A 67,500-nucleotide genomic window follows, 5' to 3' on the forward strand; every position below is an offset into this window, starting at 1 on the left:
GGTAGTGCACTACATAAGGAATAGGGTGCTATTTGGGACGCAAGCCAGGCTGCAGCAGTACTGTAGCAGAGCTGCTGCAGGTTTTTAGGCAGCCATCCAAAGAGAGAAGGAGAGAATGTGTACTAGATACATTTAACAAGATCAGAGCCAAACCAACATCCATCATTTTGAACAATTTGATAGTGAGAAGTACAATAGGTTACATGACTAGCTGGAGTTTAAATATAAAGCCTTCAGGTTGGATGTGACTGATGATTCCACTTCATTTGTCAATGAAAGCTGCAGACATGATTCATAATCCAATTTAGAATCCCCTGTAGACACTCAGAACCCCCCAGAATTTTACTTCAGCATTTTGGTGTCTGGTGTAGTTTTTGTACGGTATATACAGTCCCATTAGAATCTCTTAGATTTCTGTCTAACTGTTAGAAACACAGCAGCGAGGAAATCCGATTACAGACAGACGGCAAAACTAGTGATATTCTCCTCCTTTACCCCTCCGGTACTTTCATAACAGATGGTGAAGAACCACTGAGTTCAAAGTGAAATTCCATCAAAAGTTGTTCTCTCCTTCTTTTCTTCTCTCCTCCTCTCCGCAGATCAGCTGATACATCCACTTCCCTCTCCTCAGATCAGCTGACACATCCACTTCCCCCTCCTTAGATCAGCTGATACATCCACTTCCCTCTCCTCAGATCAGCTGACACATCCACTTCCCTCTCCTCAGATCAGCTGACACATCCACTTCCCTCTCCTCAGATCAGCTGACACATCCACTTCCCTCTCCTCAGATCAGCTGACACATCCACTTCCCTCTCCTCAGATCAGCTGACACATCCACTTCCCTCTCCTCAGATCAGCTGACACATCCACTTCCCTCTCCTCAGATCAGCTGACACATCCACTTCCCTCCCCTCAGATCAGCTGACACATCCACTTCCCTCTCCTCAGATCAGCTGACACATCCACTTCCCTCAGATCAGCTGACTATAACTAGCAGTGACAGGCTGGGTCCAGAGCTTTACTATAACTAGCAGTGACAGGCTGGACCCAGAGCTTTACTATAACTAGTAGTGACAGGCTGGGTCCAGAGCTTTACTATAACTAGTAGTGACAGGCTGGGTCCAGAGCTTTACTATAACTAGTAGTGACAGGCTGGGTCCAGAGCTTTACTATAACTCAGTGACAGGATGGACACAGAACTTTACTATAACTAGCAGTGACAGGCAGGGTCCAGCTTTCACTATAACTAGTCAGTGACAGGCACCCAGAGCTTTACTATAACTAGCAGTGACAGGCTGGACCCAGAGCTTTACTATAACTAGCAGTGACAGGCTGGGTCCAGAGCTTTACTATAACTAGTAGTGACAGGCTGGGTCCAGAGCTTTACTATAACTAGTAGTGACAGGCTGGGTCCAGAGCTTTACTATAACTAGCAGTGACAGGCTGGGTCCAGAGCTTTACTATAACTAGCAGTGACAGGCTGGGTCCAGAACTTTACTATAACTAGCAGTGACAGGCTGGACCCAGAGCTTTACTATAACTAGCAGTGACATCACAGTCTTATCTTTCTGCTGTTCCCTGAAACAGCCCTGCAGTATCTCACTGGGAGAGGCTTCACAGTCTATTATTCAGCAGGGCTGGAGTACCAGCAGACACACCTCCACATCCAATACTATACTGCATCTGAATAGTAAAGGGCCCAGCGAAATGCCACCATGCTGCAACTGTTAACCATAATGAAGAGAACATACGGTTTCCTGCTCCGAGGGAAAAAAGAAGACGGAGAGAAGACCTAACAGAAAACAATCTCCCACTATCACAATATGTTTTTAACCCATAGCATAGGCCAGCCATAGGGGATGCTGCAGTCCTCAACTACCCCAGGATTCAATTGACTGACAATCTGACAGACGTTTCCAGTTTCCACAGAGTCAATAGCTTTGTTTGCTGCTGGTACCCATCCCAAATTCCATCAGGGCTCACACATGGGAAGAGATAGAAGCAATCTGCTGACAGAGCAGTGTGTGTTTCCCTCAGCTAGTCTAATGGACTTCATATCAACCCATAGTACAGGTTCTGCAGCAAACAGTTTCTATGGTGCTGATATCTGTTTCAATATCAGTTGGTGGTTCTACCACTCTCCTCACCTCTCCTCCTCTCCCCTCCTCCCCTCCCCTCCCCCTTCAACGTTTTTTCCTGGGCTTTGCCCCTTTCATATTTATTTTGATCCTGACAAACTCCCCAGTCCCTGCCGGTGACAAGAATACCAAAATAATTGACAATACAAAGGGATCAACAACATTTCATTCACTCCACATTACTGACCTTTATGACAAAGTGAAAAGAAGGATGCCTTTGTTAAATAATCCACTCCAAACCATTCATTCTGATTGCAACAAGGCTGTTAACTAATACTGCATACTTTGCAGACAACACTGCAAAGAAGTAAACTTTATGGCCTAAATTAAAAACTACAGGTTTGGGTCAAATCCAATGCAATACAGCACAGAGTGAAACTCTCTGTATTTTCAAGTAATGTGGTGGCAGCATCATGTTATGGGTATGCTTGTCACCGGTAGGGACTGGGGAGCTTGTCATGATCAAAATAAATATAAAAAGAGCGAAACCCAGGTAAAAAGTTAGTTTCGTTTTTTTTAGCGGGACAATAACACACATTTTAATTCAAAAGACACACCACAATGGCTTTCCAAGAGGTGTTGATTGTTCCTGAGGGGTCCAGTCTCAGTCCTGACTTAAATTTGCTTGGAAATCAGAGACAAGGTTTGAATATTGCTTTCCATCAATGATCCCAACCAAATTTACTGAGCAATTTAGATAAAAAACGATGGATATACGTTGCGCCAAGAGTTGTTCAAAGATGGTTGAATATGATTAGTCATCCCCTCCACCTCTCCCCTCCTCTCCTCCTCCACTCCCCTCCCCTCCTCTCCTCCTCCACTCCTCTCCCCTCCTCCCCTCCTCCACTCCCCTTCTCTCCCCTCCTCCTCTCCTCTCCTCTCCCCCCTCCCCTCATGACTCACAGCTGTAATGGCTGCCAAAGGTGCTTCCACCAAGTATGAACTCTGGGGTGTAAAGACATCCGCAATCAAGACATCTTCGGGCAATTTTTAAAATTAATTTGGAACATTTTCAGTAAAATAAATTCACTTTGAAAATGTGGAGTAGGTTGTGTAGACCTGTAGGTAAAAAAATTAAAAAAACGTAATCCCTTTTTTAAATGTAACCTTAAGACTGTGCAAGGGGTGTGTAGACTTTCACTAGGCACTGTAAAAATACAAACACAAACATTACAAAACATATTGTCTGCATCCCAAATGGCACCCTATTCCCCATATAGTGAACTACATAGGGAATAGGGTGCCATTTGGGACTCAACACATTATTTCTGGTTTTGACATACCTGCCATGGTTGAAATCCCAAGGATCACACCTATGGACAACTCAATATGCGTGCCCTAAAAAAATAAAAAATACACAAACACCATCATCAATTCTCTGTTGTTGTTTGTTAAGCCCATGTAGGAACACCGAACACGTGATCATGTTTATGTAGTATGTAGTTTCACGCTGTAATGAAAACCACCACTGAAAGCTAAGCTTTGTATTCAACTTTCAACCACTCATTTGTGTCCTTCAGAATAAAAGTCTCTGAATGAGGTTAAATGAGTTAGATACGGATAAAAGATTCTGCTAAGTGGCAAAAAAAAAATGGATGTCAACGTTTTGAAAAGCTAAAATAGAACTTACCAGCTCTCTAGTAAATGACAGATACCAGATTCTCACTTCAATGTTAATGAAACCGATGAACCAGGGATCTACCACATTTTACTGCATAATCTATCTAGCATTACTGTAATACCAGTATGGATAGAGGGCTACCACAGTGACACACTTCTAAAAATGATATTCATTTGATAATGTGGTGTAACTTACAGCTACAATCATGATGGCATTGTCCAGGAAACCAAATCCTACAAAGGGAATGGCGTTGTGTAGAATAACTGCAAAGGAAGAACACAAACAACATACCATTTAACAGCCCACACAAAGGAAGAACACAAACAACACTACCATTTAACAGCCCACACATGTTCTGGAAACTTGAAGTGAAGAGACACTGTGAACGTCCATGAACATTGGCAGTTACAAACGGGGTAGAAAAGTGAGGTCTGCATAACTTAGTCTACTGTAGTCAGTCCTACTGAGGTCTACATAACTTAGTCTACTGTAGTCAGTTCTACTGAGGTCTGCATAACTTAGCCTACTGTAGTCAGTCCTACTGAGGTCTACATAACTTAGTCTGCTGTAGTCAGTCCTACTGAGGTCTATATAACTTAGTCTACTGTAGTCAGTCCTACTGAGGTCTACATAACTTAGCCTACTGTAGTCAGTTCTACTGAGGTCTACATAACTTAGCCTACTGTAGTCAGTCCTACTCCTGGGAACATGCTCTATGGTATGAGACCAGAACAGGGAGGGGTTGCAAAACATTGGCCTTCTGATTCAACTATCAAAGGAAAGGAATCTGTCTTGAACCTGAATGAACTCATTCTACCCCTATTGGCCATCAATGTGAAATTCTTTTCCACTCTCGTCATTAACCCGGGTATGCTGCATGCTGGTCATCAGTTCAGCCCTGGTAGAATATGTGGGCTGGGAATGTGTCTGTGCGCACAGTGACAGGGAGGAAACAATCTGGGGGACAAAAACTTTTACAAGTGATGAGACACCACTGTTTCATATATGTATCCTCCAGCGTTCTCCACTGTTTCATATATGTATCCTCCAGCGTTCTCCACTGTTTCATATATGTATCCTCCAGCGTTCTCCACTGTTTCATATATGTATCATCCAGTGTTCTCCACTGTTTCATATATGTAAAAAATATATAACTTGGGGGGCCAACTGAAAATCACCCGCGGGCCAAATCGCGGGCCGCAAGTTGGGGAATCCTGTCCTACACAATGAGGCTCAATGCACAGAGAAACAGCATGAGCAGTCTAAAGACATTCTCACCATATCTCTCTCTTTCTTTCAAGTACATATACTATATCTCTCTCTTTTCTCACCTTGTCTCTCTTTCAAACACTCTTTTCAAAGACATCTCTCTCTTTTCAAAGACATCTCTTCTCTTTTCAAAGACATCTCTCTCTTTTCAAAGACGTCTCTTCTCTTTTCAAAGACATCTCTTCTCTTTTCAAAGACATCGCTCTATTTTTAAAGACATCTCTCTCTTTTCAAAGACATCTCTCTCTTTTCCTCTTTTCAAAGACATCTCTCTCTTTTCAAAGACATCTCACTCTTTTCAAAGACATCTCTCTCTTTTCAAAGACATCTCACTCTTTTAAAATACATCTCTCTCTTTTCAAATGACATCTCACTCTTTTCAAAGACATCTCTCTCATTTCAAAGACATCTCACTCTTTTCAAAGACATCTCACTCTTTTCAAAGACATCTCTCTCATTTCAAAGACATCTCACTCTTTTCAAAGACATCTCACTCTTTTCAGACATCTCTCTCTTTTCAAAGACATCTCTTCTCTTTTCAAAGACATCTCTTCTCTTTTCAAAGACATCTCTCTCTTTTCAAAGACATCTCACTCTTTTCAAAGACATCTCTTCTCTTTTCAAAGACATCTCTTCTCTTTTCAAAGACATCTCTTCTCTTTTCAAAGACATCTCTTCTCTTTTCAAAGACATCTCTTCTCTTTTCAAAGACATCTCTTCTCTTTTCAAAGACATATCTTCTCTTTTCAAAGACATCTCACTCTTTTCAAAGACATCTCTTCTCTTTGTTTTCTTCCTGTCTTACCGTATCTCAGCTGAGCCGATGTGGGAGGGGCGATGACCATTTCCCCTGAAAGAGAAGGAAAAAGACGACCTCCATTACAATAAAGTGTTTCTCTATGGAGAACAAGTCCGTCCTGTCTGGAAGGAAATGTCACCCGGCCATGAAATGACAGGACCTGAGAGTCAGGACTCCTTCACAGAGCAGGGATGGAGCCTGGCAGAGGGACAGAGGGACAGAGGGACAGGGATTAGAGGGGGACTGTCGTTGTGTCCCAAATGGCAACCTATCCCTATTAAGTGCACTACTTTTCACCAGGGCCCATAGGGAATAGGGTGCCATTTGGGACTCAACTAGCGGAATTACATTGAAATCATGTTCTTAACACATTAAAATATAAATGGCGGGTATTAATCGTATGTGAAATGTCCAGTAGGGTAATGCCATGCTCTGCCAACCAGGACCCACAGGAGCACTACCCTGCGTTCCAAATGGGACCCTATTCCCTATATAGTGCACTACCGCAGACCAGGGCCCATAGGACTCTGGTCAAAAGTAGTACACTATGTAGGTAGTAGGGTGCTATTTGGGCCCAGCCTGCAGATTGTCTGTCTGCCTTTCAGAATAGCGTCTTGACACTATAAGCACATTCAATTATCTCTATGCCCTTAGAGTCTGAGAGTAGGATCTTAATTTGATCACACTGTTGCAAGAGAACTTTCCTGAAATGCAGGACATTTTAAATGTGTAGTGATTTTGAGGTTTAAAAAGGCTTCTAAAGTTTGTAATTTCTCCTACAAAAATTTCAATTTATTATAATCCACTTAACAATAATTAACATTTCCTGTTGCCGCGGGATTATTTTCCTGCTGTAGCAAACTGACTCAAATTAAGACTCTACGTCTGTAATCTGTATCTCATTAAAAGTTAGAGCAAAAAACTCTAATACAAAGATGAGAATAACTCAATATTAATGTCTATGTAGGGTTTATTAATGTCTATGTAGGGTTTATTAATGTCTATGTAGGGTTTATTAATGTCTATGTAGGGTTTATTCATGTCTATGTAGGGTTTATTAATGTCTATGTAGGGTTTATTCATGTCAATGTAGGGTTTATTCATATCAATGTAGGGTTTATTCATGCCTATGTAGGGTTTATTCATGTCTATGTAGGGTTTATTCATGTCTATGTAGGGTTTATTCATGTCTATGTAGGGTTTATTCATGCCTATGTAGGGTTTATTCATGCCTATGTAGGGTTTATTCATGCCTATGTAGGGTTTATTCATGCCTATGTAGGGTTTATTCATGCCTATGTAGGGTTTATTCATGCCTATGTAGGGTTTATTCATGTCTATGTAGGGTTTATTCATGTCTATGTAGGGTTTATTCATGTCTATGTAGGGTTTATTCATGTCTATGTCTCTGAGGCTATGTGTCACTCTCTTAATGGCATCGCCGGTTAAAACGCACACACACAAAGTGTGTAATAGTCTATGAAGTTTCTGGAATGAGTTTGGAATGACAAGGTTCACTCCTAGTATGGTTTCCTACCCTGGAGGTCCCGTCGTGATGCTGACACAATGTTAACACAATGGAGACCTGTTCATTCAGCCCCAAGACCACAGTCCTCAGCAGATAGACACCCTGATTATATAACACAAGGCTCATATCAATGAAGCATGATGCGGATGTAGAACATTCAAAAAAACATTTAAATAACCTTTTTTTTCTGCTTAAAGGGGCAATCTGGGATTCAAACAACAACAAAGGGCGCCACCCCGCCACTTTTTTGGTAAACAGCTGATGGATGGTGCTGTAATAGATCTATAACAACATAAATATAGGCGTGGTGGGGTCAGGGGTCAGGGGTCAGGGGTCAGTCACCTCGGTCTACGCTATTGTGCAAATCACGGGTTGATAACTAAATCAATATGTTTGCATAATGTGCTTGAGGGGGAGAAGAGGACATTGACAGTAGATACAAAAAACCCTTAGTGTATTATTCAGTCCACACTACGGTGGAGGGTAAAAAACATGGCAGGTTGACGTTTATTGGGATGAATCTTGTACTTATAAATGCCAGGCCTACATTTGATGAGAGATTCTCACACTGTGTTCACAACCCACTGGGCCTCCTTGGGCCTTTTAACGAGACTGTGTTCACAACCCACTGGGTCTATAAGGGCCTTTTAACAAGGCTGTGTTCACAACCCACTGGGTCTAGTAGGGCCTTTTAACGAGGCTGTGTTCACAACCCACTGGGTCTCCTTGGGCCTTTTAACGAGGCTGTGTTCACAACCCACTGGGTCTAGTAGGGCCTTTTAACAAGGCTGTGTTCACAACCCACTGGGTCTAGTAGGGCCTTTTAACAAGGCTGTGTTCACAACCCACTGGGTCTAGTAGGGCCTTTTAATGAGGCTGTTCACAACCCACAGGTCTAGTAGGGCCTTTTAACGAGGCTGTGTTCACAACCCACTGGGTCTCCTTGGGCCTTTTAACGAGGCTGTGTTCACAACCCACTGGGTCTAGTAGGGCCTTTTAACAAGGCTGTGTTCACAACCCACTGGGTCTAGTAGGGCCTTTTAACAAGGCTGTGTTCACAACCCACTGGGTCTCCTTGGGCCTTTTAACGAGGCTGTGTTCACAACCCACTGGGTCTAGTAGGGCCTTTTAACAAGGCTGTGTTCACAACCCACTGGGCCTCCTTGGGCCTTTTAATGAGGCTGTGTTCACAACCCACTGGGTCTAGTAGGGCCTTTTAATGAGGCTGTGTTCACAACCCACTGGGTCTAGTAGGGCCTTTTAATGAGGCTGTTCACAACCCACTGGGTCTAGTAGGGCCTTTTAATGAGGCTGTGTTCACAACCCACTGGGTCTAGTAGGGCCTTTTAATGAGGCTGTTCACAACCCACAGGTCTAGTAGGGCCTTTTAATGAGGCTGTGTTCACAACCCACTGGGTCTCCTTGGACCTTTTAACAAGGCTGTGTTCACAACCCACTGGGTCTCCTTGGGCCTTTTAACAAGGCTGTGTTCACAACCCACTGGGTCTCCTTGGACCTTTTAACGAGGCTGTGGAACCAGGCAGAATAGTGCTAGTGCCCCAGGTATTGATCCTCAGCGAAGTATTGATTACCTCACTGCAACACCCCTTCAAAGCTAGGCCACATCCCAAATGGCACCCTATTCCCTATAAAGTGCACTACTTTTGACCAGGGCCCATAGGGTTAGTCGGTGGGTAGGCGGCTAACTAGCCCCTTGCTGCTTGTGCCCACATGGATAAGACTTCTACATTTAGAAACCATCTCTATTTAAACAGTGAGTGGTTAGTTGGTCTATAGCCTGAATGATGGGGATGTCTTCCTATAGTTGGAAATGTGAGCAGCAGTCGTTTGTACTGTGTGGATATGAGAGCAGTTCTCTGAACAACTTTGACCTCATATCAGGGAACTGCAACAACTTGGCTTCTAGGCAATTCGACATTAAATCATTTTCACTTCTGTATTGTAATACAAAACAATCTGTACCTTTTGTTTGCCAAATCCCCATGTTTACAAAAAGACATGCAACTGTAATGTATCCATGGCTAGCAATCAACAGTTGGCCAGATGGCATTTAAAAGCATAAACTCAATGTTCTGCCTCATTTTAAATGATCCTGAGATATTCTCTACCACATTTCTCACTCTCTGCTCTGGCTTTCGTTAGAAATGACAGTTTCATGTCTTAGTAATACTTAAACCAACTTAGTGTGTATCCCAAATGGCACCCTATTCCCTATGTAGTGCACTACTTTTGACCAGGGCCAATAGCACTCTGGTCAAAAGTAGTGCACTACATAGGGAATAGGGTGCCATTGGCGCTGTTGCTCCTATCACAGATCTCAGCTTTAAAGAGGGTAAATACCCAGAATGCTCCAATCCAGACAGGCAAGACAGATGGGCATTGGCTAAACGGTTTCCTTTAGATTAAAACAACAAATAGCCTACAAGCAATAAGTGCTCTATTCAATCCGTATCGCGGAAGTTCAGCGACAGTGTGATTGAAATTTAAAGGCAATGTTACTGCGTTAGCGGAGACTGCATTCACGGTAAACGCTGCGTATGTCGGCTCAATCGGAAATAACCTTTACATTTCTATCGCGCAATCTGTAGCCCTAATTCTTGAATACGCAGCAGAGCACTTATTTACATCAGGCTACACACTGGACAGAAACAATGCCAAAATGGCCCCCAAATCCCTATATACTAGTACACTATTCAACAGAATAGAGGGCCATTGTAGATGCATCCCAATGTTACAGAGACACTAGTTCAGAGAGACTTTAGCTCACCATGCAAGGAAATAAGTCTCCTAGTAGAATAAATAGCATTTATGATTTCATTTGAAGCACCATTGTAACCTCCTGACCGTCCTGTGAACCAGCCACTGTTCTGACAGCAGAATGGAAAGAGCAGCAGAAGCCAAAACCACATCAACAAGATTAATACAAGAGTCAGAAAGGCAAATAGGCAGGCTGAAGATAGTCAAATAGGCAAGCTGAAGATAGTCAAATAGGCAGGCTGATGATAGTCAAAAAGGCAGGCTGATGATAGTCAAAAAGGCAGGCTGAAGATAGTCAAAAAGGCAGGCTGAAGATAGTCAAAAAGGCAGGCTGAAGATAGTCAAAAAGGCAGGCTGATGATAGCCAAATAGGCAGGCTGAAGATAGTCAAATAGGCAGGCTGATGATAGTCAAATAGGCAGGCTGATGATAGCCAAATAGGCAGGCTGAAGATAGCCAAATAGGCAGGCTGAAGATAGTCAAACAGGCAGGCTGAAGATAGCCAAATAGGCAGGCTGAAGATAGTCAAACAGGCAGGCTGATGATAGCCAAATAGGCAGGCTGAAGATAGTCAAATAGGCAGGCTGAAGATAGCCAAATAGGCAGGCTGAAGATAGTCAAATAGGCAGGCTGAAGATAGCCAAATAGGCAGGCTGATGATAGCCAAATAGGCAGGCTGATGATAGCCAAATAGGCAGGCTGAAGATAGCCAAATAGGCAGGCTGATGATAGTCAAATAGGCAGGCTGATGATAGCCAAATAGGCAGGCTGATGATAGCCAAATAGGCAGGCTGAAGATAGTCAAATAGGCAGGCTGAAGATAGTCAAATAGGCAGGCTGATGATAGTCAAATAGGCAGGCTGAAGATAGTCAAATAGGCAGGCTGAAGATAGTCAAATAGGCAGGCTGATGATAGTCAAATAGGCAGGCTGAAAATAGTCAAATAGGCAGGCTGATGATAGTCAAATAGGCAGGCTGAAAATAGTCAAATAGGCAGGCTGAAGATAGTCAAACAGGCAGGCTGATGATAGCCAAATAGGCAGGCTGAAGTTGGTCAAATAGGCAGGCTGAAAATAGTCAAATAGGCAGGCTGAAGATAGTCAAACAGGCAGGCTGATGATAGTCAAATAGGCAGGCTGATGATAGTCAAATAGGCAGGCTGATGATAGTTAAATAGGCAGGCTGAAGATAGCCAAATAGGCAGGCTGAAGATAGCCAAATAGGCAGGCTGATGATAGCCAAATAGGCAGGCTGATGATAGCCAAATAGGCAGGCTGAAGATAGCCAAATAGGCAGGCTGATGATAGCCAAATAGGCAGGCTGAAGATAGTCAAATAGGCAGGCTGAAGATAGTCAAATAGGCAGGCTGATGATAGTTAAATAGGCAGGCTGAAGTTGGTCAAATAGGCAGGCTGAAGATAGTCAAATAGGCAGGCTGATGATAGCCAAATAGGCAGGCTGATGATAGCCAAATAGGCAGGCTGATGATAGCCAAATAGGCAGGCTGAAGATAGTCAAATAGGCAGGCTGATGATAGTTAAATAGGCAGGCTGATGATAGTCAAATAGCCTAGTAATGCATGATGCATCTTGATGTTTGAACATTGTCATCCTCTATACTTGACCCTTACCAGACCCTTATATCCACATTATAACGCTCTGGTTCGATTAAGCTAACATATGTAATTGCTTTAATATGGTCATACCATAGATCCTTTGGCTATTTGACTTTGCATCTTAGGGACCCCTGTAGGTATCCCAAAACAATATTACAAAATGAATTGATAAAATACTGAATTTGGCCTTTACTACTATAGGCCATAGAAACGCATTGAATAACACATTCATAAATGGCAAAACAGACAGTCATATAATAATAAGGAATGGGTGTCTGTCCTGTCCTCAAAGCTCAGGAAATATTTTAGTTTTTTTTAGACACATATTTACCCCCTTTTTTTTTGTTGGCACAAAACTACCTCCATACTTCCATTCATCTTGTAGCCCTTTCCTGCAGTCGAATGACCCAGTGGCCTCATGTTATTCATAATTCCATAATGAATCAACATTATTATTTTTTTAAAGCCGCTGAAAATCTGGTGTTTCTATACCAAATGGTTATGTTATATTTCAGTCTTCTGTGATGTATATAAAGTGTAATATTAGGATGCAAACTCATAATGGTTTACATTTCAACTCTATATCTGACATGGTACAGGTGTCTTCTTTTTTTTTTAAGCCCATAACCATGTGTGTGAGGTGTATACGTTTGTTTCAAAGTAGATTTGTTTAAGACTACCAAGAATCACTCTGTGTGACCCTGATTTAGCTCACTGCAGTAATTAAAACGGTACCGGGTTACATTCAGATGAGTCCCGTGACACTTGTGGGGGTCGTAGATCAAAACGGAGAACACCATCGTGTTCGGTGGATAGGGCATATTCAGTATGTAGGCCAAACGGTTCCGACGCTACAGACGTTTTGGTGAGAAGACCGATTTTTCGGGATGTCTCATGGTCTGACAAACACGGATTGACACGAAGCCCATGCAAAAATGCCTCTAGCTTAAATTGATGGATTTTGATAGGGATGTTTTTATAATGTTACTTAGATTGACGCACGGGTGCCCATAGGGTATCTAACTGCACCCTAATATGACATGTCTTGAAATATGCAGACAGACGGATTAAAAATAAAGTTACATTGTAATACTTCTGACCGCCAACTTTCTAACTCCGCCCATAACTTTGGGAATTTATAGCGTCTCATTTCACCGTAACGTCAGATCAAACAGACCAGGCCGGGGTTTGGGGTTTAACAAGTCAATGACAGAAGTGAAAAATTCTTCCTTAGTTGTTAATTTTTATCGAAATCTAAAGGTACAACCGAGATTCGAGCCAATGTCTTAAGTAGTTGAACAGATTATTACTACAACCTCCTGAGACGTTTGAATTTTCCTCTTTAAACTAATTTATATGGAAGGAGTGTCTTTGATTTGACGGCATGCACATGCGCAGTTCAGCGCTAGACGACCGTTAGATCCGATGACGTGTTTCTGTGCATGACCTTAGCCAGCCAACGTCGCCATGACATCGCCTACAATCGTGATCGGGGATTTCTATTGGAGAAGCAGTTTCAGCCCATCTTCATACTGTGCTGTCTTTGGTAACATGGTGGAGACTCGCGCTTCAGTTTTTTACTTTTGGTTTCATCCACCAGTTTTAAACAGCTGTTTGTTATTGAAAATATATTTCCCAGTGATTTAGACGGTACAATGATTCCCTACACTACTCAGGTGTTGTTTTCTCATAAACAACGATTTCTACATTGGCTGCTTGCCCCGGTTTACACTAGATAACACAGTCACAAAGTCAACAGAAGCCGGCCTGGTGGGAGAAATCAGTAAGCGAATATCACAGCCAATCACAATACTGTGAAACACTATCATTCCACTATTACTGCAGATTATTAATGGATATTTTCTGAAATTACAATGCAAATATTTAAACAAATCCTGTGTAGCACCTTTAATATAGAGTATGACCATACCTGCTTAATATAATCATAAGTGTGTAGACCAACATTGCAACCACACTGAATAGGACATGCATTATATGCACTAAGAGTAGTCAACAACATTAAAGGACAGAGACAGGGGTTAGACAAATCAATAGTGTATTGGAGGTGCTGGGAGACAGCTGGCCACATACATACATCAACCTCCGACACATTTACTATATCCTATTTTTGACATGATTCATGACACTAAATGTAAAGGAAACACTATGAGGGAGCATTGATTAAAAGGGTAAACACACTCATTAGAATGAAAATAGCACTCCAGTTTTTAGGACACAGCAACCAGGAAGTGGCAGCGTCTTGGACGCAGCAACCAGGAAGTGGCAGCGTCTTGTCCAAATGACATGCTGCCGTAAATGCACTCATCTGATCACCGGCTACTTAAAGATGTCTTTGAGGAGAAGAACATGATGATGGAAATGGATAATTGGCCCTGGTGCATTTCCATATCCCTTTATACTACACATATGTTTTACTCCTTCTGGCTTATCAACACTCTGTAACCAGCTTTCTGGTATAGCTAGGTGAAAAGGAACATCTTGCACCACGAGAAAGTAGGTTTAACATTAAACATGACCTGTTTATTTTGGTTTAACATTAAACATTACTTGTTTATTTTGGTTTAACATTAAACATAACTTGTTTTTTTGGGTTTAACATTAAACATGACTTGTTTATTTTGGTTTAACACTAAACATGACTTGTTTATTTTGGTTTAACATTAAACATGACTTGTTTATTTTGGTTTAACATTAAACATGACTTGTTTATTTTGGTTTAACATTAAACATGACTTGTTTATTTTGGTTTAACATTAAACATGACTTGTTTATTTTGGTTTAACATTAAACATGACTTGTTTATTTTGGTTTAACATTAAACATAACTTGTTTTTTTGGGTTTAACATTAAACATGACTTGTTTATTTTGGTTTAACACTAAACATGACTTGTTTATTTTGGTTTAACACTAAACATTACTTGTTTATTTTGGTTTAACATTAAACATAACTTGTTTTTTTGGGTTTAACATTAAACATGACTTGTTTATTTTGGTTTAACACTGTAACGATCCCGGCAGTCTGAGTCGGGTCCTGTCTGGTGACTAGTGTTACGGCTCGTAGTTTCCAGTTTCCCGAGGGTTCGGGAACGCTCCGGGGAGCTCTCTTGTTTTCCACACCTGCATCCCGTCAGCAATCTGCACACCTGGTCCTCATCATCACCCTTCTTAGGCTCTGGCCAAACATCCAGTTCCTGCCGGATCGTTAGCCATGAACAGTAGGTGTTCTGAGTATCAGTTTAGAGTATCTAACGTGAGTTTTGTTGTTTTGTACTTTGTTGGGTTATTGTTTCCTTACCTCCGTTTTTGTCCCATCTGCAGTCACACGTCCGGAACCTTCACCCCCACCTCTGCCTGATGGTCGGCGGCTGCCGAGCCATCACTGGACCTAGAACTGCACCCCCAACTACTCATCCACGCCGCCCGCTCTGTCCCTGGATTATTCTGCACCTTTTTTGTATCTGAATAAACCCTCACCTTCGTTCAACTCTCCTTGTCCTGGTCTGCTTCTGGGTTCTGGCTGAGGGAACTGTGACAGAACGATCCGGCCAATTATGAACCCAGCGGACCTGGACTCAGTTCGCCATGCCATTACCCAGCAGGAGAAGATGTTGGGCCATCATAGCACGGTACTACAGGAGATCGCGTTGTCAGTTCGGAACCTTTCTACCGGCCTGATGGAGGTCCAGAACCAACGCCAGTGTCCGGTGGAGGACCCACTACAGTTTCACCCATCTCGCCTGCCGCTTCTGAAGTTGTGTCCCTCCGTGAGCCCAAGGTTCCGACGCCGGATAAATATGAGGGGAGCTGGGAAGATGCCGTTCCTTCCTTATGCAGTGTGGATTAGTGTTCGATCTACAGCCCTACTCTTATGCCACAGACAAGGCTAGGATAGCCTTTGTGATTGAGTTGCTGCGTGGTCGGCGCTGGAGTGGGCTTCAGCCGTTTGGGAACGACAGGATCCCTGCATGGCTTCATACCAGGGTTCACGGCCGAGATGAGAAGCTCTTCGACCATTCCGTCCGAGGGAGGGACGCAGCTAGGCGCCTGTTTTCTCTTCACCAAGGAACTCGCGCGTGGCCGACTTCGTGATCGAGTTCAAGACGTTGGCTGTGGAGAGTGGGTGGAACGAGAGTGCGTTGCAAGCGGCCTTTTACCAGGGTCTGTCGGAGCAGCTCAAGGATGAGTTGATCTCCTATCCGGAGCCTAGTGACCTGGACAGCTTGGTAGCCTTGTCTATTCGGGTGGATAATCGAGTCCGAGAGCGAAGGAGGGAGAAGCAATGGGGTCCGTCCAATCGATCAGCTTCTCAGTTCCCAGTCGGGTCGGGTGGTGGACCAGAACCCGTCGATCATTCTCCACCACAAAGGATTAGTGGAGAGGACCTCTCTCCCGATTCTGAACCCATGCAAGTGGGGGGCGGGTTAACCAAGGAGGAGCGTCACACATAGACGTAGGACCAACTGCTGCCTCTACTGTGGTCGCTCGGGACATTACATCTCCACTTGCTCCCGGCGGTCGTCAAACTGCCCGGCTCGCTAAAGTTGGGAGGACTTTTAGCGAGCCAGTTTCAACCTCTCAGTACCTCGGTCAGACCCCGCTTCCCGGCTACCCTTGAGAACAGGAATCAGAGCTTAGCGCTTAACGCTTTTATCGATTCAGGTGCCGATGGAAGCTTTCTTGATGCCGAGTTGGTGGAACAGCTGGGGCTTTCCAAGGAGCAATTGCGGGGAAGCCATTAGGCGACCACTCTGAACGGCAGTAGTCTGGCACGTATCACGATGAGGACTGAACCGGTTAAGATGCGGTTGTCAGGAATCATTCTGAGATGATTTCATTTTTTCATTCTGCCGTCTTCCCATGTTCCTCTGGTCCTTGGATACCCCTGGCTGAAGGAACACAATCCCACGTTCGATTGGGTGACGGGCAAGGTAGCAGTTGGAGCCTGGATTGTCATGCTAACTGTCTCAAGACTGCCTGCCCCCATTCGGTTCCCAGTCAGGTGATTGAGGCTAAACCCCCAGATTTGTCCCTGGTTCCCGAGACATATCACGATTTGGGGAAGTTTTCAGTAAGCAGAAGGCTCTGTCACTCCCTCCCCACCCGACCATATGATTGTGCCATCAACCTGGTCCCTGGAGCTGTCTACCCCAAGGGAAGGTTATACAGTATCTCCCGACCTGAACGTGAGGCGTTGGAGACCTCATCAAGGAGTCCCTAGCTGCTGGTCTCGTTCGTCCCTCGTCATCACCCCTGGGGGCAGGATTCTTCTTTGTGGGTAAGAAGGATGGCTCTCTTCGACCGTGTATTGATTATCGGGGGTTGAATGACATCACGGTCAAGAACAAGTATCCCCTGCCCTTGATGAGTTCTGCCTTCGACTCCTTACAGGGTGCTGCGGTGTTCACCAAGCTAGACCTACGCAATGCGTATCACCTGGTCCGGATCAGAGAGGGTGGACGAGTGGTTGGCGGGGTTCAATACACCCGATGGGGCACTTGAGTATCAGGTGATGCCGTTTGGACTGACCAATGCTCCAGCGGTATTCCAGAGTATGGTGAAACGGCGTCCTGAGAGATATGATCGGTCTCTTCGTGTTTGTTTACCTGGATGACATTCTGATCTTCTCGAAGGAACCTTCCGACCAACGTCCAGCATGTCCGGCAGGTTCTGCAGCGATTATTGGAGAATCGCCTGTTCGTGAAGGCCGAGAAGTGCGAGTTTCACGCCCATACGACATCCTTTCTCGGGTACATCATCTCCAGGGGTGAGATTAGGATGGACCAGGAGAAGGTTAGAGCGGTTCTGGAATGGGCCCAGCCGGTGCGAGATTGCAGCTCCAGAGATTTTTGGGGTTTGCGAATTTCTACGCAGATTCATCCGGGATTACAGCCGTGTGGCGCTCCATTAACTGCCTTGACTTCCAGTATCAGGACCTTCAAGTGGAATCCGGAGGCGGATCGAGCGTTTCTGGATTTGAAGAGGCGATTCACCAACGCCGGATTCTCTCTCAACCGGACACGGCCCGTCAGTTACGTGCGTTGAAGTGGGCCGCGTCTGATGTGGGAGTTGGCGCCATCCTGTCGCAGCGATGCGCCACGGACAGTAAACTCCATCCCTGCGCCTACTACTCGTCGCCTTTCGCCTGCGGAGAGGAATTACGTGTGGGTAACCGGGAGCTTCTCGCGGTGAAACTTGCCTTGGAGGAGGGCGCCACTGGTTGGAGGCGGAGCAACCGTTTATTGTCTGGACTGACCACAAGAATCTTGCTTACGTGCAATCGCTAAACGTCTCAACTCCCGTCAGGCCAGGTGGGGTTGTTTTCGACGATTCAGGTTTGTCCTGACGTTCCGACCTGGGTCTAAGAACGGCAAGGCGGACGCCTTGTCCCGGATGTTCTCCAAGACGGAGGAGAGTGGGTCCAAGACCGAGACAATTCTCCCCCGGAACTGCGTCGTGGGAGCAGTTATGTGGAAGATTGAGGAGGAGGTGCTGGCGGCCCTTCGGACTCAGCCCGGTCCGGTAGCGGTCCACCCGGTCGGTTGTTTGTGCCTGAGTCGGTTCGTCCTGCTGTCCTCAAATGGTCCCACGCCAGTAAGATGGCTTGTCACCCTGGCGTGGCTCGGACAATGGCGTTTCTTCGCAGACGTTTTGGTGGCCTGCCATGGCCGAGGATACTCGGGGTTTTGTTGCTGCCTGTCCAGTGTGTGCGCAGAATAAGAGTACCAATCGGCCCAGCTCTGGACTACTTCACCTTCCTATTCCCCGGCGTCCATGGTCGCATCTGGCCCCCTGGACTTCGTCACGGGGTTGCCCGCTTCTGAGGGGAACACGGTCGTTCTGACTATCGTGGACAGATTCAGCAAGTTCGCCCACTTTGTGCCTATTGCCAAGCTTCCCTCTGCCTCGGAGGCGTCCGAGATCCTGGTTAGGGAGGTTTTCAGGGTCCACGGTTTGCCCAGTGATATCGTTTCCGGCCGTGGCCCTCAGTTTACCTCTGCTGTCTGGAAGTCCTTCTGTTTGGCCATTGGAGCTACAGTCAGTCTCACATCTGGTTTTCACCCCCAATCCAATGGTCAGGCGGAGAGAGCCAACCAGAAGATGGAATCCACGCTACGCTGTCTGGTCTCTTCCAACCCCACCTCCTGGGCCTCTCAGTTGCCTTGGGTTGAGTATGCCCACAATACTCTCCCTACATCTGCCACTGGGATGTCTCCCTTCCAGTGCCTGTATGGCTACCAACCTCCCCTGTTCCCTTCTCAGGAGAAGGAGCTCTCAGTGCCTTCTGTTCCAGGCCCATATTCGTCGTTGCCACGGACCTGGCATCGGGCCAGAAAGGCACTCCTTAGAGGTTCGGACGGTATCAGCTCCAGGCGAATCGTCGCCGGATCCCCGCTCCCACCTATACCATCGGAGATAGGGGTTTGGTTGGCCACACGGGATCTTCCGTTACGGACTGAGTCTAGGAAGTTGTTGCGAAGTTCATTGGTCCGTTTGTGGTGGAGAAGGTGATCAATCCGGTGGCAGTTCGACTCAAACTACCGAGGGACGCTCCGAGTCCATCCCACCTTTCATGTCTCCTGCCTCAAGCCTGTCTTCCTCAGTCCTCTGTTGCCTCCTCCGCCCCTCCTCCTCCTCCTCGGATGATCGGGGTGGTCCTGCCTACACGGTGCGTGACATCATGGATTCCAGACGGCGGGGCCGGGGTTTCCAGTACCTCGTGGACTGGGAGGGGTATGGTCCTGAAGAGGAGTTGGATTCCGCGGCGACAGGTCCTAGATGCTGACCTCATCCGCGAATTCTACCGCCTCCATCCTGGCGCTCGGGAGTCCGCCCGGTGGCGTTAGTCGGAGGGGGTACTGTAACGATCCCGGCAGTCTGAGTCGGGTCCTGTCTGGTGACTAGTGTTACGGCTCGTAGTTTCCAGTTTCCGAGGGTTCGGGGAACGCTCCGGGGAGTCTCTCTTGTTTTCCACACCTGCATCCCGTCAGCAATCTGCACACCTGGTCCTCATCATCACCCTTCTTAGGCTCTGGCCAAACATCCAGTTCCTGCCGGATGCGTTGCCATGAACAGTAGGTGTTCTGAGTATCAGTTTAGAGTATCTAACGTGAGTTTTGTTGTTTTGTACTTTGTTGGGTTATTGTTTCCTTACCTCCGTTTTTGTCCCATCTGCAGTCACACGTCCGGAACCTTCACCCCACCTCTGCCTGATGGTCGGCGGCTGCCGAGCCATCACTGGACCTAGAACTGCACCCCCAACTACTCATCCACGCCGCCCGCTCTGTCCCTGGATTATTCTGCACCTTTTTTGTATCTGAATAAACCCTCACCTTCGTTCAACTCTCCTTGTCCTGGTCTGCTTCTGGGTTCTGGCTGAGGGAACTGTGACAAACACTAAACATGACTTGTTTATTTTGGTTTAACATTAAACATGACTTGTTTATTTTGGTTTAACATTAAACATGACTTGTTTATTTTGGTTTAACATTAAACATGACTTGTTTATTTTGGTTTAACATTAAACATGACCTGTTTATTTTGGTTTAACACTAAACATGACTTGTTTATTTTGGTTTAACACTAAACATGACTTGTTTATTTTGGTTTAACATTAAACATGACTTGTTTATTTTGGTTTAACATTAAACATGACCTGTTTATTTTGGTTTAACACTAAACATGACTTGTTTATTTTGGTTTAACACTAAACATGACTTGTTTATTTTGGTTTAACACTAAACATGACTTGTTTTTTTTGGTTTAACACTAAACATTACTTGTTTTTTTTGGGTTTAACACTAAACATGACTTGTTTTTTTTGGGTTTAACACTAAACATGACTTGTTTATTTTGGGTTTAACATTAAACATGACTTGTTTTTTTTGGTTTAACATTAAACATGACTTGTTTATTTTGGTTTAGCATTCACCATACATACTTCCTGGTTGGATATACTGTATGAATGATAAGTTACATTCCTGAAGTAAAATAAGTCTCCTGCACAGCTTGTGAACGATAGTGAAACAGCATGACACTCCAAATTCACTGCACTGTGTATTTCCACAGCAGCTTACCTTCAATACCCGCAATTATTTTCACATACTAGCATACCATATAGAATGCATACCAATAGCCTACATTGCCTTCAAGGTAGTGATGAGCTAGTGTGCACACTTTGAACTGTCTGCGTCTCAAATGACACCCTATTCCCTGTAGTGCACTATTTAGAAAATAGGGTGCCATTTGGGACGCACACTTATCTTCACGCTTGAGTGGAAATTGCCTTTGACCCTTTTCTCTACCACCAAAGAAGAAGATAAAGGAAGTAAGAACTTCTAGAATACATAGTCTACTGAAGAGGTCAACTAGTAGATACTGTGCTGCACAGTGAGACAGTCCATTCCCCTAACACCAATTAGTGATGGAGGGAACCAAAAGGAAAGTTGACAACAAAAGAAAAAGATCTAAAACAATCCCTGAGATATTCCCCTAATTACCAGCAGCTAGCTAGAATGATGCCTCTCAGGAAGAGAACGAGACAGAGATCAGCCGTCATTCTCACGCCAGAAGGCAGTACTCCAATAGGAGAAGAGAGAAATAGAGAGCACAGGCAGTCATTAGAGAGAGAGAGACTCTGCCTTGTCATCCATACTGGGCCCATCTGCTGGGTAAGGACCCTGAGGACACTCCCTCCTCTCTCTACCTCCACACTACCTCCTCTGAGGACACTCCCTCCTCTCTCTACCTCCACACTACCTCCTCTGAGGACACTCCCTCCTCTCTCTACCTCCACACTACCTCCTCTGAGGACACTCCCTCCTCTCTCTACCTCCACACTACCTCCTCTGAGGACACTCCCTCCTCTCTCTACCTCCACACTACCTCCTCTGAGGACACTACCTCCTCTCTCTACCTCCACACTACCTCCTCTGACACTCCATCCTCTCTCTACCTCCACACTACCTCCTCTGACACTACCTCCTCTCTCTACCTCCACACTACCTCCTCTCTCTACCTCCACACTACCTCCTCTGACACTCCCTCCTCTCTCTACCTCCACACTACCTCCTCTGAGGACACTACCTCCTCTCTCTACCTCCACACTACCTCCTCTGAGGACACTCCCTCCTCTCTCTACCTCCACACTACCTCCTCTGAGGACACTCCCTCCTCTCTCTACCTCCACACTACCTCCTCTGAGGACACTACCTCCTCTCTCTACCTCCACACTCCCTCCTCTCTCTACCTCCACACTACCTCCTCTGAGGACACTACCTCCTCTCTCTACCTCCACACTACCTCCTCTGAGGACACTACCTCCTCTCTCTACCTCCACACTCCCTCCTCTCTCTACCTCCACACTACCTCCTCTGAGGACACTACCTCCTCTCTCTACCTCCACACTACCTCCTCTGAGGACACTACCTCCTCTCTCTACCTCCACACTACCTCCTCTCTCTACCTCCACACTACCTCCTCTGAGGACACTCCCTCCTCTCTCTACCTCCACACTACCTCCTCTGAGGACACTCCCTCCTCTCTCTACCTCCACACTACCTCCTCTGAGGACACTACCTCCTCTCTCTACCTCCACACTACCTCCTCTGAGGACACTACCTCCTCTCTCTACCTCCACACTACCTCCTCTCTCTACCTCCACACTACCTCCTCTGAGGACACTCCCTCCTCTCTCTACCTCCACACTACCTCCTCTGAGGACACTCCCTCCTCTCTCTACCTCCACACTACCTCCTCTGAGGACACTACCTCCTCTCTCTACCTCCACACTACCTCCTCTGAGGACACTCCCTCCTCTCTCTACCTCCACACTACCTCCTCTGAGGACACTCCCTCCTCTCTCTACCTCCACACTACCTCCTCTGAGGACACTACCTCCTCTCTCTACTTCCTGAGGCGTCCAAGGCCCACTAACATCACAGACACAGCTCTGTTGGAGCAATACTTCATCAAATAAATAGAGGAGAGACAATGCAGATGGGTTGTGTTTGTCAAGGCCCACTAACCACTGCTGGAGCAAGACTTCTCAGAGGCTGGGGCAAGATGAAGGGAGAAACGGAAGAGAGAAGGAAAGAGAGCAACAGGGGAGGAGAGGAAAGAGAGGTGGTGCTCTGGTGCCTCATCAAGTTCTTGGAGGAAGGAAAGAGAGCAACAGGGGAGGAGAGGAAAGAGAGTGATGAAAAAAGGAAATACAATTAAACACAGAGGACGTTAATAAAATGCTAATATGATACATACTGTTTTCTTCAGGTTGTCTAATACCTTTAGCACAGTGCGTCATCTTTACAGGAAGTCTATTCTCTTCAGCAAGAACAAATCTCTCCGGTGAGGGACCCGTTGACATGAGCTTTGACTGAATGGAGGCAATTTCTAATAAGTAAATAATGCATTGAATATTTCCCTCATCTGTGGTGTTGCGTCAGAGAGAGAGAGATATTTATGTTACATTGTCATTACTTTGTCACTTCGTCTATGGATCCAGTCCAGACTAGGGAACAGTTATTCAATGTGTCTATCTTTCAGCCCCATTCATTAACATCAACACAACATTTACCAATTTGTGTCTAGAGTTGTGTGTGACCTGAAATTATTTCTGAAGTTCAATAGTTAGCCTATTTAGGAAGAGTGAAAAGGCTGGCTGTTATTGGCCCTTTACATAGAAAGGTTTTATCCTTGCTGATCAAGATGCCCTCAACAACGGGACGCAGGACCACTTTGTTATTCTTACAGAAATCAGGTTAACTGGTTGTATATCTCTGCAGGTTTTATAAAGACACCTTTACATGATCAACAACCTCGACATTTGTGAGACTGAGCACACAAATTGTTGCCGTGGCGACTAGGTACTAAGGCCTCACAGACCTACAGTAGTAAATCTCAACAAACTGACAATCTGAGTATAAGTCAGACACAGGAGCAGTAGAATTCAAGATGTCATAACCCTGCTGTGGCTTTAAAGCTACACCAGACAAACCAGCATGAAACCCACTGTGGCTAACGGTACACCGGCTCCGACGCTCGTCGGGTGTGGCAGGGCTTGCAAACTATTACAGACTACAAAAGGGAAGCACAGCCGCGAGCTGCCCAGTGACACGAGCCTACCAGACGAGCTAAATTACTTCTGTGCTCGCTTCGAGGCAAGCAACACTGAAACATGCATGAGAGCATCAGCTGTTCCGGACGACTGTGTGATCACGCTCTCCGTAGCCGATGTACATTCACAGACGGATTACCAGGACGTGTACTCCGAGCATGCGCTGACCAACTGGCAAGTGTCTTCACTAACATTTTCAACCTCTCCCTGACTGAGTCTGTAATACCAACATGTTTCAAGCAGACCACCATAGTCCCTGTGCCCAAGAACACTAAGGTAACCTGCCTAAATGACTACCGACCCATAGCACTCACATCTGTAACCCTAGACCCACTCCAATTTGCGTACCGCCCCAACAGATCCAAAGATGATGCAATCTCAATTGTGCTCCACTCTGCCCTTTCCCACCTGGACAAAAGGAACACCTACGTGAGAATGCTATTCATTGACTACAGCTCAGCGTTCAACACCATAGTGCCCTCAAAGCTCACCACTAAGCTAAGGACCCTGGGACTAAACACCTCCCTCTGCAACTGGATCCTGGACTTCCTGACGGACCACCCCCAGGTGGTAAGGGTAGGTAACAACACATCTGCCACGCTGATCCTCAACACGGGGGCCCCTCAGGGGAGCGTGCTCAGTCCCCTCCTGTACTCCCTGTTCACCCATGACTGCATGGCCAGGCACGACTCCAACGCCATCATTAAGTTTGCTGATGACACAACAGTGGTAGGCCTGATCACCGACAACGACGAGACAGCCTATAGGGAGGAGGTCAGAGACCTGGCCGTGTGGTGCCAGGACAACAACCTCTCCCTCAACGTGATCAAGTCAAAGGAGATAAATTGTGGACTACAGGAAAAAGAAGAGGACCGAGTACGCCCCCATTCTCATCGACGGGGCTGTAGTGGAGCAGGTTGAGAGCTTCAAGTTCCTTGGTGTCCACATCACCAACAAACTAACATGGTCCAAGCACACCAAGACAGTTGTGAAGAGGGCACGACAAAACCTATTCCCCCTAAGGAGACTGAAAAGATTTGGCATGGGTCCTCATATCCTCAAAAGGTTCTACAGCTGCACCATCGAGAGCATCCTGACTGGTTGCATCCCTGTCTGGTATGGCAACTGCTCGGCCTCCGACCTCAAGGCACTACAGAGGGTAGTGCGTACAGCCCAGTACATCACTGGGGCCAAGCTTCCTGCTATCCAGGACCTCTATACCAGGCGGTGTCAGAGGAAGGCCCTAGAAATTGTCAAAGACTCCAGCCACCCTAGTCATAGACTATTCTCTCTGCTACATACCTTCTAAACAGCTTCTACCCCCAAGCCATAAGACTCCTGAACATCTAATCAAATGGCTACCCGGACTATTTGCATTGCCCCCCCCCGCTGCTGCTACTCTCTGTTTATTATCTATGCATAGTCACTTTAATAACTCTACCTACATGTACATATTACCTCAATTACCTCAACTAGCCGGTGCCCCCGCACATCGACTCAGTACCGGTACCCCCTGTATATAGCCTCCCTACTGTTATTTCACATTGACTCTGTACCGGTACCCCCTGTATATAGCCTCCCTACTGTTATTTCACATTGACTCAGTACAGGTACCTCCTGTATATAGCCTCGCTATTGTTATTTTTACTGCTGCTCTTTAATTATTTGTTACTTTTACTTCGTATTATTTTATATTGTATTTTTTTGTGATTTCTTGGGGGTATTCTTTCTTAAAACTGCATTGTAAGTAAGCATTTCACTGTAAGGTCTACCACCTGTTGTAATGATTTGATTTGATTGACAGTAGGCCCACAGTGGGTAACTAGGCTTACTACTGCAGCTCCTTGAAAGCACTGGTGGCAGAGTGCCTGTGTTCATTAGGAACCTCGAGGCCTGTTAGAGCCGCAGGATAGATAGATAGGCAAAGCTAGGTCGTAAAGAAGAGCCGCTTCCCCATCCCCCACAAGGCACCATGGTGATTAGAAGACAGCGTCCTCCTGTGAGTGCCTCCACCATGTGCTGTGTTCCCAACCTCCCTCCCTCCCTCCCTGCCTGTCTCCCTGCCTCTCTGTCCAACCGCCTCTCTGCCTCCCTCCCTCCCTGTCTTCCTCTCTGTCTAACTGCCTGTCTGTCTGCCTAACCGCCTGTCTGTCTGCCTGCGTCCCTCCCTGTCTTCCACTCTGTCTAACTGCTTGTCTGTCTGTCTAACTGCCTGTCTGTCTGCCTAACTGCCTGTCTGCCTGCCTGCGTCCCTCCCTGCACGTGTAACACAAGCCCCAGAGACCCAGAGGACTATAGCCTATACCGTGAAGGTGACACTGTCACAGTCAACTGACTCCCCTAGGGGATCAAGACTGCAGGAAACTGACTCCCCTTGGGGATCAAGACTGCAGGAAACTGACTCCCCTTGGGGATCAACACTGCAGGAAACTGACTCGCCTTGGGGATCAAGACTGCAGGAAACTGACTCCCCTTGGGGATCAAGACTGCAGGAAACTGACTCCCCTTGTGGATCAAGACTACAGGAAACTGACTCCCCTTGGGGATCGGAAACTGACTCCCCTAGGGGATCAAGACTACAGGAAACTGACTCCCGTTGAGGATCAAGACTGCAGGAAACTGACTCCCCTTGGGGATCAAGACTACAAGAAACTGACTCCCCTTGGGGATGAAGACTGCAGGAAACTGACTCCCGTTGAGGATCAAGACTGCAGGAAACTGATTCCCCTTGGGGATCATTAGTGCCCCCCTAATGGCTGCCCTGCCTGTGATTCCCTATATAATGACCATAGGGCTCTTGTCAAAAGTAGCTCAAAATATAGGGAATAGGGTGCCAATTGGTACGCAGACTTTAACTCTATTTTCAGAGCATGAACTCCCCCAGCACCATGGCAACAGATGGTAATTAAACCAAACGGAGGCTGAAAGATTGAAGAGCCTCTTCCTTCTTTATCCCCTCTAGTCTTCATTTGTGTTCCTCTGGTCATAGGCCTGTAGCTGCATCCCAAATGGTACCCTATGGGCCCTGGTCAAAAGTAGTGCACTATATAGGGAACAGGGTGCCATTTGGGATACAGTTTACCTCTACGGAAGCACAGTTCCCGCTCAGCCCAGTCAAAGCTATTTGCTGCTCTGGCACCCCAATGGTGGAACAAGCTCCCCCACGACGCCAGGACAGCGGAGTCACTGACCACCTTCCGGAGACACTTGAAGCCCTACCTTTAAGGAATACCTGGAATAGTATAAAGTAATCCTTCTACCCCCCACCCCACCCACAATTTATTTTTTTATAAGTGGTTGTCCCACTGGTTATCATAAGTTGAATGCACCAATTTGTAAGTCGCTCTGGATAAGAGCGTCTGCTAAATGATGTAAATGTAAAAATATCTGCCAGTTGCTGTAGGTTAATCCAGTCGGTCATAGCCCAAATAACTACCACCTCTTTTTCCCATGTAACCTCTTGTTCACCTCCCATTCAAGGCCAAAAACAGAACCTTGAATCTTGCCAATAGACAGTGTTTAACATTACTCCTGTTGCTCCTGTGGAATGAAGTGCTGTTCCTGAGAATCGTCCGAGAGGTACTTCGATACCACAGCCTGAGCTTATCTGATGCTAGATGGAGCCGTAGATCTGCATTCGATATGGCATTTAACATCAGCCCAACAATTACATTGTGAACCATCATTGAGCATCCCAAGGCAGATTGAAATGCTTTATGTGTCAGTTGACAGGTCACCAAATGATTATGCTACTTAGGGAAGCGACTTTTAGAGCAATTAGGCTTAAAGTTTTAGATCTCTTAATTGGGTCTTGATTCAGACATTGTCAATTAATTGATTCTCAATGTTTTATGTTTTTTTTCCCAAATTGGTAGTTACAGTCTTGTCCCATCGCTGCAACTCCCCTACGGACTCAGGAGAGGCGAAGGTCGAGAGCCATGCGTCCTCCGGAACACGACCCTGCCAAGCCGCACTGCTTGCTTAACCCATGAAGCCAGCCGCACCAATGTGTCGGAGGAAACACCGTCCAGCTGGCGACCAGCCCACCACAAGGAGTCACTAGAGCGCGATGGGACATGGAAATCCCAGCCGGCCAAACCCTCCCCTAACCAGGACGATGCTGGGCCAATTGTGCGCCGACTCATGGGTCTCCCCGTCACGGCTGGCTGTGACACAGCCTGGGATCAAACCTGGGTCTGTAGTGACGCCTCAAGCACTGCGATGCAGTGCCTTAGACCGCTGCGCCACTCAGGAGGCTGATTCTCAATGTTATAGAGATTCAATAATGATCCTTTGTAGAGCCCGACCGATATTGCTTTTTGGGGTCCGATTCCGATTTTTTGGGGGGGGACATCTGCCGATATACTGTTTTACAGCGTGAAAATGAAAACGTGTCAATTTTCCACACTGAGTTCTCAGAAATTACCATCCAAAAGAGCAATTGTCCAAGAAATATGCTTCAAACGTCGACTTCTTATATTGTGACAATAATGACATCATGAGAATGACCAATCCTAGCTGAGGTAATATGTGATTTAACTCTGTTCTATATGGCTTTGAACAGATGTAATGTATAACACTGAGAGCCCCTTGACACCCCAAATAAGAGGCATCATCAATTCTATTGCCCTTTAGTAGGGAAATATATAGTTTATTTATTTATAAAATAGTAGCTGTTGTCTAAATTACCCACAATAACATAAACCGACAAACAATCAAATAAATGAACGTCTAGAAACCCATTCAGTCTGTCTCAATACACCAAATGGAGAGAGCAGAGGGGGCAGTATAATCTCTGCTAGTGGTGAGTGCTACACAGGTTCCTTCCTGTTCCTGCACTATCATGTAGCGGAGACAATAGGTGTTGTCCTTTCACCTCTACGATCAGTTGAGTCAGCAGTACTATAAATAATAGTTATCACATTCAGTACTGCTCTACTGTTTCAGAGAGCACAGATATAGACATCAACTACTTACGCAGTGAACAGTGAGGACGACCTCAGATCAAAAAGATGCAAAGATCCTGGGCTAGGACCCTGGGCTAGGACCCTGGGCTAGGACCCTGGGCTAGGACACTGGGCTAGGACCCTGGGCTAGGACCCTGGGCTAGGGCCCTGGGCTAGGACCCTGGGCTAGGACACTGGGCTAGGACCCTGGGCTAGGGCCCTGGGCTAGGACCCTGGGCTAGGACACTGGGCTAGGACCCTGGGCTAGGACCCTGGGCTAGGACCCTGGGCTAGGACACTTGGCTAGGACCCTGGGCTAGGACCCTGGGCTAGGACCCTGGGCTAGGACCCTGGGACCCTGGGCTAGGACACTGGGCTAGGACCCTGGGCTAGGACCCTGGGCTAGGACACTGGGCTAGGACCCTGGGCTAGGACCCTTGGCTAGGACCCTGGGCTAGGACCCTGGGCTAGGACACTGGGCTAGGACCCTGGGCTAGGACCCTGGGCTAGGACCCTGGGCTAGGACACTGGGCTAGGACCCTGGGCTAGGACCCTGGGCTAGGACCCTGGGCTAGGACACTGGGCTAGGACCCTGGGCTAGGACCCTGGGCTAGGACACTGGGCTAGGACCCTGGGCTAGGACCCTGGGCTAGGACCCTGGGCTAGGACCCTGGGACCCTGGGCTAGGACCCTGGGCTAGGACCCTGGGCTAGGGCCCTGAGCTAGGACCCTGGGCTAGGACCCTGGGCTAGGACCCTGGGCTAGGACTGGAGGAGAGGAAACAGTAAATACAGTACTGTGTGTAATGGAGGTGACTCAGTGAAGAGTAACCTTGACTTAGACCTGAAGGCTTCAGTTATCTCCCCGAGGTAATGCCTAAGGTTCTGCCGGTGTTTAGCTCAGCAAAGTCTTACTGCGCTCAGGTTACCCGGGTTCAAACCCAGTCAGTCACACACAGCCATATACACAGAGGAGAGTCTGATGGCAAGATGGATAGGAGAACATCCTATGTCTAAAGGAATATAAATGTTTACCGTAACACCAAACCCAGGTGGACAAATGTCTCTCAGTAGGTTATTTTAGATACAGCACTTCAAGTGCACAATGCCCATCATAAAGTATTAAGGCCAGGGTAATACTCCTCTGCCCTATGAGACCCAGGAGACATCTGCTCCCTATCGATAACAGAGAGAGCAGGAGAAGTGTACTTCAACAGCCTCAACACCACTGAATCATTACAAACATAACCTTCAACCATAATGCTCTCTAGCACTTTCTCTCTTTATCCTCCCCCCCCCTCTCTCTCTATTCCTCTCCCTGTGTCTCTCTCCCCCCTCTCTCTCTCTCTATTCCTCTCCCTGTGTCTATCTCCATCTCTCCCCCCTCTCTCCATCTCTCCCCTCTCTCTCTCTCTCTATTCCTCTCCCTGTCTCTCTCCATCTCTCCCCTCTCTTTTCCTCTCCCTGTGTCTCTCTCCATCTCTCCCCCCTCTCTCCCATCTCTATTCCTCTCTCTGTCTCTCTCTCATCTCTCCCCCCTCTCTCTTTCTCTATTCCTCTCTCTGTGTCTCTCTCTCCCCATCTCTCCCCCTCTCTCTGTCTCTCTCATCTCTCCCCCCTCTCTCTCTCTCTATTCCTCTCCCGGTGTCTCTCTCCATCTCTCCCCCCTCTCTCTCTCTATTCCTCTCTATGTGTCGTTCTCACACCCCTACTCTATCTCTTTCTCTCTCTCTCTCACACACACACACACACACATTACTATATTGCTTACAACAAGGGCATAAGCATTCTATCCTCACCTACATTTACAGATACAGAAATCTCACAATTTGAAGCAGATGTTATTGATATTAATAGAGAAATAACGTATTGTTTTACTCCTATTAACATTTAAATCATTTAGCAGACGCTCTTATCCAGAGCGACTTACAGTTAGTCTTATGAGAGTAAGTATTTTGTAATGGGCCTACAGTACAATGTAATAGGTCTAAAAACGTTTATTTGACACCTACACATTTGAAACAAAACGTATTTTGTATTTATTTGGCATTCTTTGGTTTCTGGAGCAGTCTAGTATAGGGTGGGACTAACCGTAAAGGACCATGCAACTCGGGAACGTGACACACATTTTCCATTAGTCTACTATTCTTATTCGTACCTTGAGCTATTGCTATCGACTCAAACCGGTGCAGTTCTCTAAGCAGGGTTGTGCGTTCCGTGGGGTGAAGACTATAAATAAAATCCTTGGCTCCTTGCGGCGAGTTCAAGGGCTCCATCGGGTCCTTGTGAGGGTGTGTGCCCAGGTTGCAGCACTGCATCGGTACAGGCTGGCGGAGCTGGGCTAGGTTTGACCCGCGGACTCTTCCCAACATGTTCCCCGACCTCAGAGTGAGGGCGGGCCGCAGGACTCTCTGCAAACTGGGCAGCATGGTGGCGGTAAAAGGGAAGTCGACAACCTAGAATAGAAATACAATTTGAACGTTTACTGAAGCGTAACGCAAGATACAGCAGGCTAGGCTACTTAGGATATAACATCCTCGACTGTATCACGAATTATTTGGACAGCTGTAGGCTACTGTAGAATGGCTAAACCTACGATTCCTACACTGATAACGCCATTCTCAGATCGGGCTGTCAAAGTGCAACTTATGACAACACCGACCTCTCGATCAGCTGATGCTGTGCCGCTCTGTCCAGTCCAAAAATCAGATCTCCTTCTGGTGTAAAACGCAGCTCCGAAGCATTTGTCCTTCGATTACAATTTCATAGATCCTGAAAACAATTCGCCGACACAAAACACAGCATTCGTGGCAAAATCTGTGAGTCAAAAATAAACATTCCTCATCATCTTCATCTCCACAACATCGCCTAGGCTACTTCCCCCAGTCTGCGGTCGGATGAGCTGCCTCTCTCTCTCTTCTAGTCTACGGCCTGAAAAATATTTTCCAATGGAATAGCTTCACTGTACGTTGCTATGACGGCATTTGCCAAACGTTGTTGTATACCTCATACAGTGAGTGCGAAGTAGACCAATAGCTTACTGTAGGCCTATTTGCGGCAGGTATTCATAGACATCCTTATGACATCTGTATAGGACATTTGAGCATCCACCCCCATGTATGACAACATGGGAAATGTATTTTTCGTTCCATATGTAATGCCATTACAGCACATGTTACGTGCTATTCTTAATGACTACATTTCCCAGATGAGCACTAGGCCTATAGAAATACTACATTTATTGTGCCGCATTATGGGAAACGTATTTTAGTCCAACCAGTGGCCTCTACGCAATCTATTGTCTCAAAAGAACTGGGAACTCTCCGTCTTCAGTGCTTTCAAGACAACTGGGAACTCGAAAAAAACGAGCTCTGACTGGATAAAATTCCAAGTCGGAAACTCGGCCATCTTTCTAGAGCTCCGAAATTTCAGACCTGAAGATCACTGATGTCATGATTTGACCTCCTTTTTACCCCGAGTTCCCAGTTGTCTTAAAAGCACAATCTGGCCCAACATTCCACAGACAGTGACCAAAGTCATCATATTGCTCATCCAATCTCTATAGCCCGGCCACAGTCACAACTGAATATGCTCTTATGTCACTAATAACAATCCCCCTAAACACAGAGCCAGCCATAAAAAGGAAACATCCTTTTCTTGGCCTTGGTTTGGAATTTTTCAAGTTTAATCAATTTCTTCTATTTCCTGTTGTGGAGTCAGAAAAGAGCAAGTAGAACCACACAATCAGAACTACAACTACTGTGGCAGTCAGTCACTACTACTGTGGCAGTCAGTCACTACTACTGTGGCAGTCAGTCACTACTACTGTGGCAGTCAGTCACTACTACTGTGGCAGTCAGTCACTACTACTGTGGCAGTCAGTCACTACTACTGTGGCAGTCAGTCACTACTACTGTGGCAGTCAGTCACTACTACTGTGGCAGTCAGTCACTACTACTGTGGCAGTCAGTCACTACTACTGTGGCAGTCAGTCACTACTACTGTGGCAGTCAGTCACTACTACTGTGGCAGTCAGTCACTACTACTGTGGCAGTCAGTCACTACTACTGTGGCAGTCAGTCACTACTATTGTGGCAGTCAGTCACTACTATTGTGGCAGTCAGTCACTACTACTGTGGCAGTCAGTCACTACTATTGTGGCAGTCAGTCACTACTATTGTGGCAGTCAGTCACTACTACTGTGGCAGTCAGTCACTACTACTGTGGCAGTCAGTCACTACTACTGTGGCAGTCATTGTGCTTACAGGAGAAATTCAGTGAGACTGATGCCGTCACTAACTTGATGCAGAGCCTAGAAGAGCCTGCTATGTGTGTGTTCCTATATTTCCCCTATATTCTGATGACAAAAGGCTGTTGTCAGACACACATGTCCATCCTGTAAATAGTATCCTTCATTCAATGTATTGTCAAAGTTGCGCCAATTCAAATCTGGCATTAGGAACAAAAGAGGTCAACACGACTTCTAAGATATACTAGTTATTTGAATTAATGCAAAAACCTTCAATGGTAAATATGATGTTTCGTATATACGGGCTCTTTGAAATACCTCGCAGGGCACTTCAGAGAACTAATCCATTGTTTTAGGTTCTTGCTCAAATACTCTGACAGAGAGAGTTTCCCACCTCTCTGCTGGCCAATTAGAGTAAAGACTTGAGCGTGGTTTAGACTTACTCAGCCAATCCGTTGATGCACCCCTGTTGCCAGGCATAGGTCCATATCATAACAACCTGTCATAGTGAGAAGAGCCAGCTCCCTTAGACACCATTCCTACGTCCAAGGAAGGTTCACAGATCACAAAGAACCGGTATATTCCAGTATCTGGAGACACAAATCCTTCTCATTCTACCTCCTAAAACAGCTCTTCTCATCAATCACAGCTTGCCAGGTGTCACAACCTACATTAGCACAGTCAAGAATGCATTCTTTCTAAGTTAGTCATCCCATCAATTTAGGAGAATAATAAATCTCTAATAGTATCTAGCTTATTGTTTCATGATTTCGTTGAGGAATGCTGCCACTATTGCAGTTCTACTGTTGTCAACCATGAATGAAAACATTGACAATAGTGACCCCTAGTGGATATTAAGAGCAATGTCACTAGACAAGGGCCTGTTGAGGGAAGGAAAGAGAGCACAGGAGGTTGGTGGTACCTTAATTGGGGAGGATGGGCCCGTGGTAATGGCTGGAAGCAGAATATGTGGAATGGTATCAAATACATCCAACACATGGTTTCCATGGTTTCCAGGTTTTTGATGCCATTCCATTCGCTCTGTTCCAGCTATTATTATGAGCCGTCCTGCCCTCAGCAGCCTCCACTGAAAGACGGATATTCACTGAGTGTACAAAACATTAGGAACACCTGCTCCTTCCACGACAGACTGACCAGGTGAATCCAGGTAAAAGCTACGATCCCTTATTGATGTCACCTGTTAAATCCACTTCAATCAGTCTAGATGAAGGGGAGGAGACAGGTTAAAGAAGGATTTTTAAGCCTTGAGACAATTGAGACATGGATTGTGTGTGTGCCATTCAGAGGATGAATGGGCAAGACAAAATATTTAAGTGCCTTTGAACGGGGTATGGTAGTAAGTGTCAGGCGCACCAGTTTGTGTCAAGAACTGCAACACTGCTGGGTTTTTCACGCTCAACAGTTTCCTGTGTGTATCAAGAATGGTCCACCACCCAAAGAACATCTCGTAAACCTGACACAACTGTGGGAAGCATTGGAGTCAACATGGGCCAGCATCCCTGTGGAACGCTTTCGACACCTTGTAGAGTCCATGCCCCGACGAATTGAGGCTGTTCTGAGGGCAAATGAGGGGTGCTACTCGATATTAAGAAGGAGTTCCTAATGTTTTGTACACTCAGTGTATAGTGAATCACAAGGTCAGTCACACAGATTCAAACAGTTTTTGTCATTTAATAATGTGCTGAAGCAGTCATTAATTACACAGAATGAAGAAACATTCCAGAAACATCTCATCATAGCCACTAGAACCACTGAATATAACAGGGAAAACATAGAGGTCAACTCTCAGTGCTAACTAACTACTAAAAGGGTTGGGGTCAATCAGACCCGTCGCCAGACCTCAGTCTTAAGGGGGGCATATGAAATGCATGGGAGGGCAGGGCACAATTATTATTAGCCTACAGTACGTATATTTAATAATAAATTCCCTCAAGTGGGGGGGGGGGGCACAAGCATTTTTGGGGGCGGGCCCGGCCCCCTATGGCCTGCCCATAGCGACGGGTGTGGGGTCAATTCCATTTCAATTCAGGAAGTAAACTGAAAATCCAATACCAATTCTTTTCCATTTCAATTTGGAATTGGGTTTACTTTCTGAAATGACTGGAATCTAAATGGAATTGACCCTCAACCCTGCTACTAAATCATTAGAAAACAAGGTTTTAGTAATAATGTGACCATCTGCTTTTTACCATATCGCAAAACACAAAAATCTTCTTAAAACTATTAGAATAATCATCATCTTACACATATAATTTGGCAACTTTAAAAAATATCTAGATATGCTTTGAATTTAAATATCTAGAAAGACACAAAATGGCTGTCCATTGAAATAAAGTACAGCACCATTACAACTAAAAGGTTTATACACAACGTACAATATCCCCAAAATGATGTGGTGACACAATGACCAGGATAACGTTTATGTCCCAAAAGGCATACTATTCCCTATGTAGTGCACTACTTTTGACCAGGGCTCTTGTGCACTGTATAGGGAATAGGGTGCCATTTGGGATGCAGACCCCAGAATGATAGCATCATATGCAGAAAGCATCCGCTAGATGGGATGGGATGGGAAGAATAGTTCACCATTTTAGAAGCTAGTGGGACATTGTCTCCGTCCCAAATGGCGCCCTATTCCGAATAAAGTGTCGTACTTTTTGGCCAGGGCCCATAGTAGTGCACTATATTGAATAGGGCGCCATTTGGGACGCACCCATTGAAGACAGGCTTCAGATGAGGGAGAGACGGGTAGAAACCAAACACAAGCAAAACAATGACAGTCAACAGGACACCAGCAGGAAATTCTGGTTCAATAGATTTTCTGCAAACATAGGAACAATGTTCCATCTTGTATCAGCATAATGGAAATTCAATATGCTATGGATTCAGGACATGCTTTCTAAAGAACTACACGTTTAAATTAACATTAATTTTAATGCAGCAGAACCTGACTTAAAAATATTTTAAATGCTTAAGGTTTTTATTTCCCATTTGTATCACACACACACGATTACCCTTACTCCTCAAAAAGCTAACACCGGTCAGCTGGTCAGGGTCAACTCCTTTACTTCCTGTATTGACAGAATTGAAATGACATTGACCCCAACCCTGCTGTTCAGCTTGTTCCCATGAGGTTCAAGACAACATAAACACCAGTCCCCCAGCTTCTTTACAGAATTATCATGCTGTTGGCTGTGTCCCAGTAATCTGTGTCCCAGTAATCTGTGGCCCAGTAATCTGTGTCCCAGTAATCTGTGTCCCAGTAATCTGTGTCCCAGTAATCTGTGGCCCAGTAATCTGTGTCCCAGTAATCTGTGGCCCAGTAATCTGTGGCCCAGTAATCTGTGTCCCAGTAATCTGTAGCCCAGTAATCTGTGTCCCAGTAATCTGTGGCCCAGTAATCTGTGTCCCAGTAATCTGTGGCCCAGTAATCTGTGGCCCAGTAATCTGTGGCCCAGTAATCTGTGGCCCAGTAATCTGTGGCCCAGTAATCTGTAGCGGCCATTACACTACAACTCAACTGGCCTGCTAGCTTGGCATTTTCTGATCTATACGGTAATCATGAATAGTTTGTCCGTGCTCTGGAGATATTCAATTGCATATGGGGCAATTTGGTTCCTTGAAAAGCACCATAAGAGCTTCATCTATAGATGTAGATATAGAGAAGAGAAGTAGTGAAGGTGAGGGCAGTATAGTAGTGGAACAGTCCTCTGGAACATCACAGCACATACATCAGAACTGCACTCATAATGGACCTAATATACAGGTCCAAAACATTATCAAAACACACGCATGCAGTGACAGAACTAGATCTGTTCCGAGTACAGTGACAGAACCAGATCCGTTCCGAGTAGAGCGACAGAACCAGATCCGTTCCCGAGTACAGCGACAGAACCAGATCCGTTCCGAGTACAGCGACAGAACCAGATCCGTTCCGAGTACAGTTAGTACACAAATAGAGAAATAAAGAGCTGAAGAGAGAATAAATTCCTAAACGTGTTCCTGGTCTGGTCTTTCTCATCAAGACAGTATTTACACTTTGTTACACATTGATTTCTCTAGTGCACTATATAGGGAACAGGATACCATTTGGGACGCAGCCTAGGCCTCGATCTGCTGCTACAGCTCAGCGCTTCCAACTGAAATCTAATTCAAGCAGGGATTTAAAAGTTATCGAATTACAATGAATTCTCACAAGGAGTATACTGGATCGATCCTTGATATGAAACGCTTTAGTTTGAGCCTGTTGTGATAGCTATGCCACTTCGCCGGTGGAATAAACAGTGTAATTTTACAGAGGTGAGGCTTCATCACGCGGACGGAAAACAGAAATGTCCATTAAAAAAGAATCACAAACCTAATAATAACATGACATAATCAAATGCAACCTTTATTTCTCTTCTAGGCAAAACATCTCAACCCTGTACACCATTCACCCCGCCCCATAATAAGTCAACCTTCCCTTTCTCATATGTTGTATTATTGTCTGTATTGGTGATAGTGACAGTTTTATTAGCTCCATCATGGCACACATTTGAATTGTGGAAATGTACAGTATAATGTAAAAGTAAGTTGTTACCAAGAGATTATTGCTTAACTGGCAAACACATGCTATTAAAAACAGCTTAAATACTGAACATAACATAAACCCTATTACAAGAGCTATTGTGTATTGTAGATCTGAAAATATGAAAATGAAACATGAAATCGGTTCACATACCAAGTGTTCCTGATAGTTCTCACACTAAGATGCAACAATCTTCACAATAAATCTAAAACAGTCCTTTCAATAGCTTCAAATAATTTGGCACCTTGGAACCTGAGGTGGGGAGGAATGGGGGTGGGAGGACTAGAGTCAACAGAACTGAGGTGGGGAGGAATGGGGGTGGGAGGACTAGAGTCAACAGAACTGAGGTGGGGAGGAATGGGGGTGGGAGGACTAGAGTCAACAGAACTGAGGTGGAGAGGAATGGGGGTGGGAGGACTAGAGTCAACAGAACTGAGGTGGGGAGGAATGGGGGTGGGAGGACTAGAGTCAACAGAACTGAGGTGGAGAGGAATGGGGTGGGAGGACTAGAGTCAACAGAACTGAGGTGGAGAGGAATGGGGGTGGGAGGACTAGAGTCAACAGAACTGAGGTGGAGAGGAATGGGGGGTGGGAGGACTAGAGTCAACAGAACTGAGGTGGAGAGGAATGGGGTGGGAGGACTAGAGTCAACAGAACTGAGGTGGAGAGGAATGGGGTGGGAGGACTAGAGTCAACAGAACTGAGGTGGGGAGGAATGGGGGTGGGAGGATTAGAGTCAACAGAACTGGGCCCAGGAAGCAAAAAATAGAAAATAACATGCATAATTATTTACATATTCAGAACTAAAAGATAACATAATTGTCTGTTTTTCATCTTGAAAAGAAACATTCTGTGCTGCTTCACTGTCTGTCCAAGGAGACCACCTTCTGCACCGTCTGAGATGACGTTCAGAGCTCTGTCTGTCACCACACACAGCATCACTTGGAATGGACATGAGTTGAGTTCTGTTCTGTTCTGTCCTGTCTGTCTGTCTGTGAGGCAGGTGGACGGTAAGTACTATACAGGAGACCCCCCTTAGCGCAGTGGACATGAGTTCTGTCCTGTCTGTCCTCTCAATGGGCAGGTGGTAGGCTAGCTAGGTACAGCTAGGCAGGCTACCCTCCTCTGATGCTGCATGGTGCCACTGTGGCTCTCCTCTTATGCGATGCGCGGCGCTGAGCGATCGTTGGTATTGGTCCTCTTCAGCTTGACCCCTCTCTGGATAGCCAGCAGCATGTTTCCCCCCTGACCATCCATAACCTCCCCATCCTCCAGGGACCCCCCTTCGCCCTGACACTGGAACACAGGCTGGTGAGGGGCCAGGGGAGGGTTGGTGGTTGCTTGACCACTCCAGGACGCCAGGGGAAGTACACCCAGCTCCCCCTCTTCTCCCTGGGCTGGAGACTCAGGGCTCTGGGCCTCCTCTGGTTCCTCCGCCCCTACTCCTGATCCTCCAGGAAGCCCCAGCTCCCCAGGGAATCCTCCCCCCACTAGGCCAGGCACGGTGGGGATCTTGACTGGGATGACGGGGGTCCGGATGGGGATGGGGCCGGTGATCCCGCGGCGAGCAGAGGGCTTAGTGGAGGGCGTGCGGCGGATGGTGGCGACCCCAGGGGTCATGATGACGGGGCCAGCCGTGGAAGGTAGGCCGGCGGTCGACGCTGGTCTCTTGGACTGGAACATCCTACGGTAGGACTGGCTGATGTCACTATTACGGGGGATGGTGGAGGACTTGTCAAACTCCTGCTGGTCAACCTCCTGGTCCCCTCCAATGGAGAAATAGTCGTAGTCTGACACTGGAATAAACACAGAGGGGGAGAGAGAGAAAAAATTAAAAGAGAGAGAGAGAGAGAGAGAGAGAGAGAGAGAGAGAGAGAGAGAGAGAGAGAGAGAGAGAGAGAGAGAGAGAGAGAGAGAGAGAGAGAGAGAGAGAGAGAGAGAGAGAGAGAGAAATGTTAGCTACTCTTCCTGGGGGGTGCTACTCTTCCTGGGGGGTTTATTATGGATCCCCATTAGTTCCTGCCAAGACAGCAGCTACTCTTTCTGGGGTTTATTATGGATCCCCATTAGTTCCTGCCAAGGCAGCAGCTACTCTTCCTGGGGTTTATTATGGATCCCCATTAGTTCCTGCCAAGGCAGCAGCTACTCTTCCTGGGGTTTATTATGGATCCCCATTAGTTCCTGCCAAGGCAGCAGCTACTCTTCCTGGGGTTTATTATGGATCCCCATTAGTTCCTGCCAAGGCAGCAGCTACTCTTCCTGGGGTTTATTATGGATCCCCATTAGTTCCTGCCAAGACAGCAGCTACTCTTCCTGGGGTCCAAGGCAAAAGCAAAAATAAAATAGTCCATAATGTAGTTTTATTTTATTTTTGTATGGGATAATGGGATAAAGAGATAATCAACAAGGGACTAGGCGTTCTATGGAAGATGTGTCACGATAAGTCTCCCTTAAAAATAAAAATAAATCCATAAAAATTTCATTTTATGGATGTGATATTTAGCAAGAATTATAATGAAATGTATCACATACTCTTCGTTAATGGAGAATCTTGGAGTATCAAAAACAAAACAAAAACATCACAAGCTTGCAGATTCTATAGCTACTACCACGTTCGAGGGAGGATGGTTACTAACTTCCTGTTGATGACGTTGGGCTTTCCGGCTTCTTCTGTGAAGGTTTAAGAGGTGCTGCCACCTACTGTAAGTAGTGTGCATTTCTCTTTTGGCAAAGGAGAGTAGAAACCACAGACCGTAGCAGCCTATGTATATCTTAATGCAGATAACATTACTTAGCAAAGGAGGGTAAAAAGGGGGTAGTTCGAGTTTACCCTCCACTATCTGAGGTCACAGTTCAAAAGGCTGACATCCCCCCAATTAAATGGCTATGGGCTCCTAAAGTCTAGCAATGCAGGCTATTCATTGAAATGTATATAGCAAGTTGCAACATTGACTGTGGCTTCGATTTGAACATAGTTTGAAGAAATAAACAGGCCATGCATGGAATTACATTTACATTGGAATGTAGGCTGTATTTAATGACCTCAATACAATAGACTAGAAATGGCTTCACGACCACCGACAATGTCACCCTTAATGACAGTGATCAACACTGTATGAAGTGGTTTAGGGAGTGGCATCGCTTTAACAAAGGGACAGTTGGTATTGCCTCGAAAATATAGCCTAGCATATAAAACAAATTCCTTCTGGAATTTATAGCCTCGGGCGTAGCGACCGCGGGAAATAGCAAGCGGGGGGACTTTTTTTTTGCTATTTGGGACAGTGTTGCATTATTTTCCATAGAACGCATAGAGCCCCGAGTTGATTATCTCTTTTATACCATGGCTTTACTTTCACACATTTGCTGCTAGAGATTTGTTCATTTGCCAGGTAGAAATGTGTTCAACATCCACTGAAGTAGATAGCAAGTTTACTCCATAGCTACAGTAGTTAACGTGGTAACCAAACAAACATACTTGCTAGTTTAGCTAAAAAACAATCAGTAGCGTTCCATTATGAAAATCTAATTCAACAATGCCAATAATGTTTTCAATTGGACTTTTGCTTTAAAAAGCAGCTCAACCATAGAACATGTAAGAATTAACTATAGCCATTGAATTCTACCTTGCTGATATACCGTGCGTTATAAAGAAATAATGCACGCTCTAGAATGCCCTTCAGAAAGCTAATCAGAAAAAAGTATTCAACAATGCCATGGCATAAATATCTACAGTATATTACATCTCTATATTACATCCCTATATTACATCCCTATATTACATCCCTATATTACATCTCTATATTACATCCCTATATTACATCCCTATATTACATCCCTATATAACATCCCTATATTACATCCCTATATTACATATCTATATTACATCCCTATATTACATCCCTATATTACATATCTATATTACATCCCTATATTACATCCCTATATTACATCCCTATATAACATCCCTATATTACATCCCTATATTACATATCTATATTACATCCCTATATTACATATCTATATTACATATCTATATTACATATCTATATTACATCCCTATATTACATATCTATATTACATATCTATATTACATCCCTATATTACATCTCTATATTACATATCTATATTACATCCCTATAATACATCCCTATATTACATATCTAAATTACATATCTATATTACATCCCTATATTACATCCCTATATTACATCCCTATATTACATCTCTATATTACATCTCTATATTACATCCCTATAATACATCCCTATATTACATCCCTATATTACATATCTATATTACATCCCTATATTACATCCCTATATTACATCCCTATAATACATCCCTATAATACATCCCTATATTACATATCTATATTACATCCCTATATTACATCCCTATATTACATCCCTATATTACATCCCTATATAACATCCCTATAATACATCCCTATATTACATCCCTATATTACATATCTATATTACATCCCTATAATACATCCCTATAATACATATCTAAATTACATATCTATATTACATCCCTATATTACATCCCTATATTACATCCCTATATTACATCCCTATATTACATATCTATATTACATCCCTATATTACATCTCTATATTACATCTCTATATTACATCCCTATAATACATCCCTATATTACATCCCTATATTACATATCTATATTACATCCCTATATTACATCCCTATAATACATCCCTATAATACATCCCTATATTACATCCCTATATTACATATCTATATTACATCCCTATATTACATCCCTATATAACATCCCTATATTACATCCCTATATTACATCCCTATAATACATCCCTATAATACATCCCTATATTACATCCCTATATTACATATCTATATTACATCCCTATATTAGATCTCTATATTACATCCCTATATTACATCCCTATATAACATCCCTATAATACATCCCTATATTACATCCATATATTACATCCCTATAATACATCCCTATAATACATCCCTATATTACATCCCTATATTACATCCCTATATTACATCCCTATAATACATCCCTATATTACATCCCTATATTACATCCCTATATTACATCCCTATATTACATCCCTATATTACATCTCTATATTACATCCCTATATTACATCCCTATATTACATATCTATATTACATCCTTATATTACATCTCTATATTACATATCTATATTACATCCCTATATTACATCCCTATAATACATCCCTATATTACATCCCTATATTACATATCTATATTACATATCTATATTACATCCTTATATTACATCTCTATATTACATATCTATATTACATCCCTATATTACATCTCTATATTACATCCCTATATTACATCCCTATAATACATCCCTATAATACATCCCTATATTACATCCCTATATTACATATCTATATTACATCCTTATATTACATCTCTATATTACATATCTATATTACATCCCTATATTACATCTCTATATTACATCCCTATATTACATCCCTATATTACATCCCTATATTACATATCTATATTACATATCTATATTACATCCCTATATTACATATCTATATTACATCCCTATATTACATCCCTATATTACATCCCTATATTACATCCCTATATAACATACCTATAATACATCCCTATATTACATCCCTATATTACATCCCTATAATACATCCCTATAATACATCCCTATATTACATCCCTATATTACATCCCTATATTACATCCCTATATTACATCCCTATATTACATATCTATATTACATCCCTATATTACATCCCTATATTACATCCCTATATTACATATCTATATTACATCCCTATATTACATCCCTATATTACATATCTATATTACATCCCTATATTACATATCTATATTACATATCTATATTACATCCCTATATTACATATCTATATTACATCTCTATATTACATATCTATATTACATCTCTATATTACATATCTATATTACATATCTATATTACATATCTATATTACATATCTATATTACATCCCTATATTACATCCCTATATTACATATCTATATTACATCCCTATATTACATATCTATATTACATCTCTATATTACATCTCTATATTACATATCTATATTACATCCCTATATTACATCCCTATATTACATATCTATATTACATCCCTATATTACATATCTATATTACATATCTATATTACATCCCTATATTACATCTCTATATTACATATCTATATTACATCTCTATATTACATCTCTATATTACATATCTATATTACATCCCTATATTACATCCCTATATTACATATCTATATTACATCCCTATATTACATATCTATATTACATATCTATATTACATCTCTATATTACATCTCTATATTACATCCCTATATTACATCCCTATATTACATATCTATATTACATCCCTATATTACATCCCTATATTACATATCTATATTACATCCCTATATTACATCCCTATATTACATATCTATATTACATCCCTATATTACATATCTATATTACATCCCTATATTACATCCCTATATTACATATCTATATTACATCCCTATATTACATATCTATATTACATCCCTATATTACATCCCTATATTACATCCCTATATTACATATCTATATTACATCCCTATATTACATATCTATATTACATCCCTATATTACATATCTATATTACATATCTATATTACATCCCTATATTACATATCTATATTACATATCTATATTACATCCCTATATTACATATCTATATTACATCCCTATATTACATATCTATATTACATATCTATATTACATCCCTATATTACATCCCTATATTACATATCTATATTACATCCCTATATTACATCCCTATATTACATATCTATATTACATCCCTATTTACATCCCTATATTACATATCTATATTACATCCCTATATTACATCCCTATATTACATATCTATATTACATTTCTATATTACATATCTATAATACATCCCTATATTACATCCCTATAATACATCCCTATATTACATCCCTACAGTGCATTCAGATAATATTCAGACCCCTTGACTTTTTCCACATTTTGTTACGTTACAGCCTTATTCTAAAATTGATTAAATTCCTTTCCCCCTCATTAATCTATACACAATACCCCAAAATGACAAAGTGAAAACAGGTTTTTAGAACTTTTTAGAAATGTCTTAATTTTTTAAAACAGAAATACCTTATTTACATAAGTATTCAGACCCTTTGCTATGAGACTCGAAATTGAGCTCAGGTGCATCCTGTTCCCATTGATCATCCTTGAAATGTTTCTACAACTTGATTGGAGTCCACCTGTGGTAAATTCAATTGATTGGACATGATTTGGAAAGGCACACACCTGCCTATATAAGGTCCCACAGTTGACAGTGCATGTCAGAGTTCCTCTGTGGAGATGGGAGAACCTTCCAGAAGGACAACCATCTCTGCAGCACTCCACCAATCAGGCCTTTATGGTAGAGTGGCCAGACGGAAGCCACTCCTCAGTAAAAGGCACATGACAGCCTGCTTGGAGTTTTCCAAAAGGCACCTAAAGGACTCTCAGATCAGAGATCCTTGATGAAAACCTGCTCCAGAGCGCTCAGGACCTCAGACTGAGGCGAAGGTTCACCTTCCAACAGGACAACAACCCTAAGCACACAGCCAAGACAACGCAGGAGTGGCTTTGGGACAAGTCTCTGAATGTCCTTGAGTGGCCCAGCCAGAGCCCGGACTTGAACCCGATCGAAGATCTCTGGAGAGACCTGAAAATAGCTGTGCAGCGACGCTCCCCATCCAACCTGACAGAGCTTGAGAGGATCTGCAGAGAAGAATGGGAGAAACTCCCCAAATACAGGTGTGCCAAGCTTGTAGCGTCATACCCAAGAAGACTTGAGGCTGTAATCACTGCTAAAGATGCTTCAACAAAGTACTGAGTAAAGGGTCTGAATACTTATGTAAATGTAATATTTCAGTTTATTATTTTTAATATCTTTGCAAAAATTGATGAAAGAAACAACAATTTAATCCAGGGGTCTGAATACTTTCCCAATGCACTGTATATCATAGTCTTACCAGACACATACCTGGTATAGAGACAGCATCTATTAGAATGCTTGACATATTTACACAGAATGATATGGCGCTACAGGGCATGCATGCTTTTGCATATTTTCTCAGTGTGTGTGGGTGTTACCTTGTGAAGGTATGGTGTCCTCTGAACAGCACGGCGTGGTACTCTGGGTGCTGTAGTGTGTGGGTGTTACCTTGTGAAGGTATGGTGTCCTCTGAACAGCAGGGCGTGGTACTCTGGGTGCTGTAGTGTGTGGGTGTTACCTTGTGAAGGTATGGTGTCCTCTGAACAGCACGGTGTGGTGCTCTGGGTGCTGTAGTGTGTGGGTGTTACCTTGTGAAGGTATGGTGTCCTCTGAACAGCACGGCGTGGTACTCTGGGTGCTGTAGTGTGTGGGTGTTACCTTGTGAAGGTATGGTGTCCTCTGAACAGCACGGCGTGGTACTCTGGGTGCTGTAGTGTGTGGGTGTTACCTTGTGAAGATATGGTGTCCTCTGAACAGCACGGCGTGGTACTCTGGGTGCTGTAGTGTGTGGGTGTTACCTTGTGAAGGTATGGTGTCCTCTGAACAGCACGGCGTGGTGCTCTGGGTGCTGTAGTGTGTGGGTGTTACCTTGTGAAGATATGGTGTCCTCTGAACAGCACGGCGTGGTACTCTGGGTGCTGTAGTGTGTGGGTGTTACCTTGTGAAGGTATGGTGTCCTCTGAACAGCACGGCGTGGTACTCTGGGTGCTGTAGTGTGTGGGTGTTACCTTGTGAAGATATGGTGTCCTCTGAACAGCACGGCGTGGTGCTCTGGGTGCTGTAGTGTGTGGGTGTTACCTTGTGAAGGTATGGTGTCCTCTGAACAGCACGGCGTGGTACTCTGGGTGCTGTAGTGTGTGGGTGTTACCTTGTGAAGGTATGGTGTCCTCTGAACAGCACGGCGTGGTGCTCTGGGTGCTGTAGTGTGTGGGTGTTACCTTGTGAAGGTATGGTGTCCTCTGAACAGCACGGCGTGGTACTCTGGGTGCTGTAGTGTGTGGGTGTTACCTTGTGAAGGTATGGTGTCCTCTGAACAGCACGGCGTGGTGCTCTGGGTGCTGTAGTGTGTGGGTGTTACCTTGTGAAGGTATGGTGTCCTCTGAACAGCACGGCGTGGTGCTCTGGGTGCTGTAGTGTGTGGGTGTTACCTTGTGAAGGTATGGTGTCCTCTGAACAGCAGGGCGTGGTACTCTGGGTGCTGTAGTGTGTGGGTGTTACCTTGTGAAGGTATGGTGTCCTCTGAACAGCACGGCGTGGTGCTCTGGGTGCTGTAGTGTGTGGGTGTTACCTTGTGAAGGTATGGTGTCCTCTGAACAGCAGGGCGTGGTGCTCTGGGTGCTGTAGTGTGTGGGTGTTACCTTGTGAAGGTATGGTGTCCTCTGAACAGCACGGCGTGGTGCTCTGGGTGCTGTAGTGTGTGGGTGTTACCTTGTGAAGGTATGGTGTCCTCTGAACAGCACGGCGTGGTACTCTGGGTGCTGTAGTGTGTGGGTGTTACCTTGTGAAGATATGGTGTCCTCTGAACAGCACGGCGTGGTACTCTGGGTGCTGTAGTGTGTGGGTGTTACCTTGTGAAGGTATGGTGTCCTCTGAACAGCACGGCGTGGTACTCTGGGTGCTGTAGTGTGTGGGTGTTACCTTGTGAAGATATGGTGTCCTCTGAACAGCACGGCGTGGTGCTCTGGGTGCTGTAGTGTGTGGGTGTTACCTTGTGAAGGTATGGTGTCCTCTGAACAGCACGGCGTGGTACTCTGGGTGCTGTAGTGTGTGGGTGTTACCTTGTGAAGGTATGGTGTCCTCTGAACAGCACGGCGTGGTGCTCTGGGTGCTGTAGTGTGTGGGTGTTACCTTGTGAAGGTATGGTGTCCTCTGAACAGCACGGCGTGGTACTCTGGGTGCTGTAGTGTGTGGGTGTTACCTTGTGAAGGTATGGTGTCCTCTGAACAGCACGGCGTGGTGCTCTGGGTGCTGTAGTGTGTGGGTGTTACCTTGTGAAGGTATGGTGTCCTCTGAACAGCACGGCGTGGTGCTCTGGGTGCTGTAGTGTGTGGGTGTTACCTTGAGAAGGTATGGTGTCCTCTGAACAGCAGGGCGTGGTACTCTGGGTGCTGTAGTGTGTGGGTGTTACCTTGTGAAGGTATGGTGTCCTCTGAACAGCACGGCGTGGTGCTCTGGGTGCTGTAGTGTGGGTGTTACCTTGTGAAGGTATGGTGTCCTCTGAACAGCAGGGCGTGGTGCTCTGGGTGCTGTAGTGTGTGGGTGTTACCTTGTGAAGGTATGGTGTCCTCTGAACAGCACGGCGTGGTGCTCTGGGTGCTGTAGTGTGTGGGTGTTACCTTGTGAAGGTATGGTGTCCTCTGAACAGCAGGGCGTGGTACTCTGGGTGCTGTAGTGTGTGGGTGTTACCTTGTGAAGGTATGGTGTCCTCTGAACAGCAGGGCGTGGTACTCTGGGTGCTGTAGTGTGTGGGTGTTACCTTGTGAAGGTATGGTGTCCTCTGAACAGCACGGCGTGGTGCTCTGGGTGCTGTAGTGTGTGGGTGTTACCTTGTGAAGGTATGGTGTCCTCTGAACAGCACGGCGTGGTACTCTGGGTGCTGTAGTGTGTGGGTGTTACCTTGTGAAGGTATGGTGTCCTCTGAACAGCACGGCGTGGTGCTCTGGGTGCTGTAGTGTGTGGGTGTTACCTTGTGAAGGTATGGTGTCCTCTGAACAGCACGGCGTGGTGCTCTGGGTGCTGTAGTGTGTGGGTGTTACCTTGTGAAGGTATGGTGTCCTCTGAACAGCACGGCGTGGTGCTCTGGGTGCTGTAGTGTGTGGGTGTTACCTTGTGAAGGTATGGTGTCCTCTGAACAGCACGGCGTGGTACTCTGGGTGCTGTAGTGTGTGGGTGTTACCTTGTGAAGGTATGGTGTCCTCTGAACAGCACGGCGTGGTACTCTGGGTGCTGTAGTGTGTGGGTGTTACCTTGTGAAGGTATGGTGTCCTCTGAACAGCACGGCGTGGTACTCTGGGTGCTGTAGTGTGTGGGTGTTACCTTGTGAAGGTATGGTGTCCTCTGAACAGCACGGCGTGGTACTCTGGGTGCTGTAGTGTGTGGGTGTTACCTTGTGAAGGTATGGTGTCCTCTGAACAGCACGGCGTGGTACTCTGGGTGCTGTAGTGTGTGGGTGTTACCTTGTGAAGGTATGGTGTCCTCTGAACAGCAGGGCGTGGTACTCTGGGTGCTGTAGTGTGTGGGTGTTACCTTGTGAAGGTATGGTGTCCTCTGAACAGCACGGCGTGGTACTCTGGGTGCTGTAGTGTGTGGGTGTTACCTTGTGAAGGTATGGTGTCCTCTGAACAGCACGGCGTGGTGCTCTGGGTGCTGTAGTGTGTGGGTGTTACCTTGTGAAGGTATGGTGTCCTCTGAACAGCAGGGCGTGGTACTCTGGGTGCTGTAGCCACTAGAACACTGTAGAGAGTCTCTACTGGAACGCTGTGTCTGTGAGTCCAGCTGCAGACCTCTGGACAGGGCCAGGGTCAACTCCTCATGGGCCTCCATCTCACACACCTAAACACACACACACACACACACACACACACACACATTAGATTGGGTTAGAAAACGTAATCCTTCTTTTTTTCAGCATAAAGACAAAACAATCAATATAACACAGACATTGAATCACACGATGGACGGAACACACACACACACACACACACACACACACACACACACACACACACACACACACACACATTAGATTGGGTTAGAAAACGTAATCCTTCTTTTTTTCAGCATAAAGACAAAACAATCAATATAACACAGACATTGAATCACACGATGGACGGACACACACACACACACACACACACACACACACACACACACACACACACACACACACACACACACACACACACTTCAAGAAAAATGGTGTTGGATGAAAGCATGTGTCCAGCTGACCTTGTAGGGTGGCGGTAGTGGTAGACTCCTGTTCTCTGGTGCTGGGATGACTCCAGCTGGTAGTGGGACAGAACTGATGTCTGCTGGTGCAGGCTCCTTGTCCTTCCTCCTTCTAAGGGTGTTCACCATGGGCTGGTCGTAGGGTCCTGGCTTAGCCCAGTCCTACAGGATACACACAGAAACATAGCGGAGTTCACCTCCTCTACACAGACCTTGGTATCCCTGGCTATGTTTTTTAATCATGGGCCTCTGAAGACCCTGGCAGCTGGGGATTCTGAACTATTATCACGATCTTCTCCAGGAATTCATCTTGAAATCTACCAATGAAACATGTAGAGGACTATGTTGTATATCGCCCTGCAGTCATCCAACAGTCATTTAGCACTCTGATGTAACATAATGATAATAATAACTGAATAATAATTGAGTGGGTCCTACATAATGAGTGGGAATAGATGTTGATGTTGTGTTTTAGGAACACAAGGAGTCAGGACATGATGAGGAGTGAACCAACAACCAACCTTCCAGCTGGGCACTTTAGAGGTGGGGACCATGTTAGGCCCCAGAGTGCAGTAATGAGGGTATTTAGGTAGAAGGGCCGCCGAGCCCGGCCTGGACCACGACTGGGACGGACAGGAGGAGGAGGAGGTGATGGAGGAGGAGTGGGAGGAGGGAGGGAAGAAGGGGTAGGACCCCCCCAGGCCTGAACCCCTTCCCGTCAGGTAGGGAGAGTCTGAATGATGATGATCCCCGTAGTGGTCATACCCGTTAAACAACTGAGCGTGAGCAGGGAAACGGAATGACACAAACACAAACAAACGTAGAAACACAAAATTGTAGAAATTGGTCAAATGATATAAAACAACACAATATGGTCAGGATAATAAAACAACACAATAGGGTCAGGATAATAAAACAACACAATATGGTCAGGATAATAAAACAACACAATAGGGTCAGGATAATAAAACAACACAATAGGGTCAGGATAATAAAACAACACAATATGGTCAGGATAATAAAACAACACAATATGGTCAGGATAATAAAACAACACAATATGGTCAGGATAATAAAACAACACAATATGGTCAGGATAATAAAACAACACAATATGGTCAGGATAATAAAACAACACAATATGGTCAGGATAATAAAACAACACAATCAGAAACACAACATAAAAGTTGATGAATGAAATAGATATAAGTCAACATTTCCAGAACACAAATAAACTAAGAATAAACTAAGAAAATGAATCCTGATTGACAAACCAGACTCTTGTTCTGAATTCTGAAATGTACGTGGATGACCATGATGACCATGATGACCATGATGACCCATGATGACCATGATGACCATGATGACCCATGATGACCATGATGACCATGATGACCATGATGACCATGATGGATGACCATGATGACCCATGATGACCCATGATGACCATGATGGATGACCATGATGACCATGATGACCATGATGATCCATGATGACCATGATGACCATGATGACCCATGATGACCATGATGACCCATGATGACCCATGATGACCATGATGACCATGATGACCCATGATGACCCATGATGACCCATGATGACCCATGATGGATGACCATGATGACCCATGATGACCATGATGGATGACCATGATGGATGACCATGATGACCCATGATGACCATGATGACCATGATGACCCACGATGACCATGATGACCCATGATGACCATGATGACCCATGATGACCATGATGGATGACCATGATGACCATGATGACCATGATGACCCATGATGACCCATGATGACCCATGATGACCATGATGACCCATGATGACCCATGATGACCATGATGACCATGATGACCCATGATGACCCATGATGACCCATGATGACCCATGATGGATGACCATGATGACCATGATGACCCATGATGACCATGATGACCATGATGGATGACCATGATGACCCATGATGACCCATGATGACCATGATGGATGACCATGATGACCATGATGACCCATGATGACCATGATGACCATGATGGATGACCATGATGACCCATGATGACCATGATGGATGACCCATGATGACCATGATGACCCATGATGACCATGATGACCATGATGACCATGATGACCCATGATGACCATGATGACCATGATGACCATGATGACCCATGATGACCATGATGACCATGATGGATGACCATGATGACCATGATGACCATGATGACCCATGATGACCATGATGACCCATGATGCCCATGATGACCATGATGACCCATGATGACCATGATGACCATGATGACCCATGATGACCCATGATGACCCATGATGACCCATGATGGATGACCATGATGACCATGATGACCCATGATGACCATGATGACCATGATGACCATGATGACCATGATGACCCATGAGACTATATATGTAACAGCAGGGATCAGAGATAGGTGAAAGGAAGCTGTGGGTGGAACACCTGGGTGAGCTAGAGGGGTGTGGAGAGGGTGAAACACCTGGATGGGTAGATGGGTGTGGAGAGGGTGGAACACCTGGATGGGTGGAGGGGTATGGAGAGGGTGGAACACCTGGATGGGTAGAGGGGTATGGAGAGGGTGGAACACCTGGATGGGTAGAGGGGTATGGAGAGGGTGGAACACCTGGGTGGGTAGAGGGGTATGGAGAGGGTGGAACACCTGGATGGGTAGAGGGGTATGGAGAGGGTGGAACACCTGGGTGGGTAGAGGGGTATGGAGAGGGTGGAACACCTGGATGGGTAGAGGGGTATGGAGAGGGTGGAACACCTGGATGGGTAGAGGGGTATGGAGAGGGTGGAACACCTGGATGGGTAGAGGGGTATGGAGAGGGTGGAACACCTGGATGGGTAGAGGGGTATGGAGAGGGTGGAACACCTGGGTGGGTAGAGGGGTATGGAGAGGGTGGAACACCTGGGTGGGTAGAGGGGTATGGAGAGGGTGGAACACCTGGATGGGTAGAGGGGTATGGAGAGGGTGGAACACCTGGATGGGTAGAGGGGTATGGAGAGGGTGGAACACCTGGATGGGTAGAGGGGTATGGAGAGGGTGGAACACCTGGATGGGTAGAGGGGTATGGAGAGGGTGGAACACCTGGGTGGGTAGAGGGGTATGGAGAGGGTGGAACACCTGGGTGGGTAGAGGGGTGTGGAGAGGGTGGAACACCTGGGTGGGTCGAGGGGTATGGAGAGGGTGGAACACCTGGATGGCTACAGCAATGGGGCGAGGGGTAGGGTGTATATCATGAGAGGGGAGGGGTAGGGTGTATATCATGGAAGGGGAGGGGTAGGGTGTCTATCATGAGAGGGGAGGGGTAGGGTGTCTATCATGAGAGGGGAGGGGTAGGGTGTCTATCATGAGAGGGAGGGGTAGGGGTGTCTATCATGAGAGGGGAGGGGTAGGGTGTCTATCATGAGAGGGGAGGGGTAGTGTGTCTATCATGAGAGGGGAGGGGTAGGGTGTCTATCATGAGAGGGGAGGGGAGGGGTAGGGTGTCTATCATGAGAGGGGAGGGGAGGGGTAGGGTGTCTATCATGAGAGGGGAGGGGTAGGGTGTCTATCATGAGAGGGGAGGGGTAGGGTGTCTATCATGAGAGGGGAGGGGTAGGGTGTCTATCATGAGAGGGGAGGGGGTAGGGTGTCTATCATGAGAGGGGAGGGGTAGGGTGTCTATCATGAGAGGGGAGGGGTAGGATGTCTATCATGAGAGGGGAGGGGGTAGGATGTCTATCATGAGAGGAGGGGGTAGGGTGTCTATCATGAGAGGGGAGGGGTAGGATGTCTATCATGAGAGGAGAGGGGTAGGGGTGTCTATCATGAGAGGGGAGGGGGTAGGGTGTCTATCATGAGAGGAAGGGGTAGGGGTGTCTATCATGAGAGGGGAGGGGTAGGGTAGGGTGTCTATCATGAGAGGGGAGGGGTAGGGTGTCTATCATGAGAGGGGAGGGGAGGGGTAGGGTGTCTATCATGAGAGGGGAGGGGTAGGGTGTCTATCATGAGAGGGGAGGGGTAGGATGTCTATCATGAGAGGGGAGGGGTAGGGTGTCTATCATGAGAGGGAGGGGGTAGGATGTCTATCATGAGAGGAGAGGGGTAGGGTGTCTATCATGAGAGGGAGGGGGTAGGGTGTCTATCATGAGAGGGGAGGGGTAGGGGTGTCTATCATGAGAGGGAGGGGTAGGGTAGGGTGTCTATCATGAGAGGGGAGGGGGTAGGGGTGTCTATCATGAGAGGGAGGGAGGGGTAGGGTGTCTATCATGAGAGGGGAGGGGTAGGGTGTCTATCATGAGAGGGGAGGGGTAGGGTGTCTATCATGAGAGGGGAGGGGTAGGATGTCTATCATGAGAGGGGAGGGGTAGGATGTCTATCATGAGAGGGGAGGGGTAGGATGTCTATCATGAGAGGAGAGGGGTAGGGTGTCTATCATGAGAGGGGAGGGGTAGGGTGTCTATCATGAGAGGGGAGGGGTAGGGTGTCTATCATGAGAGGGGAGGGGTAGGGTGTCTATCATGAGAGGGGAGGGGTAGGGTGTCTATCATGAGAGGGGAGGGGTAGGGTGTCTATCATGAGAGGGGAGGGGTAGGGTGTCTATCATGAGAGGGGAGGGGTAGGGGTGTCTATCATGAGAGGGGAGGGGTAGGGGTGTCTATCATGAGAGGGGAGGGGTAGGGTGTCTATCATGAGAGGGGAGGGGTAGGGTGTCTATCATGAGAGGGGAGGGGTAGGGTGTCTATCATGGAAGGGGAGGGTAGGGTGTCTATCATGAGAGGGGAGGGGTAGGGGTGTCTATCATGAGAGGGGAGGGGTAGGGTGTCTATCATGAGAGGGGAGGGGTAGGGTGTCTATCATGAGAGGGAGGGGTAGGGTGTCTATCATGAGAGGGGAGGGGTAGGGTGTCTATCATGAGAGGGGAGGGGTAGGGTGTCTATCATGAGAGGGGAGGGGTAGGGTGTCTATCATGAGAGGGGAGGGGTAGGGTGTCTATCATGAGAGGAGAGGGGTAGGGTGTCTATCATGAGAGGGGAGGGGTAGGGTGTCTATCATGAGAGGGGAGGGGTAGGGTGTCTATCATGAGAGGGGGAGGGGTAGGGTGTCTATCATGAGAGGGGGGGGTAGGGTGTCTATCATGAGAGGGAGGGGTAGGGTAGGGTGTCTATCATGAGAGGGGAGGGGTAGGGTGTCTATCATGAGAGGGGAGGGGTAAGGTGTCTATCATGAGAGGGGAGGGGTAGGATGTCTATCATGAGAGGGGAGGGGTAGGATGTCTATCATGAGAGGGGAGGGGTAGGATGTCTATCATGAGAGGGAGGGGGTAGGGTGTCTATCATGAGAGGGAGGGGGTAGGGTGTCTATCATGAGAGGGGGAGGGGTAGGGTGTCTATCATGAGAGGGGAGGGGTAGGGTGTCTATCATGAGAGGGGAGGGGTAGGGTGTCTATCATGAGAGGGAGGGGTAGGGTGTCTATCATGAGAGGGGAGGGGTAGGGTGTCTATCATGAGAGGGGAGGGGTAGGGTGTCTATCATGAGAGGGGAGGGTAGGGTGTCTATCATGAGAGGGGAGGGGTAGGGTGTCTATCATGGAAGGGGAGGGGTAGGGTGTCTATCATGAGAGGAGGGGGTAGGGTGTATATCATGAGAGGGGGGGGTAGGGTGTCTATCATGAGAGGGAGGGGTAGGGTGTCTATCATGAGAGGGGAGGGTAGGGTGTCTATCATGAGAGGGAGGGGGTAGGGTGTCTATCATGAGAGGGGAGGGGTAGGGTGTCTATCATGAGAGGGGAGGGGTAGGGTGTCTATCATGAGAGGAGAGGGGTAGGGGTGTCTATCATGAGAGGGGAGGGGTAGGGTGTCTATCATGAGAGGGGAGGGGTAGGGGTGTCTATCATGAGAGGGAGGGGTAGGGTGTCTATCATGAGAGGGAGGGGTAGGGTGTCTATCATGAGAGGGAGGGGGTAGGGTAGGGTGTCTATCATGAGAGGGGAGGGGTAGGGTGTCTATCATGAGAGGGGAGGGGTAAGGTGTCTATCATGAGAGGGGAGGGGGTAGGGTGTCTATCATGAGAGGGGAGGGGTAGGGTGTCTATCATGAGAGGAGAGGGGTAGGGGTGTCTATCATGAGAGGGGAGGGGTAGGGTGTCTATCATGAGAGGGGAGGGGTAGGGTGTCTATCATGAGAGGGGAGGGGTAGGGTGTCTATCATGAGAGGGGGGGGGTAGGGTGTCTATCATGAGAGGGGAGGGCAGGGCGTCTATCATGAGAGGGGAGGGGTAGGGTGTCTATCATGAGAGGGGAGGGGGTAGGGTGTCTATCATGAGAGGGGAGGGGTAGGGTGTCTATCATGGAAGGGGAGGGGTAGGGTGTCTATCATGAGAGGGGTAGGGTAGGGTGTCTATCATGAGAGGGGAGGGGTAGGGTGTCTATCGTGAGAGGGGAGGGGTAGGGTGTCTATCATGAGAGGGGAGGGGTAGGGTGTCTATCATGAGAGGGGAGGGGTAGGGTAGGGTGTCTATCATGAGAGGGGAGGGGTAGGGTGTCTATCATGAGAGGGGAGGGGTAGGGTGTCTATCATGAGAGGGGAGGGGTAGGGGTGTCTATCATGAGAGGGGAGGGGTAGGGTGTCTATCATGAGAGGGGAGGGGTAGGGTGTCTATCATGAGAGGAGAGGGGTAGGGTGTCTATCATGGGAAGCGGAGGGGTAGGGTGTCTATCATGGGAAGGGGAGGGGTAGGGTGTCTATCATGAGAGGGGAGGGGTAGGGTGTCTATCATGGGAAGGGGAGGGGTAGGGTGTCTATCATGGGAAGGGGTGCTTCCTTTCAAGGGAGGGATGGAGGGAGTATTTCACCTTGTCAGCTGCAGCCAGAGGCCCTCCAGAGCCCATGGAGGTGGGAGAGCTGCACTCACTGACTGACTGGCAGGTCTCAGAGGCCTCAGACGAGCCAGAGCTGGAGCAAGGCTGGAGGAACAGCAGGAGGAAGGAGCCAGGAGGCAGACAGAGGGAGGGAGCAGACACACACACAGGCACGACAGAGGCCGAACGAAGTGCACAAGATGGGAGAAAAGAGTTTTGGTGTAAAAAAGAGAGGGGTTTGAGTTACCGGATATGAACATACACACAGTCACACACAGTCACACACAGTCACACACAGTCACAACAGTCACACACAGTCACACACAGTCACACACAGTCACACACAGTCACAACACAGTCACACACAGTCACAACACAGTCACACACAGTCACAACACAGTCACACACAGTCACACACAGTCACACACAGTCACAACACAGTCACAACACAGTCACAACACAGTCACAACAGTCACAACACAGTCACACACAGTCACACACAGTCACAACACAGTCACACACAGTCACAACACAGTCACACACAGTCACACACAGTCACACACAGTCACAACACAGTCACACACAGTCACAACACAGTCACACACAGTCACATACAGTCACACACAGTCACAACACAGTCACACACAGTCACACACAGTCACACACAGTCACACACAGTCACACACAGTCACACACAGTCACAACACATAAAGGAGAGGAAGCCGTGTAGCATAGTCAGCAGATAAAGAGAGAACAGCAGGAAAGACGTTAGAAGGCGTCGATCAGTCAGTGAGCTGCAGCACGTTTGAAGACAATGTTTCAAAGGCTACCAGCAGTAAAGTTAGCACCGAGTTTCAGGGTGAAATGAGCTGTTGCCAAACAAAGTGAGACGTGAACCAGAGGATAGAATAATTTGGCATGAACCGTCCTCTCCTTGTAGAGAGCACGGGGAGAAGCAGATTGGCAGTCTGTTACAAAGCATATGTTTAAAGCGTTTAAAGCTAGCCAAGCAAAGCCCAGTGGTAGTATTCTCCTGGTGGTTCACTGTGTTTGTGTTAGGAGTTGCGGTGCGGTAGCATTAGTGGTCGTCCCTCTGAGACCTTATTCAGTACAGTGACCTAACAGAGGAAAGGGGGAACTCTACTCCAGACTGGCAGTTGGCCTTGTAACAAACCTCAACTATAGCTGAGTCCCAAACCCATCCGTCCATCCTTCCCCTTTACTCTAGCACCACTCTCCACCATATTCAAGGTTGAACCCAAAGCGGTGTGGGTCAGGAGCTAAATTGAGGGGTTAAGGGCTAATTACACCCTCTGATAGCCACTTGGACTGAGCCAGGATGGTTTGGGATCAGGGTTATGGCTCTCTAAGACCCATTATAATAATAATAATAATATGCCATTTAGCAGACGCTTTTATCCAAAGCGACTTACAGTCATGCGTGCATAATTTTTTTTACGTATGGGTGGTCCCGGGGTTCAAACCCACTACCTTGGCGTTACAAGCGCCGTGCTCTACCAGCTGAGCTACAGAGGACCACATTATATGACTAATAGACTCCAAGGGTGAACACCAAGGCCTGCTCATGTGGTCAACCTTGGCTGACCCTGTAGTCTTCTGAACCAAGCTCTTCCCCTGACCATAACATCAGGAGGGTTTATGACTACTATAGTAGCTGTATAATATCCCCAATCATCTAGAAAGCGTAATCCACACCCAGACAGATTAGTTTTCTAGTAGTAAGAGAGGGTTTTGTGCTGTTCCTAAAGAGGAACTCAGAGAGGAAGTCGGAGAGGCTTGGATGGAAACTGTATCTGTAGCTGACTGAGTAAATAGAAGTGGACGTGTGTTCTATGTGTGTTCGGCTGAGCAGACTGATGAATCCTCGGTCTGCCCAGGACTCTGGTAGTTCACCTGGGGGTACTGCCAGGACTGGTCTGTGGAACAGCCAGACCAGTTACTGACCTCCCCAAGCCCCTCTCCTCAGGAGCAGGGGGTTCCTAGCAACCTGGGATGGCTAGTGTCTCTCATATACGATGTATAAGGAGGTCAAAGGTCTCATGAGGACCCATCGATCGTAATATATTTATTGTTGAGCTACACAGTTAGCCTGGGACAGGACACTGCCTTAAACTAAACTGTCGATTCACTTAGCTGGTGGACAGTTTCAGAAGGTATGGAGGTTTAATCGTAGGGTATAGAGTTCAATGTACAGGTAGTAGGGTCCTACCACTTGGTGGTGTAGTGTAGTGTTCTGTAGTCTTACCTGCGGTAGAGTCTCCTGGGGCATGGGTGATGGTGACTTGGAGGTGTAGGCGTCTGGCTGGGAGATGAATCCTGAGTCGTGGGAGGAGATGGAGGACAGTCGGGCCGGGGCCTGCTGGGGCAGGGTGGAGCTACGGCAGCCGTAGTGGGAGGAGGAGGAGGAGGAGGAGGGGGAGTGAGAGTGGGATGTGCCGCTGGAGCGAGAGTCACTACTGTTTATGCTGTTCAGACTGCTGTTAGGGTGAGACAGGTGGAGAGACAGACAGACAGGTGGAGAGACAGACAGACAGACAGGTGGAGCGACACAGACAGACAGACAGGTGGACAGACAGACAGACAGACAGACAGACAGACAGACAGACAGACAGACAGACAGACAGACAGACAGGTGGAGCGACAGACAGAGAGGTGGAGAGACAGACAGACAGGTGGAGAGACAGACAGGTGGAGAGACAGACAGGTGGAGCGACACAGACAGACAGACAGACAGACAGACAGACAGACAGACAGACAGACAGAGACAGACAGACAGACAGACAGAGACAGACAGACAGACAGACAGACAGACAGACAGACAGACAGACAGACAGACAGGTGGAGAGACAGACAGACAGACAGGTGGAGCGACACAGACAGACAGACAGACAGACAGACAGACAGACAGACAGACAGACAGACAGACAGAGAGACAGACAGACAGACAGACAGACAGACAGACAGACAGACAGACAGACAGACAGACAGACAGGGGAACCGGTAGGAGGGGGAGAGACAGAGGGAGACAGACAGACAGTGAATGGGTTAACACTTCAAACCAATGCAGCAGGCAGTGACTGTGAACAAACCAGTCAAATTAAAACGGTAAAACACATGAAAACAATCAGGCATGAAATCATAAGAAACATTACGGCAATATCAATATCAACATCCATCATGCTCAGCGCAACTACAAGCAAGTTGCACTGTGGTCGCGATACAGACGTGTGCCTTTGACCATCAGGGTCCATTGACCCGTCAACAGCGACATTTTAGCTTGGATCTGTGGATCTAACAATTGGAATGAAAACGTTTCATCAAACTCAATGCATCACAAGATCAAAACAAGGCAGACATCACAGCACAAAGTGTTTTGCAAAACCAAAACCAGTTGTGACAACAACAACACCATGAATGGAGGGACAGAAGGTGGACGGGGTTGGACTGAACGGTATTATGAGTGATATTCTATTGAAACAGCTGGAAGGTTAGTGTGACATTACAGTGACATTTTGTATTGAAATCTATACATTCATAACACAAGCAATGATATATTACAAGTCTGGTGAAATGAATTAACTATTTTCAATTCCCCAGGAAAAAAAAGTACCTGAAAAGATTGGGCAGTAATATGACGTCCCAAGGCTGCAGTTTCTCTACCCACCACTGGGGGGCAGGAGCTGTCTTCATCAGGGAGTCTAAGACTAGGATCAGGGTCCCCACTGTCGATATAATCTTCTTCAATATGCAAAATGTTGCCCAAACTGATCCTAGACCAGCAGTCCTACTCTGAGACTCTTGGTGAATATAGATCCAGGGCTGTTTTTAGTTCAGTTAAGGTCAAACATTCATTTACATTTGTAGTCATTTAGCAGACGCTCTTATCCAGAGCGACTTACAGGAGCAATTAGGGTTAAGTGCCTCGCTCAAGGGCACATCGACAGATTTTTCACCTGGTTGGCTCGGGGATTAGAACAAGCAACCTTTCAGGTTACTGGCACAACGCTCTTAACCACTAAGCTACCTGCCGCCATTCAGGATGTGATCTGGTTCTGGTCCTAGACACCTACCACTACATACTGGACTTACAACAGCAATGGAACTACCAGAGATGACACATTTCTATCTGAAGGTTCTGAACAGGCCCCGGAGTAGATAAAGGTGACAAGCTGTGGTTCTGGTCCCAGACACCTACCTGCACATACTGGACTTCCTGAACATAGTGGCGCTGGGGGAGGAGGGAGGAGTCTGATAGGACCAGTTATAGTCAGAGCCCTTCAGATCCAGAATCACCTGACAGGACAGAACACAATGACAGATCAGAGTCTGAGGAAGACACACACGGGCCAGATCTGAAATGAAACCCTATTCCTTATAATGTGGTGTACACACTACATAGGGCTGTGGCCAGAAGTAGTGGAGTACATTGGGAATAGGGTGCCATTTCCAAACCTTTATCAGATCCAGAATAACCTGACCAGGTCAGAGTCTGAGGAGGATACACGTGGCACCCTATTGACTACATACTGTAGTGCACTACTTCCGGCTCAGACGGCTCAAAAGTAGTGCACTATATAGGGAATAGGGTGCGCAAACAACCTTTTAACAGGTTAGCTTATATCAGGTTGGACTGAGCTTGAGGTAGACAGACATAAACCCCTTCAAACCCCTGGAGGGTTGACACGGACATAAACACGTTTAGTTCCCGGGCAGTAGAGGAGGATGACACAGAGCAGCAACGCAGGTAGTTGGGTAAGAGAGGGGAGGGGAGGCTGGGATGCCCTTAGGGCCCTGGTAGTTGGGTAAGAGAGGGGAGGGGAGGCTGGGATGCCCTTAGGGCCCTGTACATGTTTCTACATGTCTCTCCCTGACTGTCAGTCAGTCTTTTCTAAAGGCAAAAGGAGGCTTGTGACTCTGACTCAAGGTTCCTCAGGAGGATTTACAGTGCCTTCAGACAGTATTCACACCCCTCGACCTATTCCACGTCTTGTTGTGTTTCAGCCTGAATTCAAAATGGATTACATATATATTTTTCTCACCCATCTACACACAATACCCCATAACGACAAAGTGAAAACATGTTTTTAGAAAATATTTGCACATTTATTGAAAATGAAATACAGAAATATCAAATGTATATATGTGTTCACACCCCTGAGTCAATACATGTTGGAATCACCTTTGACAGGTTTAGGGTATTACTGTATTTACCTGTTCGCTGGCGGGAGGCAGCTTGTGAGGGTCCATGGTCAGCATCTTGAGGTCATCAGATATGGTCTGGAGGTGGGTGACCTCTCCTAGCATGGAGATCTCCTCATCCTGGAATGATCACAATGTCTTTATTTGATCCTTTATTTATCCAGGTGATATCATTGAGCACGGAGATGTCCTCAGTCCTACTCATACTGATCTTAACACAACACAACAGCATCTTAAACTGCAACGTCAGCAATGTGCTTCCTGTGGAACATTTCCTCTGGGTGTTAACGAGGAACATTTGTGTGTGTGTGTGCAGTGTGTGTGTGTGTTTGTGTGTGTGTGTGTGTTTGTGTGTTTGTGTGTTTGTGTGTTTGTGTGTGTGTGTGTGCAGTGTGTGTGTTTGTGTGTTTGTGTGTTTATGTGTTTGTGTGTGTGTTTGTGTGTTTGTGTGCTCTCCATCATGGGCCGTAGGATGGACACAAAGGTGTATGTGTGTGTATGTGTGGGTGGTGTGTGTAGTACCGACAGACTCACCCCCCCACGGCCTTAGCTTAGACATGAAGCCTGACCTCCTGACCTCCTGACCTCCTGACCTCTGTGTTGTGTGTTAGTGTGTGTTATGTTTGACTCACCACGACAGGTCGTAGCATGGAGACGAAGGTGCATAACCTGCTCCTCTCCTCGATGAGGGCCTTCCTGACGGCCTGTTTCTCTGTCTCTTCCAGCAGCAGGTATTTATCACTGACATCCTGCATGGCACTGTCCAGCTGTGGCTGGACGTCTCCTCGACCTGGAACACAGCATGACTGTCAATCTGCTGTCCCTGCCATTATACATCATACTGGGGGGCCCTTCAAAACAGACCTGCTGGGACATATATGTGAAATACTTGAAAGTATTTGAGGGCAATTGATTCAGCTTGGAGTCTGCGCTTGGAGTCCCCGGCCTAGGCCTAAGACTGGTAGACTGTCCTCCCTGAGCACTCCCCCGGCCTCGGCCTAAGACTGGTAGACTGTCCTCCCTGAGCACTCCCGGCCTCGGCCTAAGACTGGTAGACTGTCCTCCCTGAGCACTCCCCCGGCCTCGGCCTAAGACTGGTAGACTGTCCTCCCTGAGCACTCCCCCGGCCCTCGGCCTAAGACTGGTAGACTGTCCTCCCTGAGCACTCCCCCGGCCTCGGCCTAAGACTGGTAGACTGTCCTCCCTGAGCACTCCCCCGGCCTCGGCCTAAGACTGGTAGACTGTCCTCCCTGAGCACTCCCCCGGCCTCGGCCTAAGACTGGTAGACTGTCCTCCTGAGCACTCCCCGGCCTCGGCCTAAGACTGGTAGACTGTCCTCCCTGAGCACTCCCCCGGCCTCGGCCTAAGACCGGTAGACTATCCTCCCTGAGTGCTCTCCCAACCCCCCCCCAACCCCACCCGGCCTAAGCAGCCAGTCACACCCCTCAGGGGTATCTAACCTTTTGTCACCAGCCTCTCCCAGACCCCATCAAGGTCACAACCAAGCTGGAAAATGTAAAGTAAAATGTTTCTCAACAGTGAGGTTTTACCCTGAGGCTTTGTGGATGACAGTTAAAGAATAGGCTACTGGAAGTCCTATGTAGGGCTGTATCATTGTGCTTCGATGAGCAGTGAGAACGTAACTTGACATTTTGGGAAACGTCACATTGTTCAGTAGTCGTTTAACAAAATGGATGGATGATATTTCCATATAGGAACCAAAACATTTCCCTTTTTGGTTTGGCTGCCGTTCCAGCGCTCAGAGAAATATGGGAGCAATGTTTGTGTTTATAGCACTATTTCTACTTTCCTAGGATTCTGGGAAACGAACAGATGAGATGGAGCGGAAACTCAAATTGACACGTACAGTCGGAATTCCTCTATACTTTTACAGTAAACTAGGATCCAAGAAAAGCTTTTCAAGTACACAGATATATAATTACTCTGTGATTTCTATGAGAGCTCTCAGCCCTGGTTGGTGTTACCCTCTGACCATGGAATGCACTGTTTTGGTTTTTACACAGTGTCCGAGGCAGTCGGATGTCGGAGTGTGTGTGTGTCCCCGAGGCAATCGGATGTCGGAGTGTGTGTGTGTGTGTGTGTGTGTCCGAGGCAATCGGATGTCGGAGTGTGTGTGTGTGTGTGTCCCCGAGGCAGTCGGATGTCGGAGTGTGTGTGTGAGTCCGAGGCAGTCGGATGTCGGAGTGTGTGTGTGTGTGTCGGTGTGTGTGTGTGTGTGTGTGTGTCGGAGTGTGTGTGTGTGTGTGTGTCGGAGTGTGTGTGTGTGTGTCGGAGTGTGTGTGTGTGTGTGTGTCTGAGTGTGTGTGTCGGAGTGTGTGTGTGTGTGTGTGTCGGAGTGTGTGTCTGAGTGTGTATGTGTGTGTGTGTGTCTGAGTGTGTGTGTATGTGTGTGTGTGTTCTTGGCCAGCTCATTATCCATAATGCTGGGTAGTTCCGAGCATGAAATGACAGCTTAGGCTTGTTGTTAAAGTGAGCTTTAGCTGCTGTTAGGTTACAGTGTGTGTGTGTGTGTGTGTGTGTGGTGTGTGTGTGTGTGTGTGTGTGTGTGTGTGTGTGTGTGTGTGTGTGTGTGTGTGTATCTGTGTGTGTGTGTGTGTGTGTGTGTGTGTGTGTGTGTGTGTGTGTGTGTATCTGTGTGTGTGTGTGTGTGTGTGTGTGTGTGTGTGTGTGTACGCAACATGTTTGTTATGTCTGTATCTCTGTGTCAATGACAAGGGCCAGATTGCTGCTTCCTAAAGCCACAGACATCTAGCAGTTTCATTTACTTTGTGGCTTTGTATAGGATGTGTGTGTGTGTGTGTGTGTGTGTGTGTGTATGTGTGTGTGTGTGTGTGTGTATCTGTGTGTTCTTTTCTAAATGTCAAGACCTACAGGCTACACAACTTTTTAACAACTACTTATAGACCAGATTAGTTTTGACAACAAAACCGTAACAGCATTTCTGTGACCCACGAAAAACAACAATTTCATTTCAACCTTTTTTTCAACCCAAACCATCCCAAACCACCCCAAACCATCCCAAACCATCCCAAACCACCCCAAACCATCCCAAACCATCCCAAACCACCCCAAACCGTCCCAAACCGTCCCAAAACATACACACACAAGCCACTATCGTGGGACAAACATTGGGTCAGGAATTAATCTCAGACAAGAATTCATTAGATAACATGCATCAGAGGTTCGTGCTACTGCAATGCCCCAACCAAAGTATCAAACAGACAGTTGGTAGGAACCCAGCGACCCTGTACACCCCTTCCCTCCCCTGGCAGAGCTTTCAGACTAGCCAGACAACATGGGGGCAGAGGTTTGGAGAGTTTATCACATTGGTTTGATAACAGACAGGACAGGGCTAGACAGGACAGGACAGGACAGGGCAGGGCTAGACAGGGGAGGACAGGACAGGACAGGGCTAGACAGGGGAGGACAGGACAGGGCTAGACAGGGGAGGACAGGACAGGGCTAGACAGGGGAGGACAGGACAGGGCTAGACAGGGGAGGACAGGACAGGACCTGGCTAGACAGGGGAGGACAGGACAGGGCTAGACAGGGGAGGACAGGACAGGACCTGGCTAGACAGGGGAGGACAGGACAGGGCTAGACAGGGGAGGACAGGACAGGACCTGGCTAGACAGGGGAGGACAGGACAGGGCTAGACAGGGGAGGACAGGACAGGACCTGGCTAGACAGGGGAGGACAGGACAGGGCTAGACAGGGGAGGACAGGACAGGACAGGGCTAGACAGGGGAGGACAGGACAGGGCTAGACAGGGGAGGACAGGACAGGGCTAGACAGGGGAGGACAGGACAGGACCTGGCTAGACAGGGGAGGACAGGACAGGGCTAGACAGGGGAGGACAGGACAGGACAGGGCTAGACAGGGGAGGACAGGACAGGACAGGGCTAGACAGGGGAGGACAGGACAGGGCTAGACAGGGGAGGACAGGACAGGGCTAGACAGGGGAGGACAGGACAGGACCTGGCTAGACAGGGGAGGACAGGACAGGACAGGGCTAGACAGGGGAGGACAGGACAGGGCTAGACAGGGGAGGACAGGACAGGGCTAGACAGGGGAGGACAGGACAGGGCAGGGCTAGACAGGGGAGGACAGGACAGGACAGGGCTAGACAGGGGAGGACAGGACAGGACAGGGCTAGACAGGGGAGGACAGGACCTGGCTAGACAGGGGAGGACAGGACAGGACTAGACAGGGGAGGACAGGACAGGACAGGGCTAGACAGGGGAGGACAGGACAGGACTAGACAGGGGAGGACAGGACAGGACAGGGCTAGACAGGGGAGGACAGGACAGGGCTAGACAGGGGAGGACAGGACCTGGCTAGACAGGGGAGGACAGGACAGGGCTAGACAGGGGAGGACAGGACAGGGCTAGACAGGGGAGGACAGGACCTGGCTAGACAGGGGAGGACAGGACAGGGCTAGACAGGGGAGGACAGGACAGGACAGGGCTAGACAGGGGAGGACAGGACAGGACAGGGCTAGACAGGGGAGGACAGGACAGGACAGGGCTAGACAGGGGAGGACAGGACAGGACAGGGCTAGACAGGGGAGGACAGGACAGGACAGGGCTAGACAGGGGAGGACAGGACAGGGCTAGACAGGGGAGGACAGGACAGGACAGGGCTAGACAGGGGAGGACAGGACAGGACAGGGCTAGACAGGGGAGGACAGGACAGGACAGGGCTAGACAGGGGAGGACAGGACAGGACTAGACAGGGGAGGACAGGACAGGACAGGGCTAGACAGGGGAGGACAGGACAGGGCTAGACAGGGGAGGACAGGACCTGGCTAGACAGGGGAGGACAGGACAGGGCTAGACAGGGGAGGACAGGACAGGACAGGGCTAGACAGGGGAGGACAGGACAGGACAGGGCTAGACAGGGGAGGACAGGACAGGACAGGGCTAGACAGGGGAGGACAGGACAGGACAGGGCTAGACAGGGGAGGACAGGACAGGGCAGGGCTAGACAGGGAGGACAGGACAGGGCTAGACAGGGGAGGACAGGACAGGACCTGGCTAGACAGGGGAGGACAGGACAGGGCTAGACAGGGGAGGACAGGACAGGACAGGGCTAGACAGGGGAGGACAGGACAGGACAGGGCTAGACAGGGGAGGACAGGACAGGACAGGGCTAGACAGGGGAGGACAGGACAGGGCAGGGCTAGACAGGGGAGGACAGGACAGGGCTAGACAGGGGAGGACAGGACAGGACCTGGCTAGACAGGGGAGGACAGGACAGGGCAGGGCTAGACAGGGGAGGACAGGACAGGACAGGGCTAGACAGGGGAGGACAGGACAGGGCAGGGCTAGACAGGGGAGGACAGGACAGGACAGGGCTAGACAGGGGAGGACAGGACAGGACAGGGCTAGACAGGGGAGGACAGGACAGGACAGGGCTAGACAGGGGAGGACAGGACAGGACAGGGCTAGACAGGGGAGGACAGGACAGGGCTAGACAGGGGAGGACAGGACAGGGCAGGGCTAGACAGGGGAGGACAGGACAGGGCTAGACAGGGGAGGACAGGACAGGACAGGGCTAGACAGGGGAGGACAGGACAGGGCTAGACAGGGGAGGACAGGACAGGACAGGGCTAGACAGGGGAGGACAGGA

At 46.9% G+C, this 67,500-nt stretch overlaps 2 protein-coding genes across 8 annotated transcripts in view; both read right to left on the minus strand.

Moving 5' to 3' along the window:
- Positions 1-3,424: 3,424 nt before the first annotated feature.
- Positions 3,425-31,928, minus strand: LOC121543789 (transmembrane protein 65-like; the record flags this gene model as incomplete). Its single annotated transcript, XM_045213733.1, has 5 exons — positions 31,493-31,928; positions 30,989-31,286; positions 5,837-5,881; positions 3,958-4,025; positions 3,425-3,479 (listed from the first exon to the last, which is right to left on the minus strand). Coding segments are annotated over exons 2-5 (439 nt in total), but the record flags the coding sequence as incomplete, so codon positions are not given.
- Positions 31,929-37,464: 5,536 nt separating this feature from the next.
- Positions 37,465-67,500, minus strand: part of LOC121542754 (protein MTSS 1-like) — a 125,183-nt gene continuing 95,147 nt past the window's right edge. For 2 of the 7 annotated variants that reach the window (XM_045213739.1, XM_045213737.1), the window contains 9 exons: positions 62,481-62,638; positions 61,861-61,968; positions 60,845-60,942; positions 58,895-59,024; positions 56,623-56,733; positions 50,266-50,520; positions 49,745-49,906; positions 49,183-49,348; positions 37,465-39,463 (listed from right to left, as the gene is read on the minus strand). In XM_045213739.1, coding sequence (XP_045069674.1) covers positions 38,826-39,463; positions 49,183-49,348; positions 49,745-49,906; positions 50,266-50,520; positions 56,623-56,733; positions 58,895-59,024; positions 60,845-60,942; positions 61,861-61,968; positions 62,481-62,638 — 1,826 coding nt within the window. In that variant the 3' untranslated portion in view covers positions 37,465-38,825. Of the gene's footprint in view, positions 39,464-49,182; positions 49,349-49,744; positions 49,907-50,265; positions 50,521-56,622; positions 56,734-58,894; positions 59,127-60,844; positions 60,943-61,860; positions 61,969-62,480; positions 62,639-67,500 lie in introns of all 7 variants that reach the window. The other 5 variants (XM_045213736.1, XM_045213735.1, XM_045213740.1 and 2 more) reach the window with 3 other exon arrangements.

This window comes from Coregonus clupeaformis, unplaced genomic scaffold, assembly GCF_020615455.1.
Source record: "Coregonus clupeaformis isolate EN_2021a unplaced genomic scaffold, ASM2061545v1 scaf0146, whole genome shotgun sequence".
NCBI lineage: Eukaryota > Metazoa > Chordata > Actinopteri > Salmoniformes > Salmonidae > Coregonus > Coregonus clupeaformis.